At 45.5% G+C, this 63,586-nt stretch overlaps 2 protein-coding genes across 3 annotated transcripts; both read right to left on the bottom strand.

The window, feature by feature from the left end:
• Positions 1–3,513: 3,513 nt before the first annotated feature.
• On the bottom strand, positions 3,514–20,579 carry LOC139540631 (trichohyalin-like). The gene is made up of 3 exons (XM_071344440.1): positions 20,511–20,579; positions 15,821–16,141; positions 3,514–7,032 (listed from the first exon to the last, which is right to left on the bottom strand). Exons 1-3 carry the CDS (start codon positions 20,577–20,579, stop codon positions 3,514–3,516), a joined length of 3,909 nt encoding a protein of 1,302 aa, XP_071200541.1.
• Positions 20,580–33,357: 12,778 nt separating this feature from the next.
• Positions 33,358–50,796, bottom strand: enc3 (ectodermal-neural cortex 3). Of its 2 annotated transcripts, none has more exons than XM_071346440.1 (3): positions 50,535–50,796; positions 44,928–46,743; positions 33,358–34,560 (listed from the first exon to the last, which is right to left on the bottom strand). In XM_071346440.1, the coding sequence occupies exon 2, from the start codon at positions 46,734–46,736 to the stop codon at positions 44,967–44,969; it is 1,770 nt and encodes a 589-aa protein (XP_071202541.1). In that variant the 5' UTR covers positions 46,737–46,743; positions 50,535–50,796; the 3' UTR covers positions 33,358–34,560; positions 44,928–44,966. The 2 variants fall into 2 exon arrangements, with proteins under 2 accessions (XP_071202541.1, XP_071202542.1); XM_071346441.1 differs by having other exon boundaries at positions 33,358–34,557; positions 50,535–50,760.
• Positions 50,797–63,586: the final 12,790 nt, after the last annotated feature.

Here is a 63,586-nt window from a genome sequence, read left to right as displayed (position 1 = left end):
GAAACGTCTAGGAGCAACAACGGCTCAGCCGCGAAGTGGTAGGCCACACAAGCTCACAGAACGGGACCGCTGTGTGCTAAAGCGTGGCTCGTTGGCGGGCCCAACGCCTTATTAAGGCACTTCATGTTGGTATTTTCTTGATTTGGGCAGTTACCTGTATATTCTCTGCATGGACAGCCATTGAGTATACATGAGTATGGTGATGGATAGTCCTGGTGCTCGGAGTTAGCAACATGTTAGCTTAGCTACTGGACCACCGGCCTCATTCTGATTCCGGTGACATTTCGTAACTCCACAAGAAAATAATAAGCTATAATTCAGTTTTGTGGTACAGAAGTTTTATTTCTTAACCTGTATTTTTTTTCGATGAAGGCAAAGTTGGCTCTTATTTTATACTGAATAAAAATATAAACGCAACATGTAACAATTTCATCGATTGTACTGAGTTACAGTTCAAATAAGGAAATCAGTGCAATGAAATACCCTTTTCTTTAGGCCCTAATCTATGGATTTCACATGACTGGGCAGGGGTGCAGCCATGGGTGGGCCTGGGAGGGCGTAGGCCCACCCACTGGGGAGCCAGGCACAGCCAATCAGAATGTAGTTTTTACAACAACAAAAGGGCTTTATAACAGACAGAAATACTCCATCAGCTGTCCGGGTGTCTGGTCTCAGACGATCCCGCAGGTGAAGAAGCCGGATGTGGAGGTCCTGAGCTGGCTTGGTTACACGTGGTCTGTGGTTATGAGGCCGGTTAGACTTGATGCCAAATTCTCTAAAATGATGTTGGAGGCTTATGGTAGAGAAATTAACATTCAATTCTCTGGCAACAGCTCTGGTGGACATTCCTGCAGTTAGCATACCAATTGTGCGCTCCCTCAAAACTTGAGACATCTGTGGCATTCTGTTGTGTAACAGAACTGCACATTTATGTGTCCTTTTTATTGTCCCCAGCACAAGGTGTACCTTTTTGTAATGATCATGCCGTTTTAATCAGCTTCTTGATATGCTACACCAGTCAGGTGGATGGATTATCTTGGCTAAGGAGAAGGGCTCACTAACAGGGACGTAAACAAATTTTTGCCCAAAATAAGATATTTGTGCGTATGGAATAATTCTGGGATCTTTTATTTCAGCTCCTGAAACATGGGACCGACACTTTACATGTTGCATTTTATATTGTTGTTCTGTAAACAACTGGTACTCTAATCATTTATTTGCCGTTATAACACCGACATTGTGTAGCAGTAGTTGGCGACTAATTTATTTAATTTCATTTCAACCTGGTTAACCAAAGACATTTTCATATTTGACCTAATGCTTTATGGTGTCCTATTCAAACTGATATGAAAAAGGTTATTTTTGGAGATGACGTGATGGAGAATCATTGATTTGAAGATTCATCAAAGATCCATGTTTTTAAAGATGTGAGTGATGTCACTGGTCTGAGAGATGATTCGTCAAAGATCCATGTTTTTAAAGATATCCCCATTTCTAAAGTCTTACATTTCCTCTAGCTCTACTGGACTAGTGGAATCTGAATCGCTCATGTCTTACTAAAACAAGAGAGCCGTGTGTGTGTGTTGGAATACCCCCTCAATGTTATCAATATTGCCTAACTGAAAGGTTATCTAGAAGAAGTGTGATGATCCTTAATGTATAAAGAACCAAGATCATGTTGTGTACTGCCAATTACCACCAGTCACTTTGGATAGTAGCATACTTGAAGGGGAAATGAATGTCCTTAATAATGCTTAGTAATGTGTGGTTGGTTCTAACTTTTATCTAACACTTTCAGTCTAATATCTTATTTAAAAATCGTTTGTAGCAGCACACAGCGAGGATGATTTTTGTATTTTATTCACCGTCAGATGTAGAGGCCTAAAGACGCATGAAACTGCTGCCTTAGAGAAATCAGCTTTTTAGGAATAAATGTTTTTCAAACAATGTGTGGATTTGTTTTATTTGCTAGGGATTGTTACGTGTTTATTACGTATGGATTACTTACTGGGTTCACATGAACACTACATTTATCATCTCATATTTCCCAGCATGATTAACTTAACTTTCAACTGGGATGGTAACTAGCTAACTGGTTGTTTAATGTGATTTGTACATTTTAATTTTGTGTGTTATTTCAAAGGATATGTTTTTTTATTTTTTATTCTCGTTTCCTAAATATCCTGGAAGTTTTAACATAATTTACAGTAGGGCACGTTTTGTTTACTGTAATGCCCAGGCCACTACATTCATTAAAGCTTCCATGAAAATACATGGTCTAGACTAGGGGTGTCAAACTCGTTCCATGGAGGGTCTAGTGTAACGTTTCCCAAACTCGGTCCATGGAGGGTCTAGTGTAACGTTTCCCAAACTCGTTCTATGGAGGGTCTAGTGTAACGTTTCCCAAACTCGTTCCATGGAGGGTCTAGGGTAACGTTTCCCAAACTCGTTCCATGGAGGGTCTAGGGTAGCGTTTCCCAAACTCGTTCTATGGAGGGTCTAGTGTAGCGTTTCCCAAACTCGGTGCTCGCGACCCCAAGGGGGTCAACATTGAGTTGTTTTTTGCCTTAGCACTACACAGCTGATTCAAATAATCAACGCTTGGAATGATTTTGACACGTGATCTAGAATCTTACGAGTGGCTGTCATGGCATTCTACGATGTTATTGGCTGAATGAAAAACCAGAAGAGAACAGTGGGAAACCTGTTGGCAGAATGTTTGCTCTTCCTCATTTTGTAGTGCTGCTGCAGACAAAGGGCTGTTTTCAGGTGTTGTGGTTGTGCTGTTACGTCTCTGCAGGACACCTGGTCCTTCTGCTGTTCTTTTATCTTCTCTGGCTTGTGGAGAAGAACTGCAGCTCGCTCCCCTTTCTCTCTCAATAGGCAACCGTTTGGGTAAACACTGTGTTACCCTGCTCATGGTCTAAGAGGCCTGTGGTGTGATGACGTCGCTTCTGGGCGACACAAAGAAACTTGTTGAAAGACAATGCTGACCATCTCCAGCCTGGTCATAGACAAGATGTAACATAGTAAACATAAATCCGGGACACTCAAATTAGTACAGTATATGTTACGTTTGGTATGGTTACATGAGACAGAAGGTTACTTAAGGCAAAAAAGAAAGGGTGGTTGGTTGGTTGGGAGTATAACACAAACGTCTAGCAACTCAAAGGTTGTGTGTTCGAATCTCATCATGGACAACTTTAGCGTTTTAGCTAATTTCCAACGTTGCAACTACCTTCTACTTTGCTACTACTTAGCATGTTAGCTAATCCATTCCCTAACCTTTAACCTTTAACCTAACTCTTAACCCGAACCCCTAGCCTAGCTAACGTTAGCCACTCAGCCAGCTGAGCAGATAATTATATCCGGTAACAAGTAAGGCTGTAATATAACAATGTGGAAAAAGTCAAGGGGTCCGAATACTTTCTGAATGCACTGTAACTACAAGTTTAGATTGATCAGTTAGTCTAGCAAGAAATCTAGTCCTACTTAGGGGAAATATGGTTATATTTAACTGTCCTGTACTCTGGGAATACGGTTCTCTTTAACAGTCCTGTCCTGTACAGACTGAATACGGTTCTCTTTAACAGTCCTGTCTTGTACAGGCTGAATACGGTTCTCTTTAACAGTCCTGTCTTGTACAGGCTGAATACGGTTCTCTTTAACAGTCGTGTCTTGTACAGACTGAATACGGTTCTCTTTAACAGTCCTGTCTTGTACAGACTGAATACGGTTCTCTTTAACAGTCCTGTCTTGTACAGACTGAATACGGTTCTCTTTAACAGTCCTGTCTTGTACAGACTGAATACGGTTCTCTTTAACAGTCCTGTCTTGTACAGACTGAATAAGGTTCTCTTTAACAGTCCTGTGTTGTACAGACTGAATACGGTTCTCTTTAACAGTCCTGTCCTGTACAGACTGAATACGGTTCTCTTTAACAGTCCTGTCTTGTACAGACTGAATAAGGTTCTCTTTAACAGTCCTGTCCTGTACATGCTGAATACGGTTCTCTTTAACAGTCCTGTCTTGTACAGACTGAATACGGTTCTCTTTAACAGTCCTGTCTTGTACAGACTGAATAAGGTTCTCTTTAACAGTCCTGTGTTGTACAGACTGAATACGGTTCTCTTTAACAGTCCTGTCCTGTACAGACTGAATACGGTTCTCTTTAACAGTCCTGTCTTGTACAGACTGAATACGGTTCTCTTTAACAGTCCTGTCTTGTACAGACTGAATACGGTTCTCTTTAACAGTCCTGTCTTGTACAGACTGAATAAGGTTCTCTTTAACAGTCCTGTCCTGTACAGACTGAATACGGTTCTCTTTAACAGTCCTGTCTTGTACAGACTGAATAAGGTTCTCTTTAACAGTCCTGTCTTGTACAGACTGAATACGGTTCTCTTTAACAGTCCTGTCTTGTACAGACTGAATAAGGTTCTCTTTAACAGTCCTGTCCTGTACATGCTGAATACGGTTCTCTTTAACAGTCCTGTCTTGTACAGACTGAATAAGGTTCTCTTTAACAGTCCTGTCCTGTACATGCTGAATACGGTTCTCTTTAACAGTCCTGTCCTGTACATGCTGAATAAGGTTCTCTTTAACAGTCCTGTCCTGTACATGCTGAATACGGTTCTCTTTAACAGTCCTGTCTTGTACAGACTGAATACGGTTCTCTTTAACAGTCCTGTCCTGTACATGCTGAATACGGTTCTCTTTAACAGTCCTGTCCTGTACATGCTGAATAAGGTTCTCTTTAACAGTCCTGTCCTGTACATGCTGAATACGGTTCTCTTTAACAGTCCTGTCTTGTACAGACTGAATACGGTTCTCTTTAACAGTCCTGTCCTGTACATGCTGAATAAGGTTCTCTTTACCAGTCCTGTCCTGTACATGCTGAATAAGGTTCTCTTTAACAGTCCTGTCCTGTACATGCTGAATACGGTTCTCTTTAACAGTCCTGTCCTGTACATGCTGAATAAGGTTCTCTTTAACAGTCCTGTCCTGTACATGCTGAATACGGTTCTCTTTAACAGTCCTGTCTTGTACAGACTGAATACGGTTCTCTTTAACAGTCCTGTCCTGTACATGCTGAATAAGGTTCTCTTTACCAGTCCTGTCCTGTACATGCTGAATACGGTTCTCTTTAACAGTCCTGTCCTGTACATGCTGAATAAGGTTCTCTTTACCAGTCCTGTCCTGTACATGCTGAATACGGTTCTCTTTAACAGTCCTGTCCTGTACATGCTGAATACGGTTCTCTTTAACAGTCCTGTCCTGTACATGCTGAATACGGTTCTCTTTAACAGTCCTGTCCTGTACATGCTGAATACGGTTCTCTTTAACAGTCCTGTCCTGTACATGCTGAATACGGTTCTCTTTAACAGTCCTGTCCTGTACATGCTGAATACGGTTCTCTTTAACAGTCCTGTCCTGTACATGCTGAATAAGGTTCTCTTTAACAGTCCTGTCCTGTACATGCTGAATACGGTTCTCTTTAACAGTCCTGTCCTGTACATGCTGAATACGGTTCTCTTTAACAGTCCTGTCCTGTACATGCTGAATACGGTTCTCTTTAACAGTCCTGTCCTGTACATGCTGAATACGGTTCTCTTTAACAGTCCTGTCCTGTACATGCTGAATAAGGTTCTCTTTAACAGTCCTGTCCTGTACAGACTGAATACGGTTCTCTTTAACAGTCCTGTCCTGTACAGACTGAATACGGTTCTCTTTAACAGTCCTGTCTTGTACAGACTGAATACGGTTCTCTTTAACAGTCCTGTCTTGTACAGACTGAATACGGTTCTCTTTAACAGTCCTGTCCTGTACATGCTGAATACGGTTCTCTTTAACAGTCCTGTCCTGTACATGCTGAATAAGGTTCTCTTTAACAGTCCTGTCCTGTACATGCTGAATACGGTTCTCTTTAACAGTCCTGTCCTGTACATGCTGAATACGGTTCTCTTTAACAGTCCTGTCCTGTACATGCTGAATACGGTTCTCTTTAACAGTCCTGTCCTGTACATGCTGAATACGGTTCTCTTTAACAGTCCTGTCCTGTACATGCTGAATAAGGTTCTCTTTAACAGTCCTGTCCTGTACAGACTGAATACGGTTCTCTTTAACAGTCCTGTCCTGTACAGACTGAATACGGTTCTCTTTAACAGTCCTGTCCTGTACAGACTGAATACGGTTCTCTTTAACAGTCCTGTCTTGTACAGACTGAATACGGTTCTCTTTAACAGTCCTGTCCTGTACATGCTGAATACGGTTCTCTTTAACAGTCCTGTCCTGTACAGACTGAATACGGTTCTCTTTAACAGTCCTGTCTTGTACAGACTGAATACGGTTCTCTTTAACAGTCCTGTCCTGTACATGCTGAATACGGTTCTCTTTAACAGTCCTGTCCTGTACAGGCTGAATACGGTTCTCTTTAACAGTCCTGTCCTGTACATGCTGAATACGGTTCTCTTTAACAGTCCTGTCCTGTACAGACTGAATACGGTTCTCTTTAACAGTCCTGTCCTGTACAGACTGAATACGGTTCTCTTTAACAGTCCTGTCCTGTACAGACTGAATACGGTTCTCTTTAACAGTCCTGTCCTGTACAGACTGAATACGGTTCTCTTTAACAGTCCTGTCTTGTACAGACTGAATACGGTTCTCTTTAACAGTCCTGTCCTGTACATGCTGAATACGGTTCTCTTTAACAGTCCTGTCCTGTACAGGCTGAATACGGTTCTCTTTAACAGTCCTGTCCTGTACAGACTGAATACGGTTCTCTTTAACAGTCCTGTCCTGTACATGCTGAGTAGGGTTCTCTTTAACAGTCCTGTCCTGTACATGCTGAGTAGGGTTCTCTTTAACAGTCCTGTCCTGTACATGCTGAGTAGGGTTCTCTTTAACAGTCCTGTCCTGTACATGCTGAGTAGGGTTCTCTTTAACAGTCCTGTCCTGTACATGCTGAGTAGGGTTCTCTTTAACAGTCCTGTCCTGTACATGCTGAGTAGGGTTCTCTTTAACAGTCCTGTCCTGTACATGCTGAGTAGGGTTCTCTTTAACAGTCCTGTCCTGTACATGCTGAGTAGGTTCTCTTTACCAGTCCTGTCCTGTACATGCTGAATAGGGTTCTCTTTAACAGTCCTGTCCTGTACATGCTGAGTAGGTTACATAACTTTGCTGCAGGTTCCAGGAAAGATAACTTTCTGTCCTTTTTTTACTTTGAAGTTCTTTATTAGGGGGACTGTAAACTCTTGTGTTCTGACTAAACAGTACGTTTCCCTAGTTACTACTATAATTCTAAATATGTTTTACTGCTCTACTGTATGAGAGGTCAACTAACAAGGAGCACATACCACCACTACTATTCCAGGACTAAAACAAGGCTTGTGATGCATTGTTCCTGAAACCGGCTCACCTGATGGCTGATCATGTTGCACAATGGGAAGTGCAGAAAAAGCATGAGAAGATCTCCACAATAGATGTCAAATGACCCATCAGATCAGGTGTATTCCAATAGATGGGGCACTTAGCCTAAATCCATCTGAAAATGGAAGTATTCAAACAAGGTTTGCTGACTTACTCACTGTGTACATTGGCATACACCGCTCTGCACTCAGCTGCAGGCCAAGTTGTTGACTTGTTAATCTAGGGCTCTATTCAATGATTGAATGATTGAAATTTAAAGGGAATGTTTCCTGCTTTTAGTAGAAACTGCATTCATTGATTGCGAACACTGCATTATGTCGGCTCAATCGGAAATTACCTTTAAATGTCTAACGCTTCAGTTTAGCAGACTGAATAGAGCTCCTAGTTCCACTATCCATTGGACAATGCTGTCATTTTCTGATAAGCCTGTTTTGGGGCAGAGAGAGTAGTACTGTATAATATATCCAAAGCAATTTATACAGTCATGCGTGCATACATTTTACATAAGGGTGGTCCCGGGATTTGAACCCACTACGCTGGTGTCACAAGCACCATGCTCTACCAACTGATCTACAAAGAACCACAAGAAGAGAACAGGTGTTGCACATAGTGTTTTATTATACTACACATGCTTTATTATCCAGTTATACAACGTCTAATCCTGAATGCTGATTGGTTAAATCCGCATTCCAGTCAGTGTCTATTCCACAAGTTACCACAGGCTAAATGACACAGGCTATGACGTTAAAATGCCTTTTTTACTCTGTTCCATCTGACTACGCAATCCACTGTCTCATCAGCCCAGCCAGGCAATTTATAAACTTGATCTCCACTATAAAAAAAAAGCATCTAGACATTATCTCACATTTCTTTTAGACTGACATTTAGTTTTCAACAGTGGAGATTTATATATAGCCAACTACAGCTAACTTACAGTCACAGTGCAGCCAGAATAACAGTAAAGTAGCTGGATTTGCGTTTGTTTAAGCTGTTTTCTTGTGACATTTATTTGGATGCATCCATGACAATGAGCTAATGATGCACGATTTTGCCTGGGACTTTTGTCCAACAACACAGCTAACACGATCACTTCAAAATGAAGCTGGAAAGACTGCAAACTAGCTGCACTTCGTTTCATTTGACCTCTTTTCTATTGGTCGTTCTTTGTATATATATATATATATCCATTAAAAAATCATGCTGATTCATGATTTAGAATGGCTGAGAAAAGCTTCCTGCCTGTCTGTCTCCTCCCGACACGTTCATTACTACGGGACAGCTGGAGTTGAATATTGAAACAATGTTGCAAATGTCAGAGAGACAGACAGGAAGGTTTATAGAGATGAGTACGTTGCCAGTCAGTGTGGCAATGGAGCATTTAGAACGAACGACTGGGTTGCGTCCGTAGATACAGAAGGCTGTAACGTAACAAAATGTGGAAAAAGTCAAGGGGTCTGAATACTTTCCAAATGCATTGTATATGCTTCAGTCAGCATGGAAAACAATGACTGTCTGCATGCGCAGCGCCGTCCCAGAGACCTCTTGTGCGTAACATTGGCTCATCTGTCAGTTGGAGCGCAAGCCTTTCAAGAAAGCTAAACAGACTGCAAAACAGCCCTCCAAATGGGCAAACTGGGGCGTGAGTAACGGTATCTTGCAGAAGCTGAACACGGGCAGCCCTGCACCACAGGGGGCCCTTAGACACCAAACCACTCAATGAGTTAGGAGCTGGAGCAGAACAGTCGCCCAGACACAGCCAGCCAACCTCCTACAGTAATGGCTGTTGTGCCCTGCCAACCACAGCCAAAGAACCTCAAGGCCTCTGGCTGCAATAGAAACAGGAGGGTGAAGGAGGGAGGGAGGCAGGAAGGGAGGGAGGAAGGGGGAGATACAGAGAGGCAGGCAGAAGCAGCACTGAGAGTGGCAGACAGAAACAGCACTGAGAGTGGCAGACAGAAACAGCACTGAGAGTGGCAGACAGAAACAGCACTGAGAGTGGCAGACAGAAACAGCACTGAGAGTGGCAGACAGAAGCAGCACTGAGAGTGGCAGACAGAAACAGCACTGAGAGTGGCAGACAGAAACAGCACAGAGTGGCAGACAGAAACAGCACTGAGAGTGGCAGACAGAAACAGCACTGAGAGTGGCAGACAGAAACAGCACTGAGAGTGGCAGACAGAAACAGCACTGAGAGTGGCAGACAGAAACAGCACTGAGAGTGGCAGACAGAAACAGCACTGAGAGTGGCAGACAGAAGCAGCACTGAGAGTGGCAGACAGAAGCAGCACTGAGAGTGGCAGACAGAAACAGCACTGAGAGTGGCAGACAGAAACAGCACTGAGAGTGGCAGACAAACAGCACTGAGAGTGGCAGACAAACAGCACTGAGAGTGGCAGACAGAAACAGCACTGAGAGTGGCAGGCAGAAGCAGCACAGAGTGGCAGACAGAAGCAGCACTGAGAGAGGCAGACAGAAGCAGCACTGAGAGAGGCAGACAGAAACAGCACTGAGAAAGGCAGGCAGAAGCAGCACTGAGAGTGGCAGACAGAAACAGCACTGAGAGTGGCAGACAGAAACAGCACTGAGAGTGGCAGACAGAAACAGCACTGAGAGTGGCAGACAGAAGCAGCACAGAGTGGCAGACAGAAACAGCACTGAGAGTGGCAGACAGAAACAGCACTGAGAGTGGCAGACAGAAACAGCACTGAGAGTGGCAGACAAACAGCACTGAGAGTGGCAGACAGAAACAGCACTGAGAGTGGCAGACAGAAACAGCACTGAGAGTGGCAGACAGAAACAGCACTGAGAGTGGCAGACAGAAGCAGCACTGAGAGTGGCAGACAGAAGCAGCACTGAGAGTGGCAGACAGAAACAGCACTGAGAGTGGCAGACAGAAACAGCACTGAGAGTGGCAGACAAACAGCACTGAGAGTGGCAGACAAACAGCACTGAGAGTGGCAGACAGAAACAGCACTGAGAGTGGCAGGCAGAAGCAGCACAGAGTGGCAGACAGAAGCAGCACTGAGAGAGGCAGACAGAAGCAGCACTGAGAGAGGCAGACAGAAACAGCACTGAGAAAGGCAGGCAGAAGCAGCACTGAGAGTGGCAGACAGAAACAGCACTGAGAGTGGCAGACAGAAACAGCACTGAGAGTGGCAGACAGAAACAGCACTGAGAGTGGCAGACAGAAGCAGCACTGAGAGTGGCAGACAGAAACAGCACTGAGAGTGGCAGACAGAAACAGCACTGAGAGTGGCAGACAGAAACAGCACTGAGAGTGGCAGACAAACAGCACTGAGAGTGGCAGACAGAAACAGCACTGAGAGTGGCAGACAGAAACAGCACTGAGAGTGGCAGACAGAAACAGCACTGAGAGTGGCAGGCAGAAGCAGAACTGAGAGTGGCAGACAGAAGCAGCACTGAGAGAGGCAGACAGAAACAGCACTGAGAGAGGCAGGCAGAAGCAGCACTGAGAAAGGCAGGCAGAAGCAGCACTGAGAGTGGCAGACAGAAACAGCACTGAGAGTGGCAGACAGAAACAGCACTGAGAGTGGCAGACAGAAGCAGCACTGAGAGTGGCAGATAGAAACAGCACTGAGAGTGGCAGACAGAAACAGCACTGAGAGTGGCAGACAGAAACAGCACTGAGAGTGGCAGACAGAAGCAGCACTGAGAGTGGCAGACAGAAGCAGCACTGAGAGTGGCAGACAGAAACAGCACTGAGAGTGGCAGACAGAAACAGCACTGAGAGTGGCAGACAGAAACAGCACTGAGAGTGGCAGACAGAAACAGCACTGAGAGTGGCAGACAGAAACAGCACTGAGAGAGGCAGACAGAAACAGCACTGAGAGAGGCAGACAGAAGCAGCACTGAGAGAGGCAGGCAGAAGCAGCACTGAGAGAGGCAGGCAGAAACAGCACTGAGAGTGGCAGACAGAAGCAGCACTGAGAGAGGCAGACAGAAACAGCACTGAGAGAGGCAGACAGAAACAGCACTGAGAGAGGCAGACAGAAACAGCACTGAGAGTGGCAGACAGAAACAGCACTGAGAGTGGCAGACAGAAACAGCACTGAGAGTGGCAGACAGAAACAGCACTGAGAGTGGCAGACAGAAACAGCACTGAGAGTGGCAGACAGAAACAGCACTGAGAGTGGCAGACAGAAACAGCACTGAGAGAGGCAGACAGAAACAGCACTGAGAGAGGCAGACAGAAGCAGCACTGAGAGAGGCAGACAGAAACAGCACAGAGTGGCAGACAGAAACAGCACTGAGAGAGGCAGACAGAAGCAGCACTGAGAGAGGCAGACAGAAGCAGCACTGAGAGTGGCAGACAGAAACAGCACTGAGAGTGGCAGACAGAAACAGCACTGAGAGAGGCAGACAGAAGCAGCACTGAGAGAGGCAGACAGAAGCAGCACAGAGAGGCAGACAGAAGCAGCACTGAGAGAGGCAGACAGAAGCAGCACTGAGAATGGCAGACAGAAACAGCACTGAGAGTGGCAGACAGAAACAGCACTGAGAGAGGCAGACAGAAACAGCACTGAGAGAGGCAGACAGAAGCAGCACTGAGAGAGGCAGACAGAAGCAGCACTGAGAGTGGCAGACAGAAACAGCACTGAGAGTGGCAGACAGAAACAGCACTGAGAGTGGCAGACAGAAACAGCACTGAGAGTGGCAGACAGAAACAGCACTGAGAGTGGCAGACAGAAACAGCACTGAGAGTGGCAGACAGAAACAGCACTGAGAGTGGCAGACAGAAACAGCACTGAGAGTGGCAGACAGAAACAGCACTGAGAGTGGCAGACAGAAACAGCACTGAGAGAGGCAGACAGAAACAGCACTGAGAGAGGCAGACAGAAACAGCACTGAGAGAGGCAGACAGAAGCAGCACTGAGAGAGGCAGACAGAAGCAGCACTGAGAGTGGCAGACAGAAACAGCACTGAGAGAGGCAGACAGAAACAGCACTGAGAGAGGCAGACAGAAGCAGCACTGAGAGAGGCAGACAGAAACAGCACTGAGAGAGGCAGACAGAAACAGCACTGAGAGAGGCAGACAGAAACAGCACTGAGAGAGGCAGACAGAAACAGCACTGAGAGTGGCAGACAGAAACAGCACTGAGAGTGGCAGACAGAAACAGCACTGAGAGTGGCAGACAGAAACAGCACTGAGAGAGGCAGACAGAAACAGCACTGAGAGAGGCAGACAGAAGCAGCACTGAGAGAGGCAGACAAACAGCACTGAGAGAGGCAGACAGAAACAGCACTGAGAGAGGCAGACAGAAACAGCACTGAGAGAGGCAGACAGAAACAGCACTGAGAGTGGCAGACAGAAACAGCACTGAGAGTGGCAGACAGAAACAGCACTGAGAGAGGCAGACAGAAACAGCACTGAGAGTGGCAGACAGAAACAGCACTGAGAGTGGCAGACAGAAACAGCACTGAGAGTGGCAGACAGAAACAGCACTGAGAGTGGCAGACAGAAACAGCACTGAGAGTGGCAGACAGAAACAGCACTGAGAGAGGCAGACAGAAACAGCACTGAGAGAGGCAGACAGAAGCAGCACTGAGAGTGGCAGACAGAAGCAGCACTGAGAGTGGCAGACAGAAACAGCAAGTATGTGTATGTGATTCTGTCTGGGGGTGTACTCTACAGCACACTGAGGGGGTTGGAGTTCTGTCTGGGGGTGTACTCTACAGCACACTGAGGGGGTTGGAGTTCTGTCTGGGGGTGTACTCTACAGCACACTGAGGGGGTTGGAGTTCTGTCTGGGGGTGTACTCTACAGCACACTGAGGGGGTTGGAGTTCTGTCTGGGGGTGTACTCTACAGCACACTGAGGGGGTTGGAGTTCTGTCTGGGGGTGTACTCTACAGCACACTGAGGGGGTTGGAGTTCTGTCTGGGGGTGTACTCTACAGCACACTGAGGGGGTTGGAGTTCTGTCTGGGGGTGTACTCTACAGCACACTGAGGGGGTTGGAGTTCTGTCTGGGGGTGTACTCTACAGCACACTGAGGGGGTTGGAGTTCTGTCTGGGGGTGTACTCTACAGCACACTGAGGGGGTTGGAGTTCTGTCTTGGGGTGTACTCTACAGCACACTGAGGGGGTTGGAGTTCTGTCTGGGGGTGTACTCTACAGCACACTGAGGGGGTTGGAGTTCTGTCTGGGGGTGTACTCTACAGCACACTGAGGGGGTTGGAGTTCTGTCTGGGGGTGTACTCTACAGCACACTGAGGGGGTTGGAGTTCTGTCTGGGGGTGTACTCTACAGCACACTGAGGGGGTTGGAGTTCTGTCTGGGGGTGTACTCTACAGCACACTGAGGGGGTTGGAGTTCTGTCTGGGGGTGTACTCTACAGCACACTGAGGGGGTTGGAGTTCTGTCTGGGGGTGTACTCTACAGCACACTGAGGGGGTTGGAGTTCTGTCTGGGGGTGTACTCTACAGCACACTGAGGGGGTTGGAGTTCTGTCTGGGGGTGTACTCTACAGCACACTGAGGGGGTTGGAGTTCTGTCTGGGGGTGTACTCTACAGCACACTGAGGGGGTTGGAGTTCTGTCTGGGGGTGTACTCTACAGCACACTGAGGGGGTTGGAGTTCTGTCTGGGGTTGTACTCTACAGCACACTGAGGGGGTTGGAGTTCTGTCTGGGGGTGTACTCTACAGCACACTGAGGGGGTTGGAGTTCTGTCTGGGGGTGTACTCTACAGCACACTGAGGGGGTTGGAGTTCTGTCTGGGGGTGTACTCTACAGCACACTGAGGGGGTTGGAGTTCTGTCTGGGGGTGTACTCTACAGCACACTGAGGGGGTTGGAGTTCTGTCTGGGGGTGTACTCTACAGCACACTGAGGGGGTTGGAGTTCTGTCTGGGGGTGTACTCTACAGCACACTGAGGGGGTTGGAGTTCTGTCTGGGGGTGTACTCTACAGCACACTGAGGGGGTTGGAGTTCTGTCTGGGGGTGTACTCTACAGCACACTGAGGGGGTTGGAGTTCTGTCTGGGGGTGTACTCTACAGCACACTGAGGGGGTTGGAGTTCTGTCTGGGGGTGTACTCTACAGCACACTGAGGGGGTTGGAGTTCTGTCTGGGGGTGTACTCTACAGCACACTGAGGGGGTTGGAGTTCTGTCTGGGGTTGTACTCTCCTCCTCTCTTCCTCCCTGTCTTCTCTTATTCTCCCTCTCCTCCTCCATCTCCTCCTCCTCTTTTATTCTCCCTCTTCTCCTCCTCCCTGTCCCCTCTCTCTCCTCCTCTCTTATTCCCTCTCCTCCTCTCTCTCCAGCTCCCTCTCTTATTCCCCCTCTCCTCCTCCGTCTCCTCCTCCCTCTCTTCCTCCCTCTCCTCTCTTATTCCCCCTCTCCTCCTCTCTCCCCTCCTCCTCTTTCCTCCTCCTCCCTTCATCTCTCTCCTCCTCAGTGGGGAGTCTTTACAGTCACTCCCCTCTCCTCTCTCCTGCTCCCTGTCCTCCTCAGTGGGGAGTCTTTACAGTCACCCCCCTCTCCTCCTCAGTGGGGAGTCTTTACAGTCACCTCCCTCTCCTCCTCAGTGGGGAGTCTTTACAGTCACCTCCCTCTCCTCCTCAGTGGGGAGTCTTTACAGTCACCTCCCTCTCCTCCTCAGTGGGGAGTCTTTACAGTCACCCCCCTCTCCTCCTCAGTGGGGAGTCTTTACAGTCACCTCCCTCTCCTCCTCAGTGGGGAGTCTTTACAGTCACCTCCCTCTCCTCCTCAGTGGGGAGTCTTTACAGTCACCTCCCTCTCCTCCTCAGTGGGGAGTCTTTACAGTCACCTCCCTCTGTTTTAATTATCCGCTCTGCTCCTGGGTATTTCATCTGACAACCAATCAGATGACAACTGTCTTTCTTTTCCTTTTTGTGCTGGAGCTCCCAGAGACAACACACACACACACACACACACACACAGAGTCAGACACCCATGCGAGGTTCGTTAACAAAGTCGCTGCGCGGCTGCGTCCTGAGGCTCCCCTGTTAATGTGTCTGCTGCTTCATTAAACTCTGTTCTGAATGAGGGAGGGTGACACACTTCTACCCCAGAGAGAGGGACAGATGCAGACAGAATGGGAACACTTGTGTCTCTCTATTGTATTATTCATCAGGGGCTGTCACTTTGGATCTGAGTGTTGGTTCAGATGAGCACGAAGTCTGACTGGCTGTCTGACTGGCTGTCTGACTGGCTGGCTGTCTGACTGGCCGACTGGCTAGCTGACTGACTGACTGACTGGCTAGCCGGCTGACTGGCTGACTGACTGACTGGCTGGCTGGCTGACTGGCTGTCTGACTGACTGACTGGCTGGCTGATTTGGCCATCTGACTGGCTGACTGACTGGCTAGCTGACTGACTGACTGGCCGGCTGACAGACTGGCTGGCTGACTGGCTGGCTGACTGGCCGTTTGACTGGCTGGCTGGCCGTCTGACTGGCTGGCTGGCTGGTCGTCTGACTGGCCAACTGGGGGTCTGTGCCTTTCTGGGGGTCTGTGCCTTTCTGGGGGTCTGTGCCTTTCTGGGGGTCTGTGCCTTTCTGGGGCTGTTCCTTTCTGGGGGTCTGTTCCTTTCTGGGGGTCTGTTCCTTTCTGGGGGTCTGTTCCTTTCTGGGGGTCTGTTCCTTTCTGGGGGTCTGTGCCTTTCTGGGGGTCTGTTCCGTTCTGGGGGTCTGTTCCTTTCTGGGGGTCTGTTCCTTTCTGGGGGTCTGTGCCTGTTATTGGAGAGCCAAAGCTTTGTGTACTCAGCTGTGCCCTGGGGCGAGACTGTAGAGCCCTCCCTCTGAGCCTGTTCAGCCCAACTGGGAATCCTCCCCTGTTTTATTAATGAAACTCACAGAGGAAATGTCAATTAAAGCCCACACTGCTTCCCGAAACAAAGGCTTTACTGTGACTTTGTGACAAACGGGAAGGAAAATAGTTTGTGCCACACGCATAAGTCCAAATATGCCCAGCTTGCCTGGAATGTCTGTTTGCGATGCTAGTCCATTTGGTTAATAGCATGAAACCCTTTGTGATGTCAAGTGTTCATATCAATGACGCTACCTCAAAACTCACCCCCCAGTCACATCACTCTTAAATGTATTTAATCTGGTAAGAACACATTCTCTTTCACGTTAACGACCTGAACATAGAGGTGGGAAGACTCTCTGAGGAATGTATTCTGGGGCTTTGTGTACAAACGTATTTACTGGGTGGATTTGCAAGGCAGATATTCCATCAGCTCTCTGATGATGAAGTTCCTATTGTGGCGGGGATGAGGAATGTGAATCTGGAGGAAAATTCCAGTAATATAACGAGGGTTTGTGTTTTCTGGACTGACTGACAGTAATTGCTTTGAGAGCACCAGGGTTAAGGTGTGTGTTTTAAAGTGCAGCCAGCCAGCCACGCCCAAACCTGAGGCCATTAAACTGTAACACAGAGCCGGCTCCATCAAAGACATGAACCAACACAATAAACTTCCTGTTACTACGTCTGTCAGCAGGGCTTTGCCTAGCTACCCTTTCACTCTCTCTCTCTCTCCTCCCCCTTTTTCCTCTCTTTTCTCTGCAATTTACTGAGTAATTGCTCCATTGTGTAAACAGCGATTACCGTTGCCAAACGTTGCTTGGCCTGAAAGCTCCTTCCTGTCACAACTCTCCTACATTACTCCTCCTGTTCCTCTGTTCCTCTGAGCAGAAGCCCAGGCTGTAGCCTGCGCAGTCAGATTTAAAACCCCCTCCAGTTCCTCTGGCCAAGACAGAGGCTGTTTGAACTAGCCTGAAGAAGCGCCAGGAAGACACACAAACCTCCCTCTGTGTGTGTGTGTGTTTCTAATGCAGATTTGATTGCGTTTTTTTACTGCTCTGAGTCAAGCTTGAATGACACAGCATTACCTTTGTTTAGACAGTGTGAGAAAAATGTGTGAGCCGTGCAGGTTGTTTGGAGAGAGAGTCCTTTGCTGTAAAGAAACCGTGCTCCCAGATTCGCCTTGACTTTGCATATGTCTTTAAAGGGTTTGTAAACGTTTTTATATACAACAAGACCGATATGAATAAGGTTGAGACCACTGTTGCACACATCTTCATGTCCACATCCCTACTCAACCCAAACCCTAGCTTCATGTCCACGTCCCTACTCAACCCCAACCCTGACCCTAGCTTCATGTCCACATCCCTACTCAACCCTAACACTAGCTTCATGTCCACATCCTGACTCAACCCTAACCTTAACCCTAGCTTCATGTCCACACCCCGACTCAACCCTAACCCTAGCTTCATGTCCACACCCCGACTCAACCCAAACCCTAGGTTCATGTCCACATCCCTACTCAACCCTAACCTCATGTCCACACCCCGACTCAACCCTAACCCAAACCCTAGCTTCATGTCCACACCCCGACTCAATCCTAACCTTAACCCTAACCTCATGTCCACACCCCGACTCAACCCTAACCCAAACCCTAGCTTCATGTCCACACCCCGACTCAACTCTAACCCTAACTTCATGTCCACACCCCGACTCAACCCCAACCCTAACACTAGCTTCATGTCCACATCCTGACTCAACCCTAACCTTAACCCTAGCTTCATGTCCACACCCCGACTCAACCCTAACCCTAGCTTCATGTCCACACCCCGACTCAACCCAAACCCTAGGTTCATGTCCACATCCCTACTCAACCCTAACCTCATGTCCACACCCCGACTCAACCCTAACCCAAACCCTAGCTTCATGTCCACACCCCGACTCAATCCTAACCTTAACCCTAACCTCATGTCCACACCCCGACTCAACCCTAACCCAAACCCTAGCTTCATGTCCACATCCCGACTCAACTCTAACCCTAACTTCATGTCCACACCCCGACTCAACCCTAACCCTAACCCTAGCTTCATGTCCACATCCCAACTCAACTCTAACCCTAGCTTCATGTCCACACCCCGACTCAACCCTAACCCTAACCCTAGCTTCATGTCCACATCCCAACTCAACTCTAACCCTAGCTTCATGTCCACACCCCGACTCAATCCTAACCTTAACCCTAACTTCATGTCCACACCCCGACTCAATCCTAACCTTAACCCTAACTTCATGTCCACACCCCGACTCAACCCTAACCCTAGCTTCATGTCCACACCCCGACTCAATCCTAACCTTAACCCTAACTTCATGTCCACACCCCGACTCAACCCTAACCCTAGCTTCATGTCCACACCCCGACTCAATCCTAACCTTAACCCTAGCTTCATGTCCACACCCCGACTCAATCCTAACCTTAACCCTAACTTCATGTCCACACCCCGACTCAACCCTAACTTCCACACCCCTGGATCTAAATGGAATGTCCCTTCCAAAACATTATACATTTTCCTACGTTTACCTTACAGTCTCTCAACTACCTACTAACATTGTTGTAGTAGTCGAGTCCAGGATTTAGACTTATCTCGGACTTGAGTCATAATTTTCATGACTTGTGACTCGACTGACTCTGGACCAGTGGTGAATCTCTCTCTTTTAACATAATTCAACATACTAGCTACAACAGCAAATGTTAGATAGCTGTATTATCTATTGAGATGTACAGATGTGCAACACTGTTATGAAATTTAGAAATGGTTGGACCTCTACTTTTGGGACACCCAAAAGGGACTTGTGACTCGAGTATGTATATAGGACTCAGACTTGGACACTAGGGACTTGGGACTCAACTATAAAGGACTCAGACTTGAACACTGGGGACTTGGGATTCAACTATAAAGGACTCAGACTTGAACACTGGGGACTTGGGACTGGACACAAGGTTTAGTGACTTGACTACATCACTGCCTCCTAGTACCTACTTGACTACATCACTGCCTCCTAGTACCTACTTGACTACATCACTGCCTCCTAGTACCTACTTTGACAATGGTGCTTCCAGCGGCTTGAAAAATTGTGGATATGGGCTTGAAATGAAGCAGGTTTGGAGACAGCTCCTCTGCTCCTGCGGTTAGGCCGTCTCAGTCAGACACTGTTTACTTCATGTTTACTTACCCAGCTCCACAGCAGCCAGAGGGGAAGAACAGACAGACAGGCAGACAGAGACAGGGAGAGGGGGAGAGAGAGAGACTGAGAGGATCGGAGGAGAGGAGGTCCACAGACAAACCTCTGACATTTGGATGGTTTTCATACCTTATGAATCCTTATGCGACCCCAACAAAGTTCTTGAGGCCACCTCTATAATCACGACACACACACACATACCACTCACACTCCAACCACAGACTCACCTAGGAATTCAGCCCAGAGCGTCTTGTAACAGTAGACTGGAGACTGTGGTTCAACGCACCGCCTATCTTCTCTCTAGCCCCGTTTATATCTGGTGGTAACATGCGTCCTTCGTTCTGATCTCTGTACTGATCTTGTCCGTTTACACTTATAACATCTGATCGAAATAAGTTCACAATGCATATTTTAATTGTCTACAATTGTCTGAAAATGTGGGCACGACCAGATAGTGGACATAATCCAGACACAGGGAGAATGTTTGCGCCAGGTATAAATGGGGCTTGTGTGTGCTCTGCAGCCAGACTACACTACTAGCCACATCTAGCTCACGCGCCAGCTCAGCAGACAAACATTGGCGTCAAAATATGGCCCTGCAATGATATTTTTGTATATTATAGAACAACATAGACAATCCTGCAACCAAGTACTTTGGAATAAAAGACATTTCCCTGCAGTGATCCGGTGTATGTGACAATAAAAGACATTTCCCTGCAGTGATCCGGTGTATGTGACAATAAAAGACATTTCCCTGCAGTGATCCGGTGTATGTGACAATAAAACACATTTCCCTGCAGTGATCCGGTGTATGTGACAATAAAACATATTTCAAGACATTTGGTGCAAAAGGATATGAACAGACAGTCTTCCTTCCTGTTGGGTCTAACTCTGAACCCCCCCCCCCCCCCCCCCCAACCCCTTACAATTGGGCAAACATTCGCCATAGAAATATTACAATGTTGCGATATTGCTCAAACTGGACCTATCTGACCGTTTCAGAGAGACAGGAAGTGTGTAGAGGTTTAGCAGAGGGGTCCATTTGATTGGCCGTCTCGCAGTGGGGGCCCTCAGTCTCGAACGCAGGGGCGAGGGTGAGGCACCCAGGGGAAATGAGTGGAAGTCCATTCTGAACTAATTTGTGGCCTTTGTGCCTGGCGAGGCTACCCCAGCTGTGTGTCTCAGGCCGGCAGACACACGCCGATATTTGTTGTGGAGAAGCTGAATATCCCCACCATGTCAGTTCCAGCTCACTGCCCCCATTCTTAGGAAGGCCACAACAAGCGCTAAACACACACACACACACACACACACACACAAACAGAAAGACACACACACACGGACACACACCCCACCGTCCAGATTGGGGCGACAGTTTGCATTCTTAATCTCCTCCCTCCCTTTCATTCTTTGGCGGCCAGCGAGAGACCTTTGTCTCTGACCGAATTTCAAGCGTCTATTTATGCGATGCGGTTTAATGGTGTCGTCGGGCAGAATCTGTTTGAAATGTAAAAAAAACAACAAAAAAACATTTTACATGACAATGGGTCCATTGAGTAGCCCTGCTCATCCCGCTAGTCTCTGCCAGATCCCCTTTTCAGAGCAAGATGTTTCATCTTCTTATGCATGTTTGCATTGTGTTATGAAATCCATAAATTTAAGGTTGATCCAGCATGATGCCACAAACCTGTCCATGAGAGAGCAGCCAAGTATGACTGGACAGGGTTTGAGAGAGCAGCCAAGTATGACTGGACAGGGTTTGAGAGAGCAGCCAAGTATGACTGGACAGGGTTTGAGAGAGCAGCCAAGTATGACTGGACAGGGTTTGAGAGAGCAGCCAAGTATGACTGGACAGGGTTTGAGAGAGCAGCCAAGTATGACTGGACAGGGTTTGAGAGAGCAGCCAAGTATGACTGGACAGGGTTTGAGAGAGCAGCCAAGTATGACTGGACAGGGTTTGAGAGAGCAGCCAAGCATGACTGGACAGGGTTTGAGAGAGCAGCCAAGCATGACTGGACAGGGTTTGAGAGAGCAGCCAAGCATGACTGGACAGGGTTTGAGAGAGCAGCCAAGCATAACTGGACAGGGTTTGAGAGAGCAGCCAAGCATGACTGGACAGGGTTTGAGAGAGCAGCCAAGTATGACTGGACAGGGTTTGAGAGAGCAGCCAAGCATGACTGGACAGGGTTTGAGAGAGCAGCCAAGCATGACTGGACAGGGTTTGAGAGAGCAGCCAAGCAGGACTGGACAGGGTTTGAGAGAGCAGCCAAGCAGGACTGGACAGGGTTTGAGAGAGCAGCCAAGTATGACTGGACAGGGTTTGAGAGAGCAGCCAAGTATGAGTGGACAGGGTTTGAGAGAGCAGCCAAGCATGACTGGACAGGGTTTGAGAGAGCAGCCAAGCATGACTGGACAGGGTTTGAGAGAGCAGCCAAGTATGACTGGACAGGGTTTGAGAGAGCCGCCAAGTATGACTGGACAGGGTTTGAGAGAGCAGCCAAGCATGACTGGACAGGGTTTGAGAGAGCAGCCAAGCATGACTGGACAGGGTTTGAGAGAGCAGCCAAGCATGAATGGACAGGGTTTGAGAGAGCAGCCAAGCATGACTGGACAGGGTTTGAGAGAGCAGCCAAGTATGACTGGACAGGGTTTGAGAGAGCAGCCAAGTATGAGTGGACAGGGTTTGAGAGAGCAGCCAAGTATGAGTGGACAGGGTTTGAGAGAGCAGCCAAGCATGACTGGACAGAGTTTGAGAGAGCAGCCAAGCATGACTGGACAGGGTTTGAGAGAGCAGCCAAGTATGACTGGACAGGGTTTGAGAGAGCAGCCAAGTATGACTGGACAGGGTTTGTTGGGGATAATGTCAGGCACAGTTTTTTGTGATGTTGTTGTTTACACAGATTTATGGGGTTCGTTTTGAAGTTTTTCATTGGCTTTGAAAATAATTCATGATGTTGTGTCATGTGTGTGAATGTCTATCTCATATCTCTAGACATTTAATTCTGGATATTCTTAAGAGCAAAATGTTTTGTACAAACAAAGACAACTGTTTGTGGGGAATCATTTTCTGGTCAAAGACCTTAAATGTTATTTTAGATTTTTTTGTAGTTTAAGATAGAATTATGTTTGAGGGGTATTATTTGATCATCAAAACAGAATTAAAATCACAGGAATGATGATGTTTTGACTGAGTTTCAAAATAGATGCAAAATAAATCTAGACAGCTGCCGACTTTATCTGGTCTGCCCTCCTCTCCTCTCTCCTCTTCTCCTCTCCTCTCCTCCTCCCCTCTCTTCTCCTCTTTCCTCTCTCCTTCTCTCCTCTCTCCTCTTCTCCTCTTCTGCTCTGCTCTCTCTTCTCCTCTCTCCTCTCCTCTCTTCCTCTCTATCTCTTCTCCTCTCCTCTCCTCTTCTCCTCAACTCTCTCCTCCTCTCTCCCCTCTTCTCCTCTCTCCTCTCCTCTCCTTCTCTCTCTGCTCTCCTCCTCTCTCTCTTTTCCTCCTCTCTTCTCTACTTCTCCTCTCCTCTTTCCTCTCCTCCTCTTTCCTCTCCGCAGAGATAACCCAGCTGTTTTAGGGAAGGGAAGGAGGATGAGGGGGAGGAGGAGGATTCTCCCATCTGGCAGTTCCACTGCCCCTCTCCCTCTGCATCCATCCATAAGGGCTGGGCCACAGCCTCACATCCTCCTCCAAACACCCCCAAAGAGGAGCATCTCCACTGGGGCACACAGCCGGCAGTGCCCCTTTACTCAGAGCAGGCCCTTTGGGCTCCAGACAGCGTAGCCTCAAACAGCATCTCAGACAGTCAGGAAAGGGAAATGGGAATATGGATGAAAGACTGTGGTTGTCATTCAGAAATCTACAAGTCAAATGTTTCCCTCTGAGGAACTGAATTCACAGTTCTCACCCAGACTGTAGTTCGGGAGGTGTTGATTTATTCGTACAATCTGTACTCCATAGAGAGGTGTCAACCATCAAGCGCAGCCAACTGTACAGGCCAGGCCGCCCACAGCTTTTCTCAGGAAGAAGTCCTCAGTAGGCTGCCTTTCAATGAGGCTGTCAACCACACTGTCAACCACACCACTGATCTGAGAACAGTTCCACAGGCCTGAGTCCTCTCCTGACCACTGAGAATAGGATCTGAGTAACTCTATGCCTGAGCTAAGTCACACGCTCAACACCCTGGCCACGTCTGAAATGGCACCCTATTCATTATATTCAGATGTAGGATCTTCATTTGATCACCCTGTTGCAGGAGAACTTTCCTGCAATGCAGGACATTTTTAACTTGTAGTGTATTTGATGTTTAAAAAGGCTTCTGAAGTTTGTAATTTCCACTTTGACATTTCAGACTTGATTTTCCTTTACGAAAAATGTATCAAACCCTACAAAAAAATGTGCATTAATTATAATCCACATAATAATTAAAATTTCCTGTTGCTGCAGGATTATTTTCCTGCTGTAGAAAACTGGCTCGAATTAAGATCCTACATCTGTAGTGCACTACTTTTGTCCAGGGCCTATAGGGTAGTCAATAGTAGTGCACTGTATAATGGATAGGGTGCCATTTTCTCTACATCACACTCCCTCTGACTCACTCTCTCTGTTCTCACTCTCTCTACATCACTCTCCCTCTGACTCACTCTCAGTTCGCTTGCTCTCCCTCTGCCTCATGCTCTTTCTGTTCTCTCTCCCTCTGCCTCAGCATCACTCTCTGTTCTCTCTCCCTGAACCTCAGCATCATTCTCTGTTCTCTCTCCCTCAGCCTCACTCTCTCTCTGTTCAATCTCCCTCTCCCTCAGCCTCACTATCTCTCTGTTCAATCTCCCTCTCCCTCAGCATCACTCTCTGTTCTCTCTCCCTCAGCCTCACTCTCTCTCTGTTCAATCTCCCTCTCCCTCAGCTCACTCTCTGTTCTCTCTCCCTCAGCCTCACTCTCTCTCTGTTCAATCTCCCTCTCCCTCAGCATCACTCTCTGTTCTCTCTCCCTCAGCCTCACTCTCTCTCTGTTCAATCTCCCTCTCCCTCCGCCTCACTCTATGTTCTCTCTCCCTGAACCTCAGCATCATTTTCTGCTCTCTCTCCCTCAGGCTCACTCTCTGTTCTCTCTCCCTCAGCCTCACTCAATTTAATTTAAATGTAAGGGCTTTATTGGCATGGGAAACATATGTTAACATTGCCAAAGCAAGTGAAGTAGATAATAAACAAAAGTGAAATAAACAATAAAAATTAACAGTAAATATTACACTCACAGAAGTTCCAAAAGAATAAAGACATTTCAAATGTTATATTATATCCACATACATTGTCGTAACAATGTGCAAATAGTTAAAATAAAGAAGGGAAAATAAATAAACATAAATATGGGTTGTATTTACAATGGTGTTTGTTCTTCACTGGTTGCCCTTTTCTTGTGGCAACAGGTCACACATCTTGCTGCTGTGATGGAACACTGTGGTGTTTCACCCAGTAGATATGGGAGTTTATCAAAATTGGGTTTGTTTTCTAATTCTTTGTGGATCTGTGTAATCTGAGGGAAATATGTGTCTATAACATGGTCATACATTTGGCAAGAGGTTAAGAAGTGCAGCTCAGTTTCCACCTCATTTTGTGAGCAGTGTGCACATAGCCTGTCTTCTCTTGAGAGCCAGGTCTGCCTACGGCGGCCTTTCTCAATAGCAAGGCTATGCTCACTGAGTCTGTACATAGTCAAAGCTTTCCTTAAGTTTGGGTCAGTCACAGTGGTCAGGTGTTCTGCCTCTGTGTACTCTCTGTTTAGGGCTAAATAGCATTCTAGTTTGCTCTGTTTTTTTTGTTTATTCTTTCCAATGTGTCAAGTAATTATCTTTTTGTTTTCTCATGATTTGGTTGGGTCTAATTGTGTTGCTGTCCTGGGGCTCCAGCTTGCTTAGGAGACTGCTCCAGGTTCATCTCTCTGTAGGTGATGGACTTGTTATGGGAGGTTTGGGAATCACTTCCTTTTAGGTGAATTCAACGGCTCTTTTCTGGATTTTGATAATTAGCGGGTATTGGCCTAATTCTGCTCTGCGTGCATTATTTGGTGTTTTACGTTGTACACAGAGGATATTTTTGCAGAATTCTGCACGCAGAGTCTCAATTTGGTGTTTGTCCCATTTTGTGAATTCTTGGTTGGTGAGCGGACCTCACAATCATAAAGGGCAATGGGTTCTATAACTGATTCAAGTTTTTTTTTGCCAGCTCGGTATTGGTATGTCGAATTGGTACGTCGAATTTTATGTTCCTTTTGATGGCATAGAAGGCCCTTCTTGCCTTGTCTTTCAGCTTGTTCACAGCTTTGTGGAAGTTACCTGTAGGGCTGATGTTTAGGCCGAGGTATGTATAGTTTTTTGTGTGCTCTATGGCAACGGTGTCTAGATGGAATTTGTATTTGTAGTCTTGGCGACTGGACCTTTTTTGGAACACCATTACTGTCTTACTGATATTTACTTCCAGGGCCCAAGTCTGACAGAATCTGTGCAGAAGATTTAGGTACTGCTGTAGGCTGTCCTTGGTTGGTGACAGAAGCACCAGATCATCAGCAAACAGTAGACATTTGACTTCAGATTCTAGTAGAGTGAAGCCGGGTGCTGAAGACTGTTCTAAAGCCCTCGCCAATTAGTTTATATATATGTTGAAGAGGGTGGGGCTTATAAGGCTAGGGAGCGGTATTTTCACATCCGGATGAAAAGCGTGCCCAAAATAAACTGCCTGCTACTCAGGTCCAGAAGCTAGGATATACATATTATTAGTATATTTGGATAGAAAACAATCTGAAGTTTCTAAAACTGTTTGAATGATGTCTGTGAGTATAACAGAACTTATTTGGCAGGCGAAACCCCGAGGACAAACCATCCAGGAAAAAAGAAAATTGAGGTCACTCTCTTTTCAATGGGGTTTCAATGGAAATCTAGAATTCTAAGGCAGTTGCTTGCAGTTCCTATCGCTTCCACTGGATGTCAACAGTCTTTAGAAATTGGTTGATGTTTTTCCTTTGTGTAATGAAGAAGTAGGGCAGTTCAGAATGAGGGTCGAGTGAAGTGTACTGTTAGAGGCGCGTGACCTGAAAAGCACGCTCCACTTTGTTTTCCTCCGGTATTGAACGCAGTTTATCCCGTCTTAAATTTGATTGATTATTTACATTAAAAAATACCTAAAGTTGTATTAGGAAAGTTGTTTGAAATGTTTGGACAAAGATTACATGTAACATATGAGATATTTTGTAGTCATGTTGCGCTTGTTGGAACCGGTGTTTTTCTGGATCAAACGCGCCAAATAAATGGACATTTTAGATATATAACGACGGAATTAATCGAAAAAAGAACAAAAAAAAGACAAATACAGTACTAATTTGACATTTCAGCCATTTAAAAAAAATGAGAAGGTGAGGGGAATGGGACTAAGTCCAGAGAGCAGTGGATCTCGTTGGGTCTAATAGTCCACAGGTTCATCTCCCTCCTGTCTGTCTGTCTGTCTGTCTGTCTGTCTGTCTGTCTGTCTGTCTGTCTGTCTGTCTGTCTGTCTGTCTGTCTGTCTGTCTGTCTGTCTGTCTGTCTGTCTGTCTGTCTGTCTGTCTGTCTGTCTGTCTGTCTGTCTGTCTGTCTGTCCGTCTGTCCGTCCGTCCGTCCGTCCGTCCGTCCGTCCGTCCGTCCGTCCGTCCGTCCGTCCGTCCGTCCGTTTCCGTTTCCTTTCCTTTTCTTTGTGGTGTGTAAATTATTTTAGAACTGCCGGCTCAAAAATGACCCTAAGAGAATCTTTGTACCCTGGTGGTGTACAGCTGTCATGGAAATATGAACAAAGGCAATGTTTCACTTTTTATAATGTTGGGGTCACTCTTGGAAATGTAGGGGGTTTTCTCTGCTGTTAAACATAGTGGCGGGTCATTTTTGACCCTTAAGACAACATTAAGTATAGCCAATTGGAATTTGTGGTCTGTATATTTTATAATTTCATTGAGGATACCATCAACCCTCACCATCAACACCACAGTCCTTTTTGTGTTGGAGGGTTTGTATTTTGTCCTGTAGTTCATTCAATGTAATTGGGGAATCCAGTGGGTTCTGGTAGTCTTTAATAGTTGATTCTAAGATTTATATTTGATCATGTATATTTTTTGCTGTTTGTGGTTTACCCATACATCTCCATTTTGGATAGATAACTCTTCGTGTTGTTGCTTGTTTAGTGTTTTCCAATTTTCCCAGAAGTGGTTAGAGTCTATGGATTCTTCAATTAGATTGAGCTAATTTCTGACGTGCTGTTCCTTCTTTTTCCGTAGTGTATTTCTGTATTGTTTTAGTGATTCACCATAGTGAAAGCTCAGGTTTTCTGGGTCTCTATATTTTTTCAAAAACGTTGATTTGATACGTTCCTTCCGTCTAAAGCATTTCTTAATATTATTCAGTTCCTTTGGCTTTGATGCCTCATGATTGAGTATTGCTCTGTTCAGGTAGGCTGTGATTTTGCTGTGATCTGATAGGGGTGTCAGTGGGATGACTGTGAGGTCAGTGATAAAGTAGTCTACAGTACTACTGCCAAGAGATGAGCTATAGGTGTACCTACCATAGGAGTCCCCTCGGAGCCTACCATTGACTATGTACATACCCAGCGTCCGACAGAGCTGCAGGAGTTGTGACCCGTTTTTGTTGGTTATGTTGTCGTAGTTGTGCCTAGGGGGGCATATGGGGGAGGGAATGCTGTCACCTCCAGGTAGTTGTTTATCCCCCTGTGTGCTGAGGCTGTCAGGTTCTTGTCCAGTTCTGGCATATAGGTCGCCATAGACTAGTACATGTACCTGGGCCTGGAAAAAATAGATTTCCCCTTCCAGGATGGAGAAGCTGTCTTCATTAAAGTATGGGGATTCTAGTGGGGGGGATGTAGGTAGCACACAGGAGGACATTTTTCTCTGTTGAGATCATTTCCTTTATCATTTCTAACCAGATGTAAAATGTTCCTGTTTTGACTCATTTAATAGAGTGGGTTAGGTCTGCTCTATACCAAATTAGCATACCCCCTGAGTACAGTCCCTGTTTCACACCTGGTAGTTTGGTGGATGGGACTACCAGCTCTCTGTAACCTAGAGGGCAACCAGTGGGTCCATCTCCTCTATACCATGTTTCTTGTAGGATGAGAATGTCTGTATTTCCGATTTCTTTGATGAAGTCGAGGTTCCTGCTCTTTAGGCCAAAGGCAGATGACCTCAGGCCTTGGATATTCCAGGATGTGATAGTGAAGGCTTTGTGTTACATAAAGTGTCCAATGTTGTTAGTTGTGTGGCCTCAGGCCAGTAAGTGTGAGCAGAGCCTGCTGAGTGTCTGGTACATGCCATTGGCTTGGGCTAGTGTAATAGTGGGGGTTGGGCCTGTATGCCTGCTCACGGCCTGGGCGTATGTGTGACTTTCATGTTGAGGACCTCTTTGCGGGAGTGGGGGGACATGGGGTGGGCAGGGGTCTGATCTGAGGGGTCTGATCTGAGGGGTCTGATCTGAGGGGGTCTGATCTGAGGGGGTCTGATCTGAGGGGTCTGATCTGAGGGGGTCTGATCTGAGGGGGTCTGATCTGAGGGGGTCTGATCAAAGAGGGGGTCTAAATGGGGTGTGGGCGTTGTAGTGGTGTTGGTGTTGGATTGATTGTGACGACTGCTGTTCATCGAATGAGGAACTGTTTATAATTATGTGATTAAATAAATCAGGTAATTATTAACTCAGTAACCTGGGGCACCATGGGAAAGTTTGGCTTTATTGGGTTTCTATTTCGCAAATTAACTCAAAGAATATTTATTTTACAAGTGTCGCTAATTAATTAATTTCCTCTACTCTTCTGAACGTCGCATCATCTAGGAATCTGCACAAACCCGAGTCCCACCAATGAGTCCGTACCACACCAATTGAGTTGATGATTTATTTACTAACAAGGTAAAATTATAATATAAGATACACATACACAAACACACAGTCTAGGCTATTGATTAGAACTTAGTACAATGAAACAGGTCCCTAGCGGACCAACACAATATGACACGTGTTACACAAAATGGGGATTTAAAAAGAGGGAGAGAGAAAAGCACACTTGGGTACATTTGTAAACTATGTTTAGTTTAGCCCTAACACCTTGCCCTGAACTGCCGCTCTTATGGGCCAGAATATAATGACGTAATTACGTGTCGAAGGTCTCCGATGGGGTGTCTCTTCGTGGACCGGGTTTCGGCTTCTCCTCTCATGATGGCACTTCTTCGGTTACCAGGTGTAACTCTCTGATTGTCCTCACGATGTCAGTGTTCTTTCTCTTAGTGGTCTGTTTCCTCGACCTTGTTCTGAAAAGAGGTCTTCTGAGGACAGCCAGACGTGTAGATCAGGGCTCCAGCATAGGAATTAAAGCAGTGTAGACACACGATTTCTTGGAGAGTGATAGCCGGGTGATCCTGCTTGAATTCACCCTCTTAGACACAGCTACTCAACAGTAGCATAGATTGTTAAAAGGTTCCTTTGTCTTCTTCAACCTCGTGTTGCGTTTTGGGGTTACAACTAATCGGACCTTGGCTGCAGCTCATGGTCACCTAGTCGTGATAATTCTTAACTCACGTTTTATACTCTCGTGTCAGAAATGGGAATTTCTGCCTTTAGGGCAAGTTCTCTGGGCATAACTAGTTACAAGGCAAGGTCTGGACTTGACTCAGATCCAATTTAGACAACTAACTTCACATTTCATCTTTACAAAAACATCTTTGATCTGGATATTTTCCACACAACGTACAGTATGCAAACATCAGGTACACATATTGTGAAAACTCAATGTTTTCGTTATAACGTTGCCATTTAACTTTTAATAACATAACAAAAACGACATTCATTTTCATATTCCATCTATCGTCATTACTCCTATGTTGGCTGACGAAGCATATTGTCCCAAAGTCCATTTATTGCATGTTACTGTTCTGAGGTAGGTTCTCCATAGGCCCATCATACGTTCCATTCCTCCACAGTGAGAGGACAAAGGGATTTTGTCTGCTGCCTTGAGATTTACAATGGGCGTGAGCTGTCATAAACCTCCATACCTCTCGATCTCTCCCCCTCTGGCGGGTGTGACACGGAACCCAAACCGGCTGCGCGTGCGCCATCGTGCATAAATGTATTTTGTCCCCCCACACCAAATGCAATCACGACACGCAGGTTAAAATATCAAAACAAACTCTGAACCAATTATATTAATTTGGGAACAGGTCGAAAAGCATTAAACATTTATGGCAATTTAGCTAGCTAGCTTGCACTTGCTAGCTAATTTGTCCTTTTTAGCTAGTTTGCTATTGCTAGCTAATTTGTCCTGGGATATGAACATTGAGTTGTTATTTTACCTGAAATGCACAAGGTCCTCTACTCCGCCAATTAATCCACACACAAAACGGTCAACCGAATCGTTTCTAGTTGTCTCTCCTCCTTCCAGGCTTTTTCTTCTCTTGACTTTATATTGCGATTGGCAACTTTCATAAATTAGGTGCATTACCGCCACTGACTTTGTTCATCTTTCAGTCACCCACGTGGTATAACCAATGAGGAGATGGCACGTGGGTACCTGCTTCTATAAATCAATGAGGAGATGGGAGAAGCAGGACTTGCAGCGCGATCTGCATCAGAAATAGAACTGACTTCTATTTTAGCCCTTGGCAATGCAGACGCTCATGGGCACGCGCGAGCAGTGTGGGTGCTATAATTGAAAAACATAGATTTCTAAATTTATTTTGCAACGCTCGCGCAGTAGTCAGCCTGAGAGAGATGTCTCTTGTAGGAGTGTGGTCCACACGGAAACCTGACCCGAACAGGCCAGTCATGACAGCATGGTTGACTTGGGGGGGTTTTGATTGGTGTGGATGTGGCTGGTGGTGCTGTGGTCTGTAGGTCCTCTCGGCGTGGGGGTCGGAGGTGGAATATTAGAGCTGTCAAATCCACAAGCAGCTCTTGGCATTGCCGTTGGCTGCATAAAGTCACATTAAGAGAAATCCCATGCAGACTTGTAAACAAGTTTGACCACTGGAATGTAAGATGTAATCTACACCTCGATTAGGCTGATAAAAAAATCCTCATTTCATTTTCAATTTGAGCTTCATTATTTCTATATAGCCTACACTTTCTCGTTCTGAACATCGCCAAAACATCAGCTACGCGGGTGTCGGCTATCGCCAGTTAACGCTCAGTTAGGACTCTACTCGATCCATATCGCTGAAGCGTTACAGATTTTGCAATAAAAAAAAAAAATGTTAATTCCCGATTGAGCCGACATGTGCAGCGTTTAACATGAATGCCGTCGCTGAAGATTCAGACAACCCATTCCCCTGTGTGTCTGTGACATGGTGTGCCATCCGCTGTTAAGAGTTCTTCTACGAGGACCCAACCCTGTTGGTGTATGACGGGAGAGGTATAAGAACTAGCAGCTGCTTACTGCACTACATTAGATGTTCTCTAAAGGTTACTAGCTAATTATGCATTATGGTTGCAGATCAATCAATCAATCAATCAATTTTATTTTATATAGCCCTTCGTACATCAGCTAATATCTCGAAGTGCTGTACAGACACCCAGCCTAAAACCCCAAACAGCTAGTAATGCAGGTGTAGAAGCACGGTGCCAGGGAGTTTCAGACCACATACCTCACAGCCAGCCATATAGAGTAATCATACCTGGGGGGTGGGTGGGAGAGATGTTCCTGTAACAAAGGAAGGGCATCTGTCATCTAAGGTTTAAGTATGTTGACATCGCACCATGTGATCGTTCTTTCCGTGCAGAACCAGTCCTCAGGTAACGCAACCTCATGGCAACAAGGGTTCATGACAGAAAAGGTGGCTTGGTCTCACACATCTTTGTGTCCCTGTGAAATGAGACACTCAGGGTGGCCGTGCCTTGCGGTGGTTCCTTAACTACAGCGATCTGAAAGGCACAGACTATCTTATGGTGCCACAATTTACTCTCAAACTCCAAATTGTTTGAAAGTACGTCATTTGACCTGGATAGTTTGTGTGTATGCATTGATATGTAGGATACGTGTGCCTTTAAAACAAACCAAAAAACTAGGTCTGTCGTTGAGCTGTCTTGTCTATTGATGTTCTGCATTGTGTGGCCCCAGGAAGAGTAGCTGCTGCTTTTGCAACAGCTAAGTGAGCCTAATAAAATACACCCCCCCCCCCAAAAATGTAGTTGATTTAACAGCTCAAGTATTTGACCCAGGTGTGACAGTCTGAGCCCAACCCACTGTTGAGACAAATGGAAAAAGGCATCCCTGTTAAAAACACAAACTTCCTGGAATTTCCATTTGGAAAATGTTCCAGACATGCCCTCAGACAACCATATAATCAGGTAGGTACTACGCTGTTCACTTCACAGCTGTACCATTCTGTTCGTTCCTACCCTCAGACAACCATATAATCAGGTAGGTACTACGCTGTTCACTTCACAGCTGTAACATTCTGTTCGTTCCTAGAAATAATCAAACTTATGTTTAACATACTTCACTGTATCAAAACTACAGCTTTGAAAGTAAATGGTAGAAAATGCCATTCTTCAAAACAGTAGGTTTCACAGGTTTGACTCTTCGTAGAAAGAGGAACAGGTTGAATATGACTGCATGTAGTCTAGCGGTTAAGCGCATTGGGCCAGTAATTAAAAGGTTGCTGGTTCAAATCTCCGAGCTGACTCGGTGAAAAAAATAAAAATCGGTCGATGGCCTTGAGCAAGGCACTTAACCCCTAAATTACTCAAATGTAAACATGAACGTTTGCGGTAAAAATTTGAGAAAAAAAACTATACAAAATTAAGACAATTCTTTGTGCAAATCATACAGACTGTTCAAAAACCTCAACAGGCCAAAATATTATGGTCCGGCACAAATAATACTACTTAGATCTGATTCATGATAAAAGGGTCACTTTTATATAAAAGATGTTTCAGTAGACAAATGAAAGTGAAAGACAACTTGACAAAGCATGGCTGTGAAGACATCCTCCTCAGGTAAATACGAGTTTAAACTTCAAGACAGATCCTAAAATGGGGTCTTCTTGCGTTCGAGCCATCCTGTGAATGTTCTGTTAGTAAGACAGTCTGTACATTCACAGAGCTCAGTTTAACATTAAATCACACACTCTTTCAGGCCACAAACAGAACCGAAAACACAAAAAAGAAGGTTGCAACAGGGGGGGGACATCCAAACTACGCACAAACACAAATAATTGCATAAACCCTGAGACAACATACAACAGGCATTTTCAACATACATTTAGTCAAATTGTGATTTTTGTATCTTCAGCCATGAGTCACATCCTTTGCAGTGTGTTTTAAGTTGAGAAAGAAGATACAAATTTAGTTGACCAAAATTGAGGGAAGTTCGAGTCCAAGTCTAAAAATAAACAGGGAGATTGTTCTATGCACAAAATCATACACTTCACTTCCCAAAATTAACTCCCTCCTAACTAACATGGGCAAGGCCTCCTCGAGTTTGTCACTAGTTCAACAAATGCCACCTGAGGAACACAGTCAATAACCCAGTGTTTGGAGGATCCCAGTGGACCAGACCCCATGTCCTTCTCTGTCAGAGCAGGAGAACCAATGTGGCAGCTCCTTTAGAGTGACATCACAATCAGTCCTCTCCTCGGCTGCAGTTATTCTGGAGTTGATAAGAGTCTCTGAAATGTAGAAATAGAATCCATAGAACAGATTATGTTTGTATGCTCTGAACATAGTGTCAGTCAATCAGTCATTAACACACTATGAGCCCCAGGACTCAGAGGGATGTACAGTACTGCGTCCATTATCCTCTGTAGTGCATTGCTTAGGCTGCAGCACACCTCCCCAGTGGTCTGGTACAGCTCAGGCCAGTATCTCGATGGAAAGTTAACCAGCAGAGGAAACATCAGATGAGGTGGGCTGGGAGGGACAGGCCGCTCCTCTCCTCACCCGACCTTAGGCCCAGTTTAGCCACGCTACTGCTCTGCAGCTGGGGACATGTGATTCTCTTCTGACTGCAGGCCTGGAGGGCAGGGTTGACAACCCCTCACACCTCCACTGCATTCCACAGCCACCGAAGGGAGACAAGCCTGCATTCCAGACACCACTGCTGAGAGAGAAAGAAGATAAGCGTTAGGAATACCAAGAACTCTGAGTTGGTCCATGAGAATCATTCACATTTCTGTGACCACTTGCCACATGTCTAGCAACAGCTCATATACAGGAAGTGAGAATGCAGATACTTCAGTGTGGACCATTAAAACAGCTCATCAGTATAGTGTCTCATCATGCTCATCAACATACCATTATTCATGCTTTATGACAGAGAGAAATCCCCACAAATGTAGGATAGGAGTTGTTCCCATTACTTTTTTGTTGTTGTATTAATGTAATATTATTGCAAATAAAAATACCTCATATGCCTTAACCCTAATTTTGGAATAAACCAATACACATCCAGGCTTATCGTGATTCTAGACCGACAGAAGTACTGCTTGTCAGCTCTGGAACCAGAAATCTGTTCAGCTGTAGATACATTGTGGTGATTCCTCTGGGTTCTGTAGCTGGAATCTCTTATCCCACTCTTTCTTTGTGGCCTCAGATATTTTAGAATCTAATTTCCTTCCCCTGCTGTTAAGATGGAACAGTTCATTTGAAGAAAAAAGTTAAAAGTTACATTCTGAATTGCATTTTGGGAAATAATGCTATTCGGTCTGCGGGAGCTGTTTGTTTCTTGTTGGTGTGTATAGGTGTGCCTAACAGACACCAAAGCATTGTGGGTTACAGCAGACAGAGACTGCCGGGGGTAGTTTATAGCAGAGCGGAAACCTGGGTAGCCCCTCATCTCAGAGCAGAGCGGAAACCTGGGTAGCCCCTCATCTCAGATCAGAGCGGAAACCTGGGTAGCCCCTCATCTCAGATCAGAGCGGAAACCTGGGTAGCCCCTCATCGCAGAGCGGAAACCTGGGTAGCCCCTCATCGCAGAGCGGAAACCTGGGTAGCCCCTCATCGCAGAGCGGAAACCTGGGTAGCCCCTCATCTCAGAGCAGAGCGGAAACCTGGGTAGCCCCTCATCTCAGAGCAGAGCGGAAACCTGGGTAGCCCCTCATCTCAGAGCAGAGCGGAAACCTGGGTAGCCCCTCATCTCAGAGCAGAGCGGAAACCTGGGTAGCCCCTCATCTCAGAGCAGAGCGGAAACCTGGGTAGCCCCTCATCTCAGAGCAGAGCGGAAACCTGGGTAGCCCCTCATCTCAGAGCAGAGCGGAAACCTGGGTAGCCCCTCATCTCAGAGCAGAGGCTGGATAATACAGCAGGAGCCCGAGTCTCCTCTCAGTATCTGCTACCGAGGCTACACTCTCTCATCACAGCTACTGAGGCCTGTACCCATTTACCATGAACACTAGAGAGCGGCTGCTGCTCTCATACATATTACACAATACATGTAAAAACTGTTCTGTTTACGTTGACTAATATGCTGCTTATACCACTGCAGCGAGTGTTTGTGTGTCACTGTGCGGGTGTCCTGGCAGTCCCTGCAGCTGTTTTTAATTAAAAAAAATAAAAATCCACCAGGGCAGACGACGATACCCGGCCCCACCAGGGCAGACGACGATACCCGGCCCCACCAGGGCAGACGACGATACCCGGCCCCACCAGGGCAGACGACGATACCCGGCCCCACCAGGGCAGACGACGATACCCGGCCCCACCAGGGTAGACGACGATACCCGGCCCCACCAGGGTAGACGACGATACCCGGCCCCACCAGGGTAGACGACGATACCCGGCCCCACCAGGGTAGACGACGATACCCGGCCCCACCAGGGTAGACGACGATACCCGGCCCCACCAGGGTAGACGACGATACCCGGCCCCACCAGGGTAGACGACGATACCCGGCCCCACCAGGGTAGACGACGATACCCGGCCCCACCAGGGTAGACGACGATACCCGGCCCCACCAGGGTAGACGACGATACCCGGCCCCACCAGGGTAGACGACGATACCCGGCCCCACCAGGGTAGACGACGATACCCGGCCCCACCAGGGTAGACGACGATACCCGGCCCCACCAGGGTAGACGACGATACCCGGCACCACCAGGGTAGAAGATACCCAGCCCCACCAGGGTAGATGATACCCAGCCCCACCAGGGTAGATGATACCCAGCCCCACCAGGGTAGATGATACCCAGCACCACCAGGAGTACTACCCCCTGCTGCCAGCCACCCTATCACTGTTTCACAAGTACGGCACCTTTAAATATAGTTGTTATCTTTCTATTTAAAGTCAGGTTTCACATTGAGCTGCGTTCACGTTGCAAAGCAACTAATCTCAACTCAGTCCCAATGAGGTGAACTCTACAACCTCAGAGATCAACGATCAGTCGTCACCACCTTCACTACCATCAGACAGGCTCAGACAACCCTGCCTCGTCTGTGTGCGTCTCAGCCTGTCTCGACTGGCTCTTCTTCATATTAGTAAAGGGTCAAACAGCCATAAACTCTCCTCTGTGTTACCTCACAGTTGGCCTTTCACCTATTTCCTAACACCAGCCCATACCAGTGAGTCTGGTTATTCCACTACATACAGTAAAAGCCAGAGAGTCTGCACCCTTTTCTCTATATAGTGTACACTACTTTTGGCCTTGGCCTGAGTGTACACAAAATCAGGAGTTGACTAGTTCCAGTCCTGGGCGGAAGGATGTATTTTCACCAAAACCCTGCAGCCTCTACCAACCCGGAGTCAATACTGCTACCCCACAATGCACTGGACCATGGCCCATCATCACTCTCTCTCTGATGAGTTGCCCAGTTCCTTGGTTTCTATGTTAAATCATTGTTAGCTACAAGGAAATCTCCAGAACAAGCACGTGTTTAATGATAAGAAATGCATCAAAGGCTACACACACCCAGTCATAAAATAAGTCATAAATCCAATGGACACCCGCTGCGTCAAACTGAAGTAATCAAGTGGCTAATTTCAGTTTTGCAAAGTGTCCCTTTCCCTTGAAAACATCTGCTCATTAGACTAGACCCCCCCCCCCCCCCCCCCCCAGCTCTGTCCGTGGGCTAACAGCCCAGCTCTGTCCGTGGGCTAACAGCCCAGCTCTGTCCGTGGGCTAACAGCCCAGCTCTGTCCGTGGGCTAACAGCCCAGCTCTGTCCGTGGGCTAACAGCCCAGCTCTGTCCGTGGGCTAACAGCCCAGCTCTGTCCGTGGGCTAACAGCCCAGCTCTGTCGTCTTACCATTAGTTGTGCCTGACAAATTCTAACATAAAACATTGTTCCTAGCAGACGCTGGATTGAGACTAACCGTGGGACAGAGAATACAGCAAACCAACACCCCCTTCAATGATGCATGCTTCTGAGGGATACATAGTGTAATAACTCAAGACTAATTGCTGGCTGCAAGCGTTTGAAGAAGCCCTACAGCGCTGCCGACTCATCTGTTTTAAAGTGATCAAATTATAGTCTGAAGATTAAGTCGGCCATTTTAAGCACATTCTCCCTTTGTATTCCGCACCGTGGAGAAAAGACCAATAAAAAAAAACTATTCGTTTTATGCAAATGATGCTGCGCCAAGGGCCATAAACGTGACAGATTGATTACTCTGGAGACTCAAAACTGAGTTGGGGCACGTGCCCTGAGTTCACCCAGTCTCTCCCTCGCTCTCTCTCTCGGGGGGGGGGGGGGGGGGGGGATGCTGAACACAGACGCCATTATAAAAAGGTTCATTCAGAGAGCGTTCCTGGTGGTCTTTAATAAAACAGTATTGAGCGGCGGCAGTGGGCCTCTCTCCTCCCACCATCCATCCATCCTCGGCCCCTTCTTTAAAAACAGCAGTCTGGGGAGACCCACTGAAGCCTGCCCACCGGCCTATGACCCAGTCTGGGGAGACCCACTGAAGCCTGCCCACCGGCCTATGACCCTGTCCAGGTGTGCCCCATCACAGAGCCGCCCACCGCCTCAGGTTTCAGTTGGAACAGTTAAAACGGGCCTCTGTTTCTGGGATGTTTGTGAGAGGGGGGGCAGAGAAAGAAGAGGGGAGACAGGAAAAAGGAGGGAGAAAGGAGTGAGTGAGAACAAAACAGCCATTGCTAAGCCTGTTGGGTGTCCGAGGAGACCTCGTTGAACTTTGTGCTCAGATCTCCGGTTACATCTGCCTGTAGTCCTACACCAGCACAGTGTTGGGGCTAAGCTAGGATACCTCTCCCCCCACATATGTCAGCTAAGACCCAACTCCCTCAACTCATGATTAACTACTCTAAGGTGCTATACAAGCAAAAGGAAAACAGAAAAAATCCACAGGAAATAACGTCATTCCAGCAGAGTTCCTATTCTTTTACTCTAAAATAGTTCAATTAACTCTGCAATGAGCGAAATTAACACTCAGTGGTTTAGAATAAGGATTGAGTGTGATTGTGTCATTCTTACTGTGTAGAATAAACACTCAGAACCACACCCATCATTATACTTCCCAGCATGCTCTATTGCAGTTGCAAAATGTGTTCGTTTCAAAATCTGTTAAGCATCAATCTTATGCAACACAAAGATAAAATAACATTGGATTAGTTTAGAAAAATCTATCTGTTTACCTTATTTCACCTGTTACTGAAATGGTTGTTCCAGTTTAGATGCTTTATGCAGTTTAATTTACTCATCTTCCTAACCCATCCTTCTGGGGTGAATCCAGGAGGGGTTTCTGTTGTTTTGGTTTTGAGTCTCTACCTATTCTTTTCCCTTTCATACAGTTTTTAGCTGTATCCATTTTGTTTCAATGTGTTAAAAACTGTTGCACTGGTATCTTGCCGTAATATTACTGGTGTAATTGTTTGCATGTTCCTGCTGCCATGTGTGAGAAATGGAGCTCACTCAACAATCTACACTTAGACCTCTGCTCTACAACAAAACAGATTGTTTCTTGTCTAGACTAGGAGTCTACGACAAACCATAATACGAGTGTTTTACAGTCACAAATATTTTTGTCCATCAACAGGGAGTGAATGGATTGTGGCCTGAACCTGTGGTCAGACCCATCTGGAGAGAAGACAACTGAAAACTAGCTGATCATTACACTAGAAGAAACCGCCAAGACAACTCAAATCGAAACCGCCAAGACATCTCAAATCAAATCTCCCCACCCCAACTCAACTCAAATCTCCCCACCCCATCTCAAATCTCCCCACCCCAACTCAAATCAAATCTCCCCACCCCAACTCAAATCAAATCTCCCCACCCCAACTCAAATCTCCCCACCCCAACTCAAATCAAATCTCCCCACCCCATCTCAACTCAAATCTCCCCACCCCAACTCAAATCTCCCCACCCCAACTCAAATCTCCCCACCTCAACTCAAATCTCCCCACCCCAACTCAAATCAAATCATTACCAATGGAACTGAAAGCCACACCTTCATTCCTCTAGAATTAGAAGGAAAAGGGTGGTGTGTGTGTTTGTAGTATGAGTGGAAGACAGGGTGGTTTCATAGGCATATAAAACACAGTAATAATAATCATTTTCACTTGTATAATGCTTTTCATAACAGAAAATAAATCTCAAAGCGCATAAAAAGCTAAATAAATAAAACATTTAAAATTGAGATGGAACGTCTCCATCTGGCTTCGGATGAAAAGCTAGGAGTTGAGACAGTGGAAAGTGGAAAGGCCTTGTAGCTTCAGCGGAGGAAGCATCAATGGTACAGCCAGAGAGAAGCAGTGTGACAAATTGACCCAGAGCGCGTCTCTGGCGGTCAGTTCCTACATAGGACCCGCTCCTCTGTAGGTACCAGTCCTCCATTGCCGAACATGTAGCGGCCACCTGTGTGACGCCACGGCTGCTGAAAAGCGCACAAACAGCCACCACATTTTAGCCGTGGTTAAACGTTGACTTGGAACTTTTTTCGTGCTCAAACTCCTCCTCTTTCTTTTTCTAACAGAAACAGGGTGGGCCTTTGGTGTTTCATCAATGTGTCATTCTGGTCATGCACGCCGCGACCAACGTAGTTAGCGAGCCAGCTAGCTGTAGCGAGCCAGCTAGCTGTAGCGAGCCAGCTAGCTGTAGCGAGCCAGCTAGCTGTAGCGAGCCAGCTAGCCAGCTAGCTGTAGCGAGCCAGCTAAGCCAGTAACTCCTCCAGTATGTGTTGTCATTTCACAGGATTTGTTTTTGAACAGAAGCTGTGGAGAGCGGTAAGAAATGGCCCTTCTGTAGAAAAACAAAAAACGTATTCATCCATTTTTCTTTTGTTTTAAAAGCATTAAATGACCTGGTATGATAGTGCATTGATCAGTTACACCGTTTAAAGACATAATTATTTTGCCCAAAGTTGACCTTTAAGAACAGTCCCTGAGCCTCTTCTGCCATCTCTGGATGCAACATGCAGTATTTAAAAAATAAATTAAATCCTGACCGATGAAACCATAAAACCCAGGCTGCATTATTTGAATCCAAAACAGCCAGCTAGCTATAAGCCAAAATGTATGTACTTTACAACTGAGAGTCAAGTCTACGAGATGTAAGTGATCAATCCTCAGAGCAGTCAAACCTCAAATGTTTTTACTACAAATTTGTAGCGAACTCTCTAGCAGCCAACTGGAGTGTTGTCAACACGAGGGAGAGAAAAACCCATGGTTTTCTTCTACCCTGGTTGACAGCCTTGGGAGAAACATATATTTTTAAGGCTCCTGGCTGCCAAGCAGTGCAAAATATAGCTCCTCTTCTCCGTTTCTCTCACTCGCCATCTACCCTCCACACTGCCTTTCCCTTACTACTCTCTTCTTTAGACTGCTGACATGGTTGAGATGCAGGCGTCTTGTGTGTGTGTGTATCAGTGGAGGCTGCGGAGGGGAGGACGGCACATAATGTCTGGAGCTGAGTAAATGGAATCGAACACATGGAAACCATGTGTTTGATACCATTACCACGAGCCCATTCTCCCTAATTAAAGTGCCACCGCGCGCGCGCACACACACACACACACACACACACACACACACACACACACACACGTGTTCAAAAGTTGAGTCACTTAGTAATGTCCTTGTTTTGAAAGAAAAGCTAATTTTTTGTCCATTAAAATAACATCAAATTGATCAAAAATATAGTGTAAACATTGTTAATGTTGTAAATGACTATTGTAGCTGGAAACGGCAGAATTTTTATGGAATATCTACATAGGCGTACAGAGGCCCCATTATCAGCAACCATCACTCCTGTGTGCCAATGGCACGTTGTGTTAGCTAATCCAAGTTCAGCATTTTAAAAGGCTAATTGATCATTAGAAAACCCTTCTGCTATTATGTTAGCACAGCTGAAAATTGTTGTGCTGATTAATGAAGCAATAAAACTGGCCTTCTTTAGACTAGTTGAGTATCTGGAGCATCAGCATTTGTGGGTTTTATTACAGGCTCAAAATGGCCAGAAACAAAGACCTTTCTTCTGAAACTCGTCAGTATATTCTTGTTCTGAGAAATGAAAACTATTCCGTGCCAGAAATTGCCAAGAAACTGAAGATCTCGTACAACGCGGTGTACTACTCCCTTCACAGAACAACGCAAACTGGCTCTAACCAGAATAGAAAGATTGGGAGGCCCCGGTGCACAACTGAGCAAGAGGACAAGTACATTAGAGTGTCTAGTTTGAGAAACAGATACCTCACAAGTCCTCAACTGGCAGCTTCATTAAATAGTACCTGCAAAACACCAGTCTCAATGTCAACAGTGAAGAGGCGACTCCGGGATGCTGGCCTTCTAGGCAGAGTTGCAAAGAAAAAAAAACATCTCTCAGCCATATCAAAGATTAAGATGGGCAAAAACAACAGACAGCATCCCAGAGTCGCCTCTTCACCGTTAAGACAGGTGTTTTGCGAGTACTATTTAATGAAGCTGCCAGTTGAGGACATGTCATCCTACTGTCATCCTCCCAAGTCAAAACAGTAGTTACCTACAGCCATCTTTACCTCTGCACTGTTTTAAGAAAAAGTTGAGCTGTTCACTGCAGCGATAAAGCCAGCCAGCCACACAAACATCCTTCCTTCCCGCTCCCAAGTCGTCCACATGGTCCTCAAATCAGCCTGCCAATACCGCTAAACTGCATTTGCCTTTTAAAATCAGGATTGGAATGATTTTATACTGAAAATATAAAACACAACAAGCTAAAATTAACATTTTTTACTGAGTTACAGTTCATATAAACAATCAGTCATTTAAATATATTCATTAGGCACTAATCTATGGATTTCACATGACTTGGAATACATATATGCATCTGTTGGTCACAGATACGTTTAATATATATATTTTTTTAAAGCAGGGGCGTGGATCAGAAAACCAGTCAGTATCTGGTGTGACCACCATTTACCTCATGCAGCGTGACATCTCTTTCCCATAGAGTTGATCAGGCTGTTGACTGTGGCCTGTGGAATGTTGTCCCACTCCTCTTCAAATGGCAGTGCGAAGTTCCTGGATATTGGCGGGAACTGGAACACGCAGTCATACACATCGATGCAGAGCATCCCAAACATGCTCATTGGTGACATGTCTGGTGAGTATGCAGGCCATGGAAGAACTGGGACATTTTCAGCTTCCAGGAATTGTGTACCAATTTTTGCGACATGAGGCCGTGCATTATCTTGCTGAAACATGAGGTGATGGATGAATGGCACAACAATGGGCCTCAGGATCTAGTCACGGTATCTCTGTGCATTCAAATTGCCATCGATAAAAGCTTATTTCTGCCCATACTGTAACCCCACTGCTACCATGGGGCACTCTGTTCACAACATTGACATCAGCAAACCGCCATACACGCTGTCATCTGCCCGGCCCAGTTGAAACTGGGATTATTCCATGAAGAGCACACTTCTCTAGCATGCCAGTCGCCATCGAAGGTGAGCACTTGCACTGAATTAAAAAAAAATATATATATATATATATATATATTTTTTAAATAGGTTACGACGCCAAACTGCAGTCAGGTTAAGCCCCTGGTGAGGACAACGAGCACGCAAAAATTCTTCATCTGCTGTCTGGTCTCTAACGATCCCGTCCCGTTGGAATACTGCCAAATTCTCTAAAATGACGTTGGAGGTGGCTTATGGTAGAGAAATTAACAAAATTATCTGGCAACAGCTCTGGTGGACATTCCTGCAGTCAGCATGCCAATTGCATGCGCCAAAAACTTGCAACATCTGTGGCATTGTGTTGTGAGACACAACTGCACATTTTAGAGTGTCCTTTTATTGTGCCCAGCACAAGATGCACCTGTGTAATGATCATGCTGTTTAATCAGCTTCTTGATATGCCACACCTGTCAGGTGGATGGATGATCTTGGGCAAAGGAGAAATGCTCACAAACAGGGATGTAAACAAATTAGTGCACCAGATTTGAGAGAAAAGCTTTTTGTGCGTACGGAACATTTCTGGTATCTTTTATTTCAATTTGTGAAATATGCGACCAACACTTTACATGTTGCATTTATGTTTCTGTTCAGTGTAAATTGTGGTTGCGACTGCCATAACAAATTGACGCCCCTGTTGCCACATCCTAGGACCTAGAGGATACACCCTGAGGCCTGGGACCAGCTCACAGATATTGCACACTCCTCACCAAGGAACTGCAGTGTATTGCAAGCACAGGCCTGAACTCTGTCTTGCTCCTGTGCTGAAAGTGATTGAGGGCTAGAGCGACGTGGAGCGGCTCTGTGTGTCTGTAATTACTGCCAGGCTGACATTCCTATTTCCTACTGCTCCATAAACTACTGACTTCTCCATGTTTATCATCCAACACCCAGCCAGAGACCCAGCCAGAGGCCCCGATTAGATAATGTTTTAGTCATCGGCAACCATGACAACCATGACAACAGAGGACTGAAACTGTGTCGGTCCCTTCTGATGTCCACCTGTGCTTGGGGTCACTGATACTGGACTGACAAGGGAGGACAAATGACTGATCTCGCCCGACCGAAAGTGTTGTAAAGTCCTCGAGCACCTGGAAAGCTATATAAATCCAGTCAAATATTTGTATTAAGGCCATAGTGTAGTAAGGGGGAACAACTATGAAGGAGAGTGATGCTTTAATATCGACTGAGACCAGAGTGGAACAACGTGACATAACCTCTTCCTACACGCCTACGCACTGTCCTCCACATTTATAGGATTTGGGTCGATTTAGAGGGGGACGCATGTGTTAACAAATTTTTTATTTTCTTTCTTTCATTCGTTTGTTTCCATTGCTGAAGTTCGATTTGAAAACACATGGATTTGTTTTGTCTGCGATTAATCTCTTTAATAGCTCTGCAGAGACAAACCGCCTCCTCATTTGCATGTTTCTTTAAAAAGATATGTCCTTGCCTGTGCCACCCTCTTAATATGGTTTATCAATTAATCTCCCCGACGACTTTGAGACACTGCGATTTCCATTCTTATTGTTTTCAAGAGTTTAACCTGGGTCTGTGTGACCTGTTATGTTTTCTACTCACCAATGATCCTAACAGCCACTTCTTCCTGTTGCCCCGTCACTACGCTGAGAGGTACTTCCAGGTGCTGACGAAAGCTGTGGGGATCAGCGAGTAGGGCACGCTGGTCACGCTATCCCACGAGTCTGTAGAGGGGTCGTAACAGTCCAGGGTCTTGCACCTCTGAGCCCCGAAGTACCCCCCCACCACGTACAGCCGATTGCCCGACGCCACCGCGTGACAGCTGATCCTCTTGGCCATCACATCCCCGAACTTGGACCATTGGAACGTCTCACTGTTGAAGCGGTAGGCCGAGCTGGCCGAGAACTCCGTGTCTCCACCGATCACTACGACGTGGTTGCCTACGACAGCCGCCGCCGTGTAGCGCCAGAGCTGAGGGCAGGAAGCGGGCACCGTCCACCTGTTCTGGACCGGGTCGAAGCACTGCACCTTGGGAAACTTATCTCGGTTGACGCTGGTGCCCCCGAAGACAAACAGCTTGTTCTTGGCCCCCACCACCGCAGCATTGCTAACCCCCTCTCTGAGAGGAGCTACAAGGATCCACTTGTTGGTCTGTGGGTCATACTGCTCCACCTGTTTCAGAGAGACTGACGGAGAGGCTGGGAAGGAGCCGGCCAGAGAGGTGTGTCCACCTACAACGTACAGGATGTGATCAAGCTCAGCTGTCCCGTGTCCGAACCTGGCCACCAGCATGGGCGCGGCTTTAGACCACTCATCATGCAGGGTATCGTAGACCCACATATCTTTGGAGGCCCCGTTCTCAGAGCCCCTCCCCCCAGTCACGTAGACCTTGCAGCCAATGGCGCAGGCGCTGCACTCCTTACGAGGGCTGGGGATGTCAGTTTTCGGGGTGATCTCCTTGGTCTTGTTGTCGATCATGTACACCTTGTCACACATGAAGGTCTGACCACCCAGGAGAAGCAGGGCCTGGCTGACCTTCCTGGGCCTGGCGCAGAACCCTGTCACAATGCCATCGTTCTGGAGGATCCTCATCTTACATCGCACTGCATCCTCCACGATCTCCCGGCCCACTTTGTGTCCCATCACCAGCTCCTCAGAGGCCACGTTCTTCAGCAGGTATGTCTCGGGCAGCAGGGCCAGGCGCACACAGCGCAGCAGCTCCGGCAGGTCACCCAGCCTCCTCTCTATGTCCGCCTTTACCCAGTCTATCACAGCCTCGTACACCAGGCTCTCATCCTCCACCTCCAGTTCCTCGCTGAACACAAGCTCCTGAACCTTGTCTTTAGGGAGACTAAGGAAGTCCTCCGTCTTGTTGAGGGTGGCGAAGTTGGCCAGGCACATCCTCCAGGAGAGCTCGTAGAGCCGCTGGCACTGGCGGGCATCTGACAGCAGCATCATGCCCAGGCAGTTGGACGGTGCCAGGTTTTTCTCTAGGAACTCAGAGCAGGCGTCTCGGATGTCGTGAAACTGGAGCATGTCCCCGGCCTCCAGAAGGGACTCTGCGTTCTCCTCGTTGATGATGACGCGGGCCGAGTAGGCATAGTCTAACAGTAACTCCAGCACCTCTGGGTGCAGCGTGTCGCGGAAGTTGACCTCGGCATCGCGGCTCTCCCTCAGGCCTCCGCTAAACATGGCCTCAAAGTAGCGGCTGCAGGAGGCCAGCACTGCACGGTGGCAAGGGAAGACACGGTTCCCGGCCCTCAGGACCACGTCAGTGAAGACTCTTCGCTTACGGAGCAGGTTGAGCTGGGTCAGGAGGCTGTCCGCATGAGACGTCTTGTGGAATAGCTGGATGTTCATGGAGCCAGAGCTAGAGCGGGACTTCCTGTTTTCATGGTTGCTCACAGACATCTTGGACCTGGAGGGCAAACAAACTAAATGTTATTAAATATATCTACATATATTGTTCTAAAATGTCATTATGAAGTATCAATTTCTCTAGCTATACAGGCTTGACATGGTCTTGGATATCAAAATATGTTCCGCTCCCTTTAGACTTATTAGGGACATTTAACATTACTAAAATATGTCTAGTGAGCCCTATCGCTCTTCAACATCAGATTTGCAACTTCTGTTTACACTAGCCTTGGGATGTGGTGTGGCCAAAGCCACATTCCTGTTTCATGTGCGAGTAGTTTTGGGGGGGGTGGGGGTGCTGTAAAATGTGTGTGGGGGGGGGGGGGGGGGGGGGGCTGGACAAATCTTTTTGCCCATGCTGGAGCTGCAGACTGGTATATCCGCTAATACAGGACTATTAAAGCCCAGTGCACTACTTTTGAGATTTTTTTAAACCCCCCCCCCTAAAAAACATAATATTTTATGATTTATTGATGCAGCCCCTACTTCCTGCAGCTATGGCATACCTTAAATACCGTAGTATATAGACAAACAACAATATAGACAGACAAACAACAACAAAATAAGGATAGAAATTCAAACTATACAGGAGCTCCTCATCTAAACCATGTTGCACATAGTGCTGCACACTTGATTAATGCAATGATTGACAAATGTGCGGATATTTTAAAGAGCCTTTCATTTTCTATTTGGCTAACAGAGCAAAAATGCTGTCCACTGGTATTAAAGGAAATTCTTGCAAGGACAGCTGTTGTTTTTAATGGAGTGGCTACAGATAAGGAGTTTCTGTATTCCAATTTGCCCAGACTGAAAAATACAGATGTTTTATTTTTATGTCTTGCGCGTGGGGGGGGGGGGGCGATCTGTACTTTACTATTTATATTTTGAACAACTTTTACTCCACTACATTCCTAAATAAAATTATTTACTTTTTACTCCTAACATTTTCTCTGACATCCAAAAGTACTTGTTACATTTTGAATGCTTAGCAGAACAGAAAAATTGTCCAATTCACACACACTTATCAAGAGAACATGCCTGGTCATCCCTACTGCCTCTAATCTGGCAGACTCACTAAACACAAATGCTTGGTTTGTACATGTTGGAGTGTGCCCCTGGCTATCTGTACATTTCAAACACAAGAAAAAGTGTGCAGTCTGGTTTGTTAAACATAAGGAATTTGAAATTATTTATACTTTTGATACTTAAATATATTTTAGCAATTACATTCTGTTGATACTTAATTAGATTTAAAACCAAATACTTTTACTCAAGTCGTTTTTTTACTGGGTGACTTTCACTTTAGTCCTTTTTATGAAGGTATCTTTACTTTTACTCAAGTATGACAATTGGGTACTTTTTCCACCACTGCTGATATGCTGAGCGCTCCGCTTCCGCCTCCTTGATCGCCTTTGTCTGGTCACTGGTGAAGACTACAAACTTCATGTTTTACACAAAACTGTTCTTACTATTGCATCACCTCACTAGGCTTTTAATAAGCACAATGTCATGTTCTTTATTTTTTTCAGGAGGGGAGTAGGCTAAATGCAGCTATTTACATTATCAACATATTCGTACAAACTTTGTCGTCAGTATTCCAAACATAAACACGATACAAAAACAGTCAATCTAGCGATTTCGTGTTCTTAGATGCGGAGTTTACATGCAGCTATTTACTCTCGCCGCTATATCAGCATATGGCGTAACTATGGTACCGAGCGATGCATAACGAATGCGCCCATTTTCAGACTATTTTTTTACCCGTCTGGATACAGATATACGTTCCGCTGCAAGACAGACACGCAGTCTAATTGGCGATTGTACACGACTTTTTCCATCATCATTGCAAACATTGGATAAGATGCGCAGTAGGCAGACAAGTCGTGTTTTTTTCTTCTTCCAGGAACTACGATATGGCAGCAACTATAAAAAGATTAGCCCGCATCACACAAAACGTGTCCAAACTATAGGGGGACTGGGCTGTGCAACTACAATATCAGTTAAAACAGACAGAGAATGTTATAGCCTTCATAATATACATGTTTTGGATTGTTCGTTCAAATCGCCAAATGTTATATTTCTGCACAGCTTAAATAAAATACGAGGCAGAGACATAAGCTACATCATCGTGGTTAAAAAGAGGGTTCGTAAAGAGATAAACGTGAAGGGGGGGGGGGGGGGGGGAGCAGCAGCTACGAATGCGTAAAATAACGTGTGCAGAACGTGATCCGGATCCGTAGTTTTAACAAAGAGGTTTCTGGACGGGCGGGGCGAAAGCGTATCTGTAGCCATGGCCTTGTCTTTGCACTGTAACACTCAGAGGGGGTATGTGGTATAGATGTGGTAGATCTCTCTTTAACAGATATTTTAAAGATGCACTAGTGAGATATCTCTCGGCAATTTTCTGGTTCCTAAAATTCTAAGTATACCTAATTTCAGTTTGTTACAAAACAATAAAGTATAGTTTAGATAATCATTGTACCATCTAAAACTATATATTTTTTGGAAACGTAACTTAAGTATAGAAATAGCCCACATAGAACAGATCTGCTTCTTAGACTTGCTATCAATGAGAATGACAGATCTATAACACACATGTACATCTATGTGAATTTGGTCAGGTTGCCCAAAAGTGTATTATTGGACCTAGTTTGTGTTGTCAAAGTAGTGTAAAGAAGCCCTTACCCTGCCAGCATAGATGTTAAAGCAAACATTGAAATGTAACCCTGACACTCCCATTCTGAATAAATACAAGCCTTGCCACTAAATCTCATTAGTCTATAAAGCCATTATCTCTTATCAGTAGGATGGATCCGGAAATGAACTTTGGACTTGGAAGATGAAAGGACACATGATAAGGTTTGTGTTTACACACGGGCAACAAGGGAATCAAAAATCATCTGTCAAAATCTACCAGTAATCAATTAATTACTGACAAATGAATAAAAATAGAATTTAATCCTCATTAAATACCTAGTTATATTACATATAACCAGGTGAGGTGAATAAGTATGCTACCTGGGTGTGGACATCCCTTTCCTGGCTTTTATCAGCATTTTACGCCTATGAATCACGATGCCAACCTCCCGTGACTGTTCCCTCCGTAGCTAGCTCATTTTAGACGGTGCCATAGGCAACGCATTCAACTCCCTGTGTAAAACCGAACATCACCTTCAGGCTATAAATTGTCCAAATTGTGCAACACTAAAAGCAAATTAGGTAACTTATTTTTTTAAAGACTTATTCATAATATTGTTTGATAGCCAAAATGCAATTCAGAATCATTGAATTTTTTCAACAAATTATATACAATTAAATTTTAGTTATTTCAGAAAACATTTAAAATGCCTGACGAGCAGAGGGAACTGTTTAATAAATTGAAGTATTCACATTTCATGAGGCTTATTTATGTCCCAAAAACAACTGCAAATCAATACATTAATAGAATAAGGGCCAATAATAAAAGGGATAAGAAACATACAAACATTGTGCTTAACCAAACTTCTGAAGCACAGGGACTCCAACACGACACAGAGTGAAATCCCATTCGTTTTGTGCAGTCTTTTGTGCATACTTATTAGTAGCCGCCAAAGATCTGGACAGTCTTTAAATGTAAACCATGTCCAGCATGCGCTCAGTTTCTTCCGAACTTAGATCAGCCTGGCAAACATACACGGCTACTATTGCAAGCTCCGGATCAACGGATCGGATGTTACAAGCAGCTAGTTATATTTCGGAAGTACAAGAAGTATCAAACAAGCACGTATCTCTGTGATCGAAACAAATCCTTACCTAAATCGTCTTGGAGCAAAGCAGCAATATCCGACCAAGACACAATGCAATGGGTACCCAACTTCTTCGGGAGTTTAATGTATTAGTTCACGATATAGCTTTCTAAGTAACGATGTTTCTCCTAGATAGCTGGAACACTGCTAACCCATCTGTTATATTTCTCTGTGTTTTTAATACACAATAAATGTAAGCGTTTGCAAAGTTGTTCACAGTGCGTCTGCGTTGTAGACAATATCCACAGCTGTAACGAAGCACAAGTTACAGCTCCATACGCTCCTCCTACTCATGTCTATGCATGCTCTCGTCCAATCACAGCAGAGAAGAAAGTTTGAGATTTTCCCCCCTGAACAATTGAATAATAGATTAATATTCAGCTATTTTTTTATTTTATCTTTTTTATTTAACCTTTAATGTAACTAGGCAATTACATATCCATTTTGTGACAGATATTGATAGAAAACATTACCAATACATAGTCAAGCTGTTTTATCATTGTTTATTCAATATATATGATTTCTTTAATGAAACCGTTTTATAAGGGTTTGCTATACACTTCGATCACCAATATGCTTGCATGTCTACAGACAAAAGAGGTCTATTGTACTACTACTGACTTACATGTACAGTACACATTGTAATGTAAGCTTGGTCAAAGTCCAATAATACAGACTATGGCTCATTGTTTTTTGGAAATTCTTGTAATTTTCTGAAGGATTTAGTATGGTAATCAGGGATGTAGATTAGGGGAATTATAAATTATTACCGTTCCAATTAGCACACATTTTTTGTTATAACACTGAATGGATTTATGCTCAGAGAGTAATCTCTGGAGTTGTACATTAATGCCGAACTCAAAATTCCCCAATAGTATGCCATACCAACAAAACAAATGTGAACACATAGAGAGAGAAACCCAGATAGAGGCAGCCTCTATCAATCACATTTATTTTATTAAGACCTTTTTACATCAGCAATTGTCACAAAGTGCTTTACAGATACCAAACATAAAAGAGCAAGCAATGCAGAGGCAGAAGCACAGTGGCTCGGAAGAACTCCTTAGGCAGCATCAGACTGTCTTCAGCACCTTCCTCCCTGTCTACCTTCCTGCCTGCCTGCCTGCCTGCCTCCCTGTCTACATGTCTGCCTGTCTACCTGCCTGCCTGCCTGCCTGCCTGCCTGCCTGTATCTCTGCCTGCCTGTCTGACTATATTCTCACCTCACTGATCTTCAAAGAGACCTGGCACTTGTGTTGTGTTCCCCACCAAAGAGACCTGGGACCTGTGTTGTGTTCCCCACCAAAGAGACATGGGACCTGTGTTCCCCTCCACCAGCTGCCTGGGGTCTGATGCTCTGATATGACACCGGGCTCACACATTTCCATCTGTGTCCCTCTCTGTCAGTCAACAGCTGCGTTTGAAGATTGTCAACTGTTCCGGCTGTAATTCAGATCCCATCACTTCCTTTGTTGATGGGAGTTTCAACAATCTTGGAATCGCTCTTTGATTCCCTCAACGGATTCTCTAAGAGAACTCTAAAGGTTGTTTATGTTAAATGCGCTCATAAACATACCTCTTGGGTAAGGGGGGGTAACATTTTCAAACCCTTGTTTTCAGTTATTCTTAAAAATATATATTTTTACACATTTAACTAGGCAAGTCAGTTAAGAACAAATTCTTATTTACAATGACGGCCAGTTAACAGTGTGTTAACTGCCTTGTTCAGGGGCAGAACAACAGATTTTTACCTTGTCAGCTCAGGGATTCCATCTAGCAAATTTTAGGTTACTGGCCCAACGCTCTAACCACTAGGCTACCCTGCCCAACGCTCTAACCACTAGGCTACCCTGCCCAACGCTCTAACCACTAGGCTGCCTGCCCATCGCTCTAACCACTAGGCTACCTGCCCAACGCTCTAACCACCAGGCTACCTGCCCATCGCTCTAACCACCAGGCTACCTGCCCAACGCTCTAACCACCAGGCTACCTGCCCAACGCTCTAACCACCAGGCTACCTGCCCATCGCTCTAACCACCAGGCTACCTGCCCATCGCTCTAACCACCAGGCTACCTGCCCAACGCTCTAACCACCAGGCTACCTGCCCATCCCTCTGACCACCAGGCTACCTGCCCATCGCTCTAATCACCAGGCTACCTGCCCATCGCTCTAACCACCAGGCTACCTGCCCAACGCTCTAACCACCAGGCTACCTGCCCATCGCTCTAACCACAAGGCTACCTGCCCATCGCTCTAACCACCAGGCTACCTGCCCAACGCTCTAACCACCAGGCTACCTGCCCATCCCTCTAATCACCAGGCTACCTGCCCATCGCTCTAATCACCAGGCTACCTGCCCATCGCTCTAACCACCAGGCTACCAGCCCAACGCTCTAACCACCAGGCTACCTGCCCAACGCTCTAACCACCAGGCTACCTGCCCAACGCTCTAACCACCAGGCTACCTGCCCATCGCTCTAACCACCAGGCTACCTGCCCAACACTCTAACCACTAGGCTACCTGCCCAACGCTCTAACCACCAGGCTACCTGCCCAACGCTCTAACCACCAGGCTACCTGCCCAACGCTCTAACCACCAGGCTACCTGCCCAACGCTCTAACCACCAGGCTACCTGCTCTAACCACCAGGCTACCTGCTCTAACCACTAGGCTACCTGCTCTAACCACTAGGCTACCTGCTCTAACCACTAGGCTACCTGCTCTAACCTCTAGGCTACTGCTCTAACCACCAGGCTACCTGGCTCTAACCACTAGGCTACCTGCTCTAACCACCAGGCTACCTGCTCTAACCACTAGGCTACCTGCTCTAACCACTAGGCTACCTGCTCTAACCACCAGGCTACCTGTCGCGCCTTAAAGCTTTATAGATATACCACTCTATTGAAGTGCTTTCATACACAAGCATGCCAGTAAGAGATTTGCCAATAAGCAGACTACATTAATGAACTCATCTAGGGTAAATTTATGTTCTGCACTTTAGACCGACACCCCCCCCACCTCCCCTCCCCCGTGGCTTTAGTCCAGTGCAATCCAGAACATGTGTGTATGTGTGTGTGTGTGTGTGTGGGGGGGGGGGGTTCTCCGCCTCCGTCACAACAGCCTTCACATTGGATGACAGTAACACTCTATTGTGGCCTCTACTGTATTACATACCCATTCACTTATAGCAGGTGCTGTCTCCAGTGAGGTCATCCTGTCTGAAACAGGAGAGGTGTTCTATAAGGTCGTATGGACACAACAAAACACTGCAGACTTTAATGAGTGGGTATTTACATATGCAGCAGCAGTCCTCTGTCAGTCTGTCTGGTATGGTTGACTGGACTGGGCTGATTCACTTATTTTTTAGACTGTAATTGTTGGACCACTGTTTACTTGTTGGTATAGAGCAGACCATGCACTATAATCATACTATCTAGATAGGATATTGTTTATTAAGCTGTTTCACAAAGTTTTGTTTTTGTTTATCACCTGACACATGGCAAACAAGATGATATTTCATTGTTGTTAAAAAGCAGAACAACAAAAATATAGTAAGGTGTGTTGTATGTCATTGTAAGGTGTGTTGTATGTCATTGTAAGGTGTGTTGTATGTACCATGACAATATCAAATTGTACCACCCAAAACCAAGTATTGTTCTGATGTACATCATGTGAGTTGTGATTCCTTGCTGGATTTCAGGGCAGAAAATAATTTCATCAGCAAGGATAATCATAACAATTCGATGCCCTGCATTGAACTGGATTATAGCACCCCCATGTGGTAAACAAATGTATTGATTCATGAAGAAAAATGGACTTGTCTTTATTTGAGTAAATGACTGAGGGATCTTTGTTTCAATCAATGAATACATCAAGACAATAAAGACAATGATATTAGATGGAGGAACAAAATTATTGTAAAGTCACTTGACAGGGTATTGGGCCAACCTATGCCTGTTTGTACTTCATTGACAATGTCTATCAACTTCATAGTCCCTAAAACTTGATAATGGGACCATTGCAAACTATCCGGGAAAAGTTTTCAACATTTTACATCCCATAATAGATTTGAAACATTGTTAATAGCAATAATTAAAACAATTTAAATAATTGCAATCAAATCAAATGATCAATTAAATCAAATGGCCCAGGAGGACATCTCTTTGTGGTGCCTGCCACAATTTAGCCTGGAGCAAAAAGGCCTTTGCCTTCAGCCTGGCTATTCCCTCCTCCTCCTCCTCCTCCTCCTCCTCCTCACTGGTTCATTTGGCCCAGTGTCTTCTTCACAGTATTCTCCTCCAGTTGGACCTATCTCCTTCTTGGCATAGATCAGTCTGAGGCCCCTCGCCCATGTCTGTTTTAACATATTAATGGCTATTTAGAACCGTCTCTTGTAGGTGAACGAAGCAGAATAAAAAAGGCGAACTGAAAATACTTGAAATGCCCTTTACTTGTAAAGGTCTTTGTATCATCACATTTACATCCAACATCTCATCATTTCATAAATACCAGCATACGTCCTGGTTTAATTCCACTTGAATGCCCCTCTAACTGGTAATTACTAGTGGGGAAACTCATCTAGAATCCCTGTACTCCGAGTTTCCCATTTGCACCTCTCTGATGTAATTTGTCAACAAAAAAGAAAACAAGCATGGCGGGCCCTAGGAATAAGCAAAATAAGCCCGACTGAGTTTTTTTAATTGAGAGTTAGAATAGTAGAAGACACCAGGTGTAAATTTGGTTGTTACTACATTTGCACACACTGTACATAGATTTTTCTATTGTGTTATTGACTCTATGTTTGTTTATCCCATGTGTAACTCTGTGTTGTTGTTTTTGTCGCACTGCTTTGCTTTATCTTGGCCAGGTGGCAGTTGTAAATGAGAACTTGGCCTACCTGGTTAAATAAAGGTGAATTGTTTTAAAATATATTTTTTAATTGGTTTTGCATTAGCAGTTTTTCTCTTGTTATGTCAGTCACTGGCAGTCATTCAACTAGCCAAGTCAGCCAACAATTTTTAGATTTGGTAGTTAGTCTAGCCAGCTATTTAAACTTGGCCAATACCGACCGAGCACACGTGCCAAGGAGACCTGACCTCCAGGGACCCACATTGTCATTCACACTCAGATATCATACTAGCATGGCATACAGTGCCTTTGGGAATTATTCAGACCCCTTGGCTTTTTCCACATTTTGTTGAGTTACAGCCTTATTCTAAAATGGATTTAAATAAAACAATTTCTTCATCAATCTACACACAATACCTCCTACTGACAAAGTGAAAACAGGTTTTTATAAATTTGTGCAAATTTATTAAAAACAAAAATCTGAAATATTACATTTACGTAAGTATTCAGACCCGTTGATATGAGACCGAAATTGAGCTCAGGTGCATCCTGTTTCCATTGATCATCCTTGAGCTGTTTCTACAACTTGATTGGAGGCCACCTGCATTAAATTCAATTGATTGGACATGATTTGGACAAACTGAAATGGTCCACACACACGGACAGCGTGGTGAAGAAGGCGCAACAGCACATCTTCAACCTCAGGATGCTAAAGAAATTTGGCTTGTCACCAAAAACACTCACAAACTTTTACAAATGCACAATCGAGAGCATCCTGTCGGGCTGTATCACTGCCTGGTACGGTAACTGCTCCGCCCACAACCGTAAGGCTCTCCAGAGGGTAGTGAGGTCTGCACAACGCATCACCGGGGGCAAACTACCTGCCCTCCAGGACACCTACACCACCCAATGTCACAGGAAGACCAAAAAGATCCTCAAGGACAACAACCACCCGAGCCACTGCCTGTTCACCCCGCTATCATCCAGAAGGCGAGGTCAGTACAGGTGCATCAAAGCTGGGACCGAGAGACTGAAAAACAGCTTCTATCTCAAAGCCATCAGACTGTTTAACAGCCATCACTAACATTGAGTGGCTGCTGCCAACATACTGACTCAAATCTCTAGCCACTTTAATAATTAAAAATTGATGTAACAAATGTATCACTAGTCACTTTAAACAATGCCACTTTATATAATGTTTACATACCCTACATTACTCATCTCATATGTATATACTGTACTCTATACCATCTACTGCATCTTGCCTATGCAGTTCGGCCATCGCTCATCTATATATTTATATGTACATATTCTTATTCATTCCTTTACACTTGTGTGTATAAGGTAGTTGTTGTGAAATTGTTAGATTACTTGTTAGATATTACTGCACGGTTGGAACTAGAAGCACAAGCATTTCGCTACACTCGCATTAACATCTGCTAACCATGTGTATGTGACAAATACAATTTGATTTGATTTGATTTGGAAATGCACACACCTGTCTATAAGGTCCCACAGTTGACAGTGTACGTCAGAGCAAAAATCAAGCCAAGAGGTCGAAGGAATTGTCCGTAGAGCTCCGAGACGGGATTCTGTCGAGGCACAGATCTGGGGAAGGGTACCAAAACATTTCTGCAGCGTTGAAGGTCCCCAAGAACACAGTGGCCTCCAACATTCTTAAATGGAATAAGTTTGGAACCACCAAGACTCTTCCTAGAGCTGGCAGCCCAGGGGAGAAGGGTCTTGGTCAGGGAGGTGACCAAGAACCCGATGGTCACTCTGTCAGAGCTCTAGAGTGCCTCTGTGGAGATGGGAGAACCATCCAGAAGGACAACCCTCTCTGCAGCACTCCACCAATTAGGCCTTTATGGTAGAGTGGCCAGACGGAAGACACTCCTCAGTAAAAGGCACATGACAGCCTGCTTGGAGTTTGTCAAAAGGCACCTAAAGACTCTCAGACCATGAGAAACAAGATTCTCTGGTCTGATAAAACCAATATTGAACTCTTTGGCCTAAATGCCAAGCATCACATCTGGAGGAAACCTGGCACCACCCCTACGGTGAAGTCTGGTGGTGGCAGCATCATGCTGTGGGGGTGTTTTTCAGCAGCAGGGACTGGGAGACTAGTCAGAATTGAGGGAAAGATGAATGGAGCAAAGTACAGAGAGATCCTTGATGAAAACCTGCTCTAGAGCGCTCAGGACCACAGACTGGGGCAAAGGTTCACCTTTCAACAGGACCACAACCCTAAGCACACAACCAAGAAGACTCAATCATGGACACTCTTACTGACAGTTGTGGCTGCTTTGCATAATGTATTGTTGTCTCTACCTTCTTGCCTTTTGTGCTGTTGTCTGTGCCCAATAATGCTTGTACCATGTTTTGTGCTCTTACCATGTTGTGCTGCTGCCATATTGTGTTGCTACCATGTTGTTGTCATGTTGTGTTGCTACCGTGCTGTGTTGTCATGTGTTGCTGCCATGCTATGTTGTTGTCTTATGTCTCTCTTTATGTAGTGTTGTGTTGTCTCTCTTATCGTGATGTGTGTTTTGTCCTATATTTGTTTTTGTTTCTTTTGTTTTTTTTATCCCAGGCCCCGGCCCCACAGGAGGCCTTTTGCCTTTTGGTAGGACGTCAATGTAAATAAGAATTTGTTCTGAACTGACTTGCCTAGTGAAATAAAGTTTAAATAAATATAATAAAATGCAGGAGTGTCTTCAGGACAAGTCTCTCAATGTCCTTGAGTGGCCCAGTCAGAGCCCGGACTTGAACCTGATTGAACATCTCTGGAGAGACCTGAAAATAGCTGTGCGGCAACACTCCTCATCCAACCTGACAGAGTTTGAGAGGATCTGCAGAGAAGAATGGGAGAAACTCCCCAAATACAGATGTGTGCCAAGCTTGTAGCGTCATACCCAAGAAGACTTAAGGCTGTAATCGTTGCCAAAGGATCTTCAACAAAGTACTGAGGAAAGGTTCTGAATACTTACTGTATGTACAGTTGAAGTTGGAAGTTTACATACACCTTAGCCAAATACATTTCAAATCAGTATTTCACAATTCCTGACATTTAATCCTAGTAAAAATTCCCTGTCATCACTTTATTTTAAGAATGTGAAATGTCAGAATAATAGTAGAGGGAATGATTTATTTCAGCTTTTATTTCTTTCGTCACATTCCCAGTGGGTCAGAAGTTTACATACACTCAATTAGTATTTGGTAGCATTGCCTTTAAATTGTTTAACTTGGGTCAAACGTTTCGGGTAGCCTTCCACAAGCTTCCCACAATAAGTTGGGTGAATTTTGGCCCATTCCTCCTGACAGAGCTGGTGTAACTGAGTCAGGTTTGTAGGCCTCCTTGCTCGCACACGCTTTTTCAGTTCTGCCCACAAATTTTCCATGGGATTGATGTCAGGGCTTTGTGATGGCCACTCCAATACCTTGACTTTGTTGTCCTTAAGCCATTTTGCCACAACTTTGGAAGTATGCTTGGGGTCATTGTCCATTTGGAAGACCCATTTGCGACCAAGCTTTAACTTCCTGACTGATGTCTTGAGATGTTGCTTCAATATATCCACATAATTTTCCGTCCTCATGATGCAATCTATTTTGTGAAGTGCACCAGTCCCTCCTGCAGCAAAGCACCCCCACAACATGATGCTGCCACTCCTGTGCTTCACGGTTGGGATGGTGTTCTTCGGCTTGCAAGCCTCCCCCTTTTTCCTCCAAACATAACGATGGTCATTATGGCCAAACAGTTCTATTTTTGTTTCATCAGACCAGAGGACATTTCTCCAAAAAGTACAATCTTTGTCCCCATGTGCAGATGCAAACCGTAGTCTGTCTTTTTTATGAAGGTTTTGGAGCAGTGGCTTCTTCCTTGCTGAGCAGCCTTTCAGGTTATGTCGATATAGGACTCGTTTTACTGTGGATATAGATACCTTTGTACCAGTTTCCTCCAACATCTTCACAAGATCCATTGCTTTTGTTCTGGGATTGATTTGCACTTTTCGCACCAAAGTATGTTCATCTCTAGGAGACAGAACGCGTCTCCTTCCTGAGCGGTATGGCGGCTGCGTGGTCCCATGGTGTTTATACTTGCGTACTATTGTTTGTACAGATGAACGTAGTACCTTCAGGCGTTTGGAAATTGCTCCCAAGGATGAACCAGACTTGTGGTCTACAATTTTTTTCTGAGGTCTTGGCTGATTTCTTTTGATTTTCCCATGATGTCAAGCATAGAGGCACTGCGTTTGAAGGTAGGCCTTGAAATACATCCACAGGTACACCTCCAATTGACTCAAATGATGTCAATTAGTCTATCAAAAGCTTCTAAAGCCATGACATCATTTTCTGGAATTTTCCAAGCTGTTTAAAGGCACAGTCAACTTAGTGTATGTAAACGTCAACTTAGTGTATGTAAACTTCTGACCCACTGGAATTGTGATACAGTGAATCATAAGTGAAATAATCTGTCTGTAAACAATTGTTGGAAAAATGACTTGTGTCATGCACGAAGTAGATGTCCTAATCGACTTGCCAAAACTATAGTTTGTTTAACAAGAAATTTGTGGAGTGGTTGAAAAACGAGTTTTAATGACTCCAACCTAAGTGTATGTAAACTTCCAACTTCAACTGTAAATGTGAAAATTCTGAACCAGTTTTTGCTTTGTCATTATGGTTGTATTGTGTGTAGATTGATGAGGTCGGGGGGAACAATTTAATACATTGTAGAATAAGGCTGTAAACAAACAAAAGTTGGATAAGGTCAAGGGGTCTGAATAGTTTCTGAAGGCACTGTACTGTATGAAACCGAGGTACAGTAACTTATATTAGGATTGGTCCACTTAGAACAGCATCTATACCCACTACTGTACAACCAGTATTTTACATTGAGAGAACATTATATGCCTCAACAACTTGGTTCAAATCAATAACTAAATGGTTTCATTATTTTTCCATTATTTGCTCCACCCTGTGACCTGTAAATATGTGCATCATCTAACCTTTTATTTTTTTTGCATAACATCATTTTTTATCAATTAAGTTTCCAGTAACATCATGCTGCGTATGCTTTGCGTATGCTTTTTCTGTTTGCAAACAGTGACGTCTATGAAACAATTAAATCTCAAATGAAATCATTTAAAAAGACTGTCAATTAAGTTTATTGGATGGAGTATTGCAGCCAGCATAAAGGTAGCTAGAAGAACGCTCTTGTTTGAAATGGAAAAGCATCGCGGTAAAGCTATTGATAAAGAACAACATCAAGATGAAGCAGCTGCTTTACAAGTGGGATACACTGTTGAGCGTTACAGTGAGGGAAAAAAGTATTTGATCCCCTGCTGATTTTGTACGTTTGCCCACTGACAAAGAAATGATCAGTCTATAATTTTAATGGTAGGTTTATTTGAACAGTGAGAGACAGAATATCAACAAAAAAATCCAGAAAAACGCATGTCAAAAATGTTATAAATTGATTTGCATTTTAATGAGGGAAATAAGTATTTGACCCCTTCTCAATCAAAAAGATTTCTGGCTCCCAGGTGTCTTTCATACAGGTAACGAACGGAGATTAGGAGCACACTCTTAAAGGGAGTGCTCCTAATCTCAGTTTCTTACCTATATAAAAGACACTTGTCCACAGAAGCAATCAATCAATCAGATTCCAAACTCTCCACCATGGCCAAGACCAAAGAGCTCTCCAAGGATGTCAGGGACAAGATTGTAGACCTAAACAAGGCTGGAATGGGCTACAAGACCATCGCCAAGCAGCTTGGTGAGAAGGTGACAACAGTTTCTGTGATTATTCGCAAATGGAAGAAACACAAAAGAACTGTCAATCTCCCTCAGCCTGGGGCTCCATGCAAGATCTCACCTCGTGGAGTTGCAATGATCATGAGAACGGTGAGGAATCAGCCCAGAACTACACAGGAGGATCTTGTCAATGATCTCAAGGCAGCTGGGACCATAGTCATCAAGAAAACAATTGGTAACACACTATGCCGTGAAGGACTGAAATCCTGCAGCGCCCGCAAGGTCCCCCTGCTCAAGAAAGCACATATACATGCCCGTCTGAAGTTTGCCAATGAACATCTGAATGATTCAGAGGACAACTTGGTGAACGTGTTGTGGTCAGATGAGACCAAAATGGAGTTCTTTGGCATCAACCCAACTTGCCGTGTTTGGAGGAGGAGGAATGCTGCCTATGACCCCAAGAAACCATCCCCACCGTCAAACATGGAGGTGGAAACATTATGCTTTGGGGGTGTTTTTCTGCTAAAGGGACAGGACAACTTCACCGCATCAAAGGGACGATGGACGGGGCCATGTACCGTCAAATCTTGGGTGAAAACCTCCTTCCCTCAGCCAGGGTATTGAAAATGGGTCGTGGATGGGTATTCCAGCATGACAATGACCCAAAACACACGGCCAAGGCAACAAAGGAGTGGCTCAAGAAGAAGCACATTAAGGTCCTGGAGTGGCCTAGCCAGTCTCCAGACCTTAATCCCATAGAAAATCTGTGGAGGGAGCTGAAGGTTCGAGTTGCCAAACGTCAGCCTCGAAACCTTAATGACTTGAAGAAGATCTGCAAAGAGGAGTGGGACAAAATCCCTCCTGAGATGTGTGCAAACCTGGTGGCCAACTACAAGAAACGTCTGACCTCTGTGATTGCCAACAAGGGTTTTGCCACCAAGTACTAAGTCATGTTTTGCAGAGGGGTCAAATACTTATTTCCCTCATTAAAATGCAAATCAATTCATAACATTTTTTACATGCGTTTTTCTGGATTTTTTTGTTGATATTCTGTCTCTCACTGTTCAAATAAACCTACCATTAAAATTATAGACTGATCATTTCTTTGTCAGTGGGCAAACGTACAAAATCAGCAGGGGATCAAATACTTTTTTCCCTCACTGTACATCCCGAGGAGTTTTGTGCTGATTGTACTGAGATTGTGACAGCCGGTTAAATGGCGTCCCTTCAGAAGGCAAGAACCAGATGTATGTTAGGAGAAGTGCAGTATTATCATAAGGAGAAGTATACTTGGAATACGGATGAGGAATGGAGGGAAAAGGAGGTCTAAGAGAGAGAGAGAGAGGGAGGAAGTGGGTGATCTTGAGTCGGTTAAAAATGGCGGGGGAAAAGGGAGATGGTTTGTTAAAGAAGAATGGTAGAAAGTGTAAGCAGAGTGAGCTGAAGACGGGAGGAGAAATGGAAGTGAATGAGGGCGAAGTATTCGGTGTGGTGACAGTGGCGGTTCTAGACCATTTCAACTGGGGGGGCCAAGCTGGGGCCAGTTGTACTGTTAGAGGGGCCAGTTGTACTGTTAGAGGGGCCAGTTGTACTGTTAGAGGGGCCAGTTACATTAGACGTTATTATTGTCATATCGTTTTCTTCACTGCATTGCAGGCATTAGCAGGCAAAAGACCATGTTCATAATCATCATCGTTGCCACTGTCTGATAACGGATGTAAAAAAAGAACGATAGCAAAAATTAGTTATGTAAAAATTATTTCATACCCCACATCTAGGGGGGCCACAAGGGGGTCCAAAATTGTTGTCACAGGGGCACTGGCCCCCCATGTCCCCCCGCCCCCCCCCCAGAACCGCCACTGTGTGGTGAAGTTCTCTGAGCCCGAGGAAGTTCTTGGAGCCCGAGGCTAGCACCGAGGGTCAGGATAAAGATGAGTCTGTGACAGTAGGATTGACGTTTTTTGGAAAAAGTGGACCTTGCCTTTTTGGCTGATCCATTTGTGGTTTCAGGGTGAGTGAAAACAGAGTTGGGTGCTGTGGAATCGGTGAGAGTAACCAGAAGTAGTCTTGTGATAATTGTTTGTGTTTCTGCTGGTTATAGGGAGCAGGCACTCTGCGTAAAACGAATGGGGGCAATTGTTTGTTCTCAAGGAAAGGGAGCCATTAAAAGGAGTGATTACTGGGGTTGCGGTAAATGTAAAAGTTGACCAACTGAAGGGGAAGATTCTTGGTGTTTGTGATGCTCGCCGTTTGGTGCGACACAGACAGGGTGGCGTTAGTGGTGAAACAGAAGAGTCGTCTGTTCTTTTGAGTTTTGATGTTGTGTCTTTGTCCTACAAAGCGATGTTAGGATATATAAGTTATCCTGTGTGAGCTTTTGTGCCGAATACATTACGTTGTTACAGGTGTCAAGCTTATCGGCAGACTCAGTAGCCTCGGTTTTTCTAATGACTGCC

Source organism: Salvelinus alpinus, chromosome 16 (genome assembly GCF_045679555.1).
Source record: "Salvelinus alpinus chromosome 16, SLU_Salpinus.1, whole genome shotgun sequence".
Taxonomy (NCBI): domain Eukaryota; kingdom Metazoa; phylum Chordata; class Actinopteri; order Salmoniformes; family Salmonidae; genus Salvelinus; species Salvelinus alpinus.
The sequence above is the reverse complement of the archived record's forward strand: the minus strand, read 5'-3'. Positions and strand labels throughout refer to the sequence as shown.

Excerpts from the sequence above, each read along its gene's own strand:
- LOC139540631 (XM_071344440.1), bottom strand. The coding sequence starts at position 20,579 with ATGGACTTCCACTCATTTCCCCTGGGTGCCTCACCCTCGCCCCTGCGT. Across the intron at positions 16,142-20,510 it reads CGAGACTGAGGGCCCCCACT|GCACAGACCCCCAGAAAGGA; the intron begins GCGAGACGGCCA and ends CTCCAATAACAG. Across the intron at positions 7,033-15,820 it reads AACGGCCAGTCAGCCAGCCA|GACAGGACTGTTAAAGAGAA; the intron begins GTCAGCCAGCCA and ends CAGCATGTACAG.
- enc3 (XM_071346440.1), bottom strand. The coding sequence starts at position 46,736 with ATGTCTGTGAGCAACCATGAAAACAGGAAGTCCCGCTCTAGCTCTGGC.